Raw genomic sequence first — 72,089 nt, 5'->3', positions numbered from 1 at the left:
GAACCACACGCGTCACGTTAGACGCATCAGAGCGAACCACACGCGCGACTTTAGACGCATCAGAGCGAACTACACGCGTCACATTATACGCATCAGAGCGAACCACACGCGTCACATTATACGCATCAGAGCGAACCACACGTGTCACGTTAGACGCATCAGAGCGAACCACACGCGTCACGTTATACGCATCAGAGCAAACCACACGCGTCACGTTAGACGCGTCGGAGCGAACCACACGCGTCACTTTAGACGCATCAGAGTGAACCACACGCGCCACTTTAGACGCATCAGAGTGAACCACACGTGTCACGTTAGACGCATCAGAGCGAACCACACGCGCCACTTTAGACGCATCAGAGTGAACCACACGTGTCACGTTAGACGCATCAGAGCGAAACCACACGCGTCACATTATACGCATCAGAGCGAACCACACGTGTCACGTTAGACGCATCAGAGCGAACCACACGCGCCACTTTAGACGCATCAGAGCGAACCACACGCGCCACATTATACGCATCAGAGCGAAACCAAACGCGTCATGTTAGACGCATCGGAGCGAACCGCACACGTCACGTTATACGCATCAGAGCGAAACCACACGCGTCACCTTAGACGCGTCGGAGCGAACCGCACGCGTCACTTTAGACGCGTCAGAGCGAACCACACGCGTCACATTATACGTGTCAGAGCGAACCACACGCGTCACATTATACGTGTCAGAGCGAACCACACGCGTCACATTATACGTGTCAGAGCGAACCACACGCGTCATGTTAGACACGTCAGAGCGAACCGCACGCGCCACTTTAGACGCGTCAGAGCGAAACCACACGCGTCACATTATACGCGTCGGAGCGAAACACACGCGTCACATTATACGCATCAGAGCGAACCACACGCGTCACTTTAGACGCGTCGGAGCGAACCACACGCGTCACGTTATACTCATCAGAACGAACCACACGCGTCACATTAGACTCGTCAGAGCGAACCACACGCGTCACATTATACGCATCAGAGCGAACCACACGCGTCACGTTATACGCATCAGAGCGAACCACAGGCGTCACGTTAGACGCATCAGAGCGAACCACACGCGCCACTTTAGACGCATCAGAGCGAACTACACGCGTCACATTATACGCATCAGTGCGAACCACACGCGTCACGTTATACGTGTCAGTGCGAACCACACGCGTCACATTATACGTGTCAGTGCGAACCACACGCGTCACGTTATACGTGTCAGTGCGAACCACACGCGTCACATTATACGTGTCAGAGCGAACCACACGCGTCACATTATACGTGTCAGAGCGAACCACACGCGTCACATTATACGTGTCAGAGCGAACCACACGCGTCACATTATACGCATCAGAGCGAACCACACGCGTCACATTATACGTGTCAGAGCGAACCACACGCGTCATATTATACGCGTCGGAGCGAACCACACGCGCCACTTTGGACTCGTCAGAGCAAACCACACGCGTCACGTTATACCCGTCAGAGCGAACCAAACGCGTCACGTTAGACGCATCGGAGCGAACCGCACACGTCACGTTATACGCATCAGAGCGAAACCACACGCGTCACCTTAGACGCGTCGGAGCGAACCGCACGCGTCAATTTAGACGTGTCAGAGTGAACCACACGCGTCACGTTAGACGCATCAGAGCGAACCACAAGCGTCACATTATACGCATCAGAGCGAACCACACGTGTCACGTTAGACGCATCAGAGCGAACCACACGCGTCACGTTATACGCATCAGAGCAAACCACACGCGTCACGTTAGACGCGTCGGAGCGAACCACACGCGTCACGGTATACGCATCAGAGCGAACCACACGCGTCACGTTAGACGCGTCAGAGCGAACCACACGCGTCACGTTATACGCATCAGAGCGAACCACACGCGTCATGTTATACGCGTCAGAGCGAACCACACGCGTCACGTTATACGCATCAGAGCGAACCACACGCGCCACTTTAGACGCATCAGAGCGAACCACACGCGTCACGTTAGACGCATCAGAGCGAACCACACGCGTCACGTTATACGCATCAGAGCGAACCACACGCGTCACGTTATACGCGTCAGAGCGAACCACACGCGTCACGTTAGACGCATCAGAGCGAACCACACGCGTCATGATAGACTCGTCAGAGCGAACCACACGCGTCACTTTAGACGCGTCAGAGCGAACCACACGCGTCACATTATACGCGTCAGAGCGAACCACACGCGTCACGTTAGACGCATCAGAGCGAACCACACGCGTCATGATAGACTCGTCAGAGCGAACCACACGCGTCACTTTAGACGCGTCAGAGCGAACCACACGCGTCACATTATACGCGTCAGAGCGAACCACACGCGTCACGTTAGACGCGTCAGAGCGAACCACACGCGTCACGTTAGACGCATCAGAGCGAACCACACGCGTCATGATAGACTCGTCAGAGCGAACCACACGCGTCACTTTAGACGCGTCAGAGCGAACCACACGCGTCACATTATACGCGTCAGAGCGAACCACACGCGTCACGTTAGACGCGTCAGAGCGAACCACACGCGTCACATTATACGCGTCAGAGCGAACCACACGCGTCACTTTAGACGCGTCAGAGCGAACCACACGCGTCACGTTAGACGCATCAGAGCGAACCACACGCGCGACTTTAGACGCATCAGAGCGAACTACACGCGTCACATTATACGCATCAGAGCGAACCACACGCGTCACATTATACGCATCAGAGCGAACCACACGTGTCACGTTAGACGCATCAGAGCGAACCACACGCGTCACATTATACGCATCAGAGCGAACCACACGTGTCACGTTAGACGCATCAGAGCGAACCACACGCGTCACGTTATACGCATCAGAGCAAACCACACGCGTCACGTTAGACGCGTCGGAGCGAACCACACGCGTCACGGTATACGCATCAGAGCGAACCACACGCGTCACGTTAGACGCGTCAGAGCGAACCACACGCGTCACGTTATACGCATCAGAGCGAACCACACGCGTCATGTTATACGCGTCAGAGCGAACCACACGCGTCACGTTATACGCATCAGAGCGAACCACACGCGCCACTTTAGACGCATCAGAGCGAACCACACGCGTCACGTTAGACGCATCAGAGCGAACCACACGCGTCACGTTATACGCATCAGAGCGAACCACACGCGTCACGTTATACGCGTCAGAGCGAACCACACGCGTCACGTTAGACGCATCAGAGCGAACCACACGCGTCATGATAGACTCGTCAGAGCGAACCACACGCGTCACTTTAGACGCGTCAGAGCGAACCACACGCGTCACATTATACGCGTCAGAGCGAACCACACGCGTCACGTTAGACGCGTCAGAGCGAACCACACGCGTCACGTTATACGCGTCAAAGCGGAGCACACGCGTCACATTATACGCATCAGAGCGAACCACACGCGTCACATTATACGCATCAGAGCGAACCAAACGCGTCATGTTAGACGCATCGGAGCGAACCGCACACGTCACGTTATACGCATCAGAGTGAACCACACACATCACGTTAGACGCGTCAGAGCGAAACCATACGCGTCACATTATACGCGTCAGAGCGAACCACACGCGTCACGTTAGACGCATCGGAGCGAACCACACGCGTCACGTTAGACGCGTCGGAGCGAACCACACGCGTCACGTTAGACGCATCGGAGCGAACCACACGCGTCATGATAGACTCGTCAGAACGAACCACACGCGTCATGTTATACGCATCAGAGCGAACCACACGCATCATGATAGACTCGTCAGAACGAACCACACGCGTCATGATAGACTCGTCAGAACGAACCACACGCGTCATATTATACGCATCAGAGCGAACCACACGCATCATGATAGACTCGTCAAAGCGGAGCACACGCGTCACATTATACGCATCAGAGCGAACCACACGCGTCACATTATACGCATCAGAGCGAACCAAACGCGTCATGTTAGACGCATCGGAGCGAACCGCACACGTCACGTTATACGCATCAGAGTGAACCACACACATCACGTTAGACGCGTCAGAGCGAAACCATACGCGTCACATTATACGCGTCAGAGCGAACCACACGCGTCACGTTAGACGCATCGGAGCGAACCACACGCGTCACGTTAGACGCGTCGGAGCGAACCACACGCGTCACGTTAGACGCATCGGAGCGAACCACACGCGTCATGATAGACTCGTCAGAACGAACCACACGCGTCATGTTATACGCATCAGAGCGAACCACACGCATCATGATAGACTCGTCAGAACGAACCACACGCGCCACTTTAGACGCGTCAGAGCGAACCACACGCGTCATATTATACGCATCAGAGCGAACCACACGCGTCATGATAGACTCGTCAGAACGAACCACACGCGCCACTTTAGACGCGTCAGAGCGAACCACACGCGTCACGTTAGACGCATCGGAGCGAACCACACGCGTCACGTTAGACGCGTCAGAGCGAAACCATACGCGTCATATTATACGCGTCAGAGCGAACCACACGCGTCACGTTAGACACGTCAGAGCGAACCACACGCGTCACGTTAGACGCGTCAGAGCGAACCACACGCGTCACGTTATACGCGTCAAAGCGGAGCACACGCGTCACATTATACGCATCAGAGCGAACCACACGCGTCACATTATACGCATCAGAGCGAACCAAACGCGTCATGTTAGACGCATCGGAGCGAACCGCACACGTCACGTTATACGCATCAGAGTGAACCACACACATCACGTTAGACGCGTCAGAGCGAAACCATACGCGTCACATTATACGCGTCAGAGCGAACCACACGCGTCACGTTAGACGCATCGGAGCGAACCACACGCGTCACGTTAGACGCGTCGGAGCGAACCACACGCGTCACGTTAGACGCATCGGAGCGAACCACACGCGTCATGATAGACTCGTCAGAACGAACCACACGCGTCATGTTATACGCATCAGAGCGAACCACACGCATCATGATAGACTCGTCAGAACGAACCACACGCGTCATGATAGACTCGTCAGAACGAACCACACGCGTCATATTATACGCATCAGAGCGAACCACACGCATCATGATAGACTCGTCAGAACGAACCACACGCGCCACTTTAGACGCGTCAGAGCGAACCACACGCGTCATATTATACGCATCAGAGCGAACCACACGCGTCATGATAGACTCGTCAGAACGAACCACACGCGCCACTTTAGACGCGTCAGAGCGAACCACACGCGTCACGTTAGACGCATCGGAGCGAACCACACGCGTCACGTTAGACGCGTCAGAGCGAAACCATACGCGTCATATTATACGCGTCAGAGCGAACCACACGCGTCACGTTAGACACGTCAGAGCGAACCACACGCGTCACGATAGACGCGTCAGAACGAACCACATGCGTCACGATAGACGCATCGGAGCAAACCACACGCGTCACGTTAGACGCGTCAGAGCGGAGCACGCGCCACGTTAGACGTGTCAGAGCCAAACCACACGCGTCACGTTATACGTGTCAGAGCGAACCACACGCGTCATGTTAGACGCATCAGAGCGAAACCACACGCGTCATGTTAGACGCATCAGAGCGGACCACACGCGTCATGTTAGACGCATCAGAGCGAACTACACGCGCCACGTTAGACGTGTCAGAGCCAAACCACACGCGTCACGTTATACGTGTCAGAGCGAACCACACGCGTCATGTTAGACGCATCAGAGCGGACCACACGCGTCATGTTAGACGCATCAGAGCGAACTACACGCGCCACTTTAGACGCGTCAGAGCGAACCACACGCGTCACGTTAGACGCGTCAGAGCGAAACCATACGCGTCATATTATACGCATCAGAGCGAACCACATGCGTCACATTATACGCATCAGAGCGAACCACACGCGCGACTTTAGACGCATCAGAGCGAACTACACGCGTCACATTATACGCATCAGAGCGAACCACACGCGTCACATTATACGCATCAGAGCGAACCACACGTGTCACGTTAGACGCATCAGAGCGAACCACACGCGTCACGTTATACGCATCAGAGCAAACCACACGCGTCACGTTAGACGCGTCGGAGCGAACCACACGCGTCACGGTATACGCATCAGAGCGAACCACACGCGTCACGTTAGACGCGTCAGAGCGAACCACACGCGTCACGTTATACGCATCAGAGCGAACCACACGCGCCACTTTAGACGCATCAGAGCGAACCACACGCGTCACGTTAGACGCATCAGAGCGAACCACACGCGTCACGTTATACGCATCAGAGCGAACCACACGCGTCACGTTATACGCGTCAGAGCGAACCACACGCGTCACGTTAGACGCATCAGAGCGAACCACACGCGTCATGATAGACTCGTCAGAGCGAACCACACGCGTCACTTTAGACGCGTCAGAGCGAACCACACGCGTCACATTATACGCGTCAGAGCGAACCACACGCGTCACGTTAGACGCATCAGAGCGAACCACACGCGTCACATTATACGCGTCAGAGCGAACCACACGCGTCACGTTAGACGCGTCAGAGCGAACCACACGCGTCACGTTAGACGCATCAGAGCGAACCACACGCGTCATGATAGACTCGTCAGAGCGAACCACACGCGTCACATTATACGCGTCAGAGCGAACCACACGCGTCACATTATACGCGTCAGAGCGAACCACACGCGTCACGTTAGACGCGTCAGAGCGAACCACACGCGTCACGTTATACGCGTCAAAGCGGAGCACGCGCCACGTTAGACGTGTCAGAGCGAAACCACACGCGTCACATTATACGCGTCGGAGCGAACCACACGCGTCACATTATACGCATCAGAGCGAACCACACGCGTCACATTATACGCATCAGAGCGAACCAAACGCGTCATGTTAGACGCATCGGAGCGAACCGCACACGTCACGTTATACGCATCAGAGTGAACCACACACATCACGTTAGACGCGTCAGAGCGAAACCATACGCGTCACATTAGACGCGTCAGAGCGAACCACACGCGTCACGTTAGACGCATCGGAGCGAACCACACGCGTCACGTTAGACGCGTCGGAGCGAACCACACGCGTCACGTTAGACGCATCGGAGCGAACCACACGCGTCATGATAGACTCGTCAGAACGAACCACACGCGTCATGTTATACGCATCAGAGCGAACCACACGCATCATGATAGACTCGTCAGAACGAACCACACGCGTCATGATAGACTCGTCAGAACGAACCACACGCGTCATATTATACGCATCAGAGCGAACCACACGCATCATGATAGACTCGTCAGAACGAACCACACGCGCCACTTTAGACGCGTCAGAGCGAAACCATACGCGTCATATTATACGCGTCAGAGCGAACCACACGCGTCACGTTAGACACGTCAGAGCGAACCACACGCGTCACGATAGACGCGTCAGAACGAACCACATGCGTCACGATAGACGCATCGGAGCAAACCACACGCGTCACGTTAGACGCGTCAGAGCGGAGCACGCGCCACGTTAGACGTGTCAGAGCGAACCACACGCGTCATGTTAGACGCATCAGAGCGAAACCACACGCGTCATGTTAGACGCATCAAAGCGGACCACACGCGTCATGTTAGACGCATCAGAGCGAACTACACGCGCCACGTTAGACGTGTCAGAGCCAAACCACACGCGTCACGTTATACGTGTCAGAGCGAACCACACGCGTCATGTTAGACGCATCAGAGCGGACCACACGCGTCATGTTAGACGCATCAGAGCGAACTACACGCGCCACTTTAGACGCGTCAGAGCGAACCACACGCGTCACATTATACGCGTCGGAGCGAACCACACGCGTCACGTTAGACGCGTCAGAGCGAAACCATACGCGTCATATTATACGCATCAGAGCGAACCACATGCGTCACATTATACGCATCAGAGTGAACCACACACATCACGTTAGACGCGTCAGAGCGAAACCATACGCGTCACATTATACGCGTCAGAGCGAACCACACGCGTCACGTTAGACGCATCGGAGCGAACCACACGCGTCACGTTAGACGCGTCAGAGCGAAACCATACGCGTCATATTATACGCGTCAGAGCGAACCACACGCGCCACTTTAGACGCGTCAGAGCGAACCACACGCGTCACATTATACGCATCAGAGCAAACCACACGTGTCACATTAGACGCGTCAGAGCGAACCACACGCGTCACGTTAGACGCGTCAGAGCGAAACCATACGCGTCATATTATACGCGTCAGAGCGAACCACACGTGTCACATTAGACGCGTCAGAGCGAACCACACGCGTCACATTATACGCATCAGAGCGAACCACACGTGTCACATTAGACGCGTCAGAGCGAACCACACGCGTCATGATAGACTCGTCAGAACGAACCACACGCGCCACTTTAGACGCGTCAGAGCGAACCACACGCATCACGTTAGACGCATCGGAGCGGACCACACGCGTCACGTTAGACGCGTCAGAGCGAACCACACGCGTCACGTTAGACGCGTCGGAGCGAACCACACGCGTCACGTTAGACGCATCGGAGCGAACCACACGCGTCATGATAGACTCGTCAGAACGAACCACACGCGTCACGTTAGACGCATCGGAGCGAACCACACGCGTCACGTTAGACGCGTCAGAGCGAACCACATGCGTCACGTTAGACGCGTCAGAGCGAAACCATACGCGTCATATTATACGCGTCAGAGCGAACCACACGCGTCACGTTAGACGCATCGGAGCGAACCACACGCGTCACGTTAGACGCGTCAGAGCGAAACCATACGCGTCATATTATACGCGTCAGAGCGAACCACACGCGTCACGTTAGACACGTCAGAGTTGAACCACACGCGTCACGTTAGACGCGTCAGAGCGAACCACACGCGTCACGTTAGACGCGTCGGAGCGAACCACACGCGTCACGTTAGACGCATCGGAGCGAACCACACGCGTCATGATAGACTCGTCAGAACGAACCACACGCGTCACGTTAGACGCATCGGAGCGAACCACACGCGTCACGTTAGACGCGTCAGAGCGAACCACATGCGTCACGTTAGACGCGTCAGAGCGAAACCATACGCGTCATATTATACGCGTCAGAGCGAACCACACGCGTCACGTTAGACGCATCGGAGCGAACCACACGCGTCACGTTAGACGCGTCAGAGCGAAACCATACGCGTCACGTTAGACGCGTCAGAGCGAACCACACGCGTCACGATAGACGCGTCAGAACGAACCACATGCGTCACGATAGACTCGTCAGAGTGAACCACACGCGTCACGATAGACGCATCGGAGCAAACCACACGCGTCACGTTAGACGCGTCAGAGCGAACCACACGCGTCACGTTAGACGCATCGGAGCGAACCACACGCGTCACGTAATACGCATCAGAGCGAAACCATACGCGTCATATTATACGCGTCAGAGCGACCCACACGCGTCACGTAATACGCATCAGAGCGAACCACATGCGTCACATTATACGCATCAGAGTGAACCACACACGTCACATTAGACGTGTCAGAGCCAAACCACAAGCGTCACGTTATACGTGTCAGAGCGAACCACACGCGTCATGTTAGACGCATCAGAGCGAAACCACACGCGTCATGTTAGACGCATCAGAGCGGACCACACGCGTCATGTTAGACGCATCAGAGCGAACTACACGCGCCACTTTAGACGCGTCAGAGCGAACCACACGCGTCACATTATACGCGTCGGAGCGAACCACACGCGTCACGTTAGACGCGTCAGAGCGAACCACACGCGTCACGTTAGACGCGTCAGAGCGAAACCATACGCGTCACATTAGACGCGTCAGAGCGAACCACACGCGTCACGTAATACGCATCAGAGCGAACCAAACGCGTCACATTAGACTCGTCAGAGCGAACCACACGCGTCACATTATACGCATCAGAGCGAACCACACGTGTCAAATTAGACTCGTCAGAGCGAACCACACGCGTCACATTAGACGCGTCAGAGCGAACCATACGTGTCACATTAGACGCGTCAGAGCGAACCACACGCGTCACGTTATACGCATCAGAGCGAACCACACGCGTCACATTAGACTCGTCAGAGCGACCCACACGCGTCACGTAATACGCATCAGAGCGAACCACATGCGTCACATTATACGCATCAGAGCGAACCACACGCGTCACGATAGACGCGTCAGAACGAACCACACGCGTCACGTTAGACGCGTCGGAGCGAACCACACGCGTCACGTTAGACGCATCGGAGCGAACCACACGCGTCACGTTAGACGCGTCGGAGCGAACCACACGCGTCACGTTAGACGCATCGGAGCGAACCACACGCGTCACGTTAGACGCGTCAGAGCGAACCGCACACGTCACGTTATACGCATCAGAGCGAACCACACGCGTCACGTTAGACGCATCGGAGCGGACCACACGCGTCACGTTAGACGCGTCAGAGCGAACCACACGCGTCACGTTAGACGCGTCAGAGCGAAACCACATGCGTCACGTTAGACGCATCGGAGCGAACCACACGCATCACGTTAGACGCATCGGAGCGAACCACACGCGTCACGTTAGACGCGTCAGAGCGAAACCATACGCGTCATATTATACGCGTCAGAGCGAACCACACGCGTCACGTTAGACACGTCAGAGTTGAACCACACGCGTCACGTTAGACGCGTCAGAGCGAACCACACGCGTCACGTTAGACGCGTCGGAGCGAACCACACGCGTCACGTTAGACGCATCGGAGCGAACCACACGCGTCATGATAGACTCGTCAGAACGAACCACACGCGTCACGTTAGACGCATCGGAGCGAACCACACGCGTCACGTTAGACGCGTCAGAGCGAACCACATGCGTCACGTTAGACGCGTCAGAGCGAAACCATACGCGTCATATTATACGCGTCAGAGCGAACCACACGCGTCACGTTAGACGCATCGGAGCGAACCACACGCGTCACGTTAGACGCGTCAGAGCGAAACCATACGCGTCACGTTAGACGCGTCAGAACGAACCACATGCGTCACGATAGACTCGTCAGAGTGAACCACACGCGTCACGATAGACGCATCGGAGCAAACCACACGCGTCACGTTAGACGCGTCAGAGCGAACCACACGCGTCACGTTAGACGCATCGGAGCGAACCACACGCGTCACGTAATACGCATCAGAGCGAAACCATACGCGTCATATTATACGCGTCAGAGCGACCCACACGCGTCACGTAATACGCATCAGAGCGAACCACATGCGTCACATTATACGCATCAGAGTGAACCACACACGTCACATTAGACGTGTCAGAGCCAAACCACAAGCGTCACGTTATACGTGTCAGAGCGAACCACACGCGTCATGTTAGACGCATCAGAGCGAAACCACACGCGTCATGTTAGACGCATCAGAGCGGACCACACGCGTCATGTTAGACGCATCAGAGCGAACTACACGCGCCACTTTAGACGCGTCAGAGCGAACCACACGCGTCACATTATACGCGTCGGAGCGAACCACACGCGTCACGTTAGACGCGTCAGAGCGAACCACACGCGTCACGTTAGACGCGTCAGAGCGAAACCATACGCGTCACATTAGACGCGTCAGAGCGAACCACACGCGTCACGTAATACGCATCAGAGCGAACCAAACGCGTCACATTAGACTCGTCAGAGCGAACCACACGCGTCACATTATACGCATCAGAGCGAACCACACGTGTCAAATTAGACTCGTCAGAGCGAACCACACGCGTCACATTAGACGCGTCAGAGCGAACCATACGTGTCACATTAGACGCGTCAGAGCGAACCACACGCGTCACGTTATACGCATCAGAGCGAACCACACGCGTCACATTAGACTCGTCAGAGCGACCCACACGCGTCACGTAATACGCATCAGAGCGAACCACATGCGTCACATTATACGCATCAGAGCGAACCACACGCGTCACGATAGACGCGTCAGAACGAACCACACGCGTCACGTTAGACGCGTCGGAGCGAACCACACGCGTCACGTTAGACGCATCGGAGCGAACCACACGCGTCACGTTAGACGCGTCGGAGCGAACCACACGCGTCACGTTAGACGCATCGGAGCGAACCACACGCGTCACGTTAGACGCGTCAGAGCGAAACCACATGCGTCACGTTAGACGCATCGGAGCGAACCACACGCATCACGTTAGACGCGTCAGAGCGAAACCATACGCGTCATATTATACGCGTCAGAGCGAACCACACGCATCACGTTAGACGCGTCAGAGCGAAACCATACGCGTCATATTATACGCGTCAGAGCGAACCACACGCGTCACGATAGACGCGTCAGAGTTGAACCACACGCGTCACGATAGACGCATCAGAACGAACCACACGCGTCACGTTAGACGCGTCAGAACGAACCACACGCGTCACGATAGACGCATCAGAACGAACCACACGCGTCACGTTAGACGCGTCAGAGCGAACCACACGCGTCACGATAGACGCATCAGAACGAACCACACGCGTCACGATAGACGCATCAGAACGAACCACATGCGTCACGATAGACGCGTCAGAGCGAACCACACGCGTCACGTTAGACGCGTCAGAGCGAAACCATACGCGTCATATTATACGCGTCAGAGCGAACCACACGCGTCACGTTAGACTCGTCAGAGCGTATTTGGGCGATCTAAGAGATTTAACCCTTTTGAAAGCAGACTCATATTTGATGAGAATTTTGTTGGTAGCTGCAAGGAAAAGTGTAACTCGTAAATGGCTAATGACAGAAACTACCACTATTAATGAATGGATTGACCTTATTTACAAGATTTTTACAATGGAAAGAATAACTTTTAAATTGAAGCTACAAATGGATATTTTTGATGACTATTGGTCAAAATGGTTAATTATTCCTGCTATAAGACCAGACTTTGTATGACTACGCCCTTCTACCTACGCTATGGTTGTTATCCACTGTTTTTCGGTGGATTTTTTTATTGTTCATAAAAACATTTTAAAAATCAATAAAATGTGAATGGCAAAAAAAAAGAAAGTTCAAACTTTATTTAAACCCCAGGTGTGTTGCAGAAACAACAAAAAACAAGAAAAATTAAATATTGTTTGTCCTTGTTGTTTTCTCTTGCCGCTCCTGCTCAGTACACCTGTACAAGCTCCGCCCACTCTCCCAGAGGCCACGCCCCGTTTTCCTGCACGTTGCTAGGAGATGATTTCCAGTCCCATGTCTTGATGGGGATGCTCCAGGTGGCGCCGTAATTCGCCATGACATAATCCAGTGTCTGACATGGAACGCGAACTTTCAGCTCCAGAAGCTCCGCCCAGCAGAGCGAGAAGTGAGGGAAGATATACCTGGACACAGAAAGAATTTTATTTTCAACATGCACTGGGCAGGTGCCTCAACGACGGCGTAGGACAAGGACGTGGGATGGACACCTGTATCACATGGCAGAGCAGCAGCCGGAGTCCAATCAGATGAGCTCAAGTTTCCGGAATCGGAAAGAAGTCGGACATTAACGTGGAAGAAACAGCATCATTGTAGAGATGGTGGGGTCGGGTGGAGTATATATCTGGTAGGGTGGAGTATACAGATAGAAGGGTGGAGTATATAGCTAGACAGATGGAGTATACTGCTGTACAGGTGGCGTATACTGCTGTACGGGTGGAGTATACAGATAGAAGGGTGGAGTATATAGCTATAAGGATGGAGGAAGCAGCTGTACGGGTGGAGTATACAGATAGAAGGGTGGAGGATACTGCTGTACAGGTGGAGTATACAGATAGAAGGGTGGAGTATACTGCTGTACAGGTGGCGTATACTGCTGTACGGGTGGAGTATACAGATAGAAGGGTGGAGTATATAGCTATAAGGATGGAGGAAGCAGCTGTACGGGTGGAGTATACAGATAGAAGGGTGGAGGATACTGCTGTACAGGTGGAGTATACAGATAGAAGGGTGGAGGATACTGCTGTACAGGTGGAGTATACAGATAGAAGGGTGGAGTATACTGCTGTACAGGTGGAGTATACTGCTGTACGGGTGGAGTTTACAGCTGGACAGGTGGAGTAAAGTGCTAGAGCGGTGGAGTATACAGCTAGAAGGGTGGAGGAAGCAGCTGTACGGGTGGAGGAAGCAGCTGTACGGGTGGAGGAAGCAGCTGTATAGGTGGAGGAAGCAGCTGTATAGGTGGAGGAAGCAGCTGTACGGATGAAGGAAGCAGCTGTACGGATGGAGGAAGCAGCTGTACGGGTAGAGGAAGCAGCTGTATAGGTGGAGGAAGCAGCTGTACGGGTAGAGGAAGCAGCTGTATAGGTGGAGGAAGCAGCTGTATAGGTGGAGGAAGCAGCTGTACGGATGGAGGAAGCAGCTGTACGGGTAGAGGAAGCAGCTGTATAGGTGGAGGAAGCAGCTGTATAGGTGGAGGAAGCAGCTGTACGGGTGGAGGAAGCAGCTGTACGGGTAGAGGAAGCAGCTGTATAGGTGGAGGAAGCAGCTGTACGGGTGGAGGAAGCAGCTGTACGGGTGGAGGAAGCAGCTGTATAGGTGGAGGAAGCAGCTGTACGGATGGAGGAAGCAGCTGTATAGGTGGAGGAAGCAGCTGTATAGGTGGAGGAAGCAGCTGTATAGGTGGAGGAAGCAGCTGTATAGGTGGAGGAAGCAGCTGTACGGGTGGAGGAAGCAGCTGTATAGGTGGAGGAAGCAGCTGTATAGGTGGAGGAAGCAGCTGTACGGGTGGAGGAAGCAGCTGTACGGGTGGAGGAAGCAGCTGTACGGGTGGAGGAAGTAGCTGTACGGATGGAGGAAGCAGCTGTATAGGTGGAGGAAGCAGCTGTATAGGTGGAGGAAGCAGCTGTACGGATGGAGGAAGCAGCTGTATAGGTGGAGGAAGCAGCTGTATAGGTGGAGGAAGCAGCTGTACGGATGGAGGAAGCAGCTGTACGGATGGAGGAAGCAGCTGTACGGGTGGAGGAAGCAGCTGTACGGGTGGAGGAAGCAGCTGTATAGGTGGAGGAAGCAGCTGTATAGGTGGAGGAAGCAGCTGTACGGATGGAGGAAGCAGCTGTATAGGTGGAGGAAGCAGCTGTATAGGTGGAGGAAGCAGCTGTACGGGTGGAGGAAGCAGCTGTATAGGTGGAGGAAGCAGCTGTACGGGTGGAGGAAGCAGCTGTATAGGTGGAGGAAGCAGCTGTATAGGTGGAGGAAGCAGCTGTACGGGTGGAGGAAGCAGCTGTACGGGTGGAGGAAGCAGCTGTACGGGTGGAGGAAGCAGCTGTATAGGTGAAGGAAGCAGCTGTATAGGTGAAGGAAGCAGCTGTATAGGTGGAGGAAGCAGCTGTATAGGTGGAGGAAGCAGCTGTATAGGTGGAGGAAGCAGCTGTACGGGTGGAGGAAGCAGCTGTATAGGTGGAGGAAGCAGCTGTACGGGTGGAGGAAGCAGCTGTACGGGTGGAGGAAGCAGCTGTACGGGTGGAGGAAGCAGCTGTATAGGTGGAGGAAGCAGCTGTACGGGTGGAGGAAGCAGCTGTATAGGTGGAGGAAGCAGCTGTACAGGTGGAGGAAGCAGCTGTACGGGTGGAGGAAGCAGCTGTATAGGTGGAGGAAGCAGCTGTACGGGTGGAGGAAGCAGCTGTACAGGTGGAGGAAGCAGCTGTACGGGTGGAGGAAGCAGCTGTATAGGTGGAGGAAGCAGCTGTATAGGTGGAGGAAGCAGCTGTACGGGTGGAGGAAGCAGCTGTATAGGTGGAGGAAGCAGCTGTACGGGTGGAGGAAGCAGCTGTATAGGTGGAGGAAGCAGCTGTACGGGTGGAGGAAGCAGCTGTACGGGTGGAGGAAGCAGCTGTACAGGTGGAGGAAGCAGCTGTATAGGTGGAGGAAGCAGCTGTACGGGTGGAGGAAGCAGCTGTATAGGTGGAGGAAGCAGCTGTACGGGTGGAGGAAGCAGCTGTATAGGTGGAGGAAGCAGCTGTACGGGTGGAGGAAGCAGCTGTATAGGTGGAGGAAGCAGCTGTATAGGTGGAGGAAGCAGCTGTACGGGTGGAGGAAGCAGCTGTATAGGTGGAGGAAGCAGCTGTATAGGTGGAGGAAGCAGCTGTACGGGTGGAGGAAGCAGCTGTATAGGTGGAGGAAGCAGCTGTACAGGTGGAGGAAGCAGCTGTACGGGTGGAGGAAGCAGCTGTATAGGTGGAGGAAGCAGCTGTACGGGTGGAGGAAGCAGCTGTATAGGTGGAGGAAGCAGCTGTACGGGTGGAGGAAGCAGCTGTACGGGTGGAGGAAGCAGCTGTATAGGTGGAGGAAGCAGCTGTACGGGTGGAGGAAGCAGCTGTACGGGTGGAGGAAGCAGCTGTATAGGTGGAGGAAGCAGCTGTACGGGTGGAGGAAGCAGCTGTACGGGTGGAGGAAGCAGCTGTATAGGTGGAGGAAGCAGCTGTACGGGTGGAGGAAGCAGCTGTATGGGTGGAGGAAGCAGCTGTATAGGTGGAGGAAGCAGCTGTACGGGTGGAGGAAGCAGCTGTATGGGTGGAGGAAGCAGCTGTATAGGTGGAGGAAGCAGCTGTACGGGTGGAGGAAGCAGCTGTACGGGTGGAGGAAGCAGCTGTATAGGTGGAGGAAGCAGCTGTACGGGTGGAGGAAGCAGCTGTACGGGTGGAGGAAGCAGCTGTACGGGTGGAGGAAGCAGCTGTATAGGTGGAGGAAGCAGCTGTACGGGTGGAGGAAGCAGCTGTATGGGTGGAGGAAGCAGCTGTATAGGTGGAGGAAGCAGCTGTACGGGTGGAGGAAGCAGCTGTACGGGTGGAGGAAGCAGCTGTACGGGTGGAGGAAGCAGCTGTATAGGTGGAGGAAGCAGCTGTATGGGTGGAGGAAGCAGCTGTACGGGTGGAGGAAGCAGCTGTATGGGTGGAGGAAGCAGCTGTACAGGTGGAGGAAGCAGCTGTACGGGTGGAGGAAGCAGCTGTACGGGTGGAGGAAGCAGCTGTATAGGTGGAGGAAGCAGCTGTACGGGTGGAGGAAGCAGCTGTATAGGTGGAGGAAGCAGCTGTACGGGTGGAGGAAGCAGCTGTATAGGTGGAGGAAGCAGCTGTACGGGTGGAGGAAGCAGCTGTATAGGTGGAGGAAGCAGCTGTACGGGTGGAGGAAGCAGCTGTACAGGTGGAGGAAGCAGCTGTATAGGTGGAGGAAGCAGCTGTACGGGTGGAGGACATCAGGACGATGCTTACTTGAACTTCCTGCCGCTCTTCGCCTGCGTGCCGCCGTTCCACACCACGTCTCCATCGTTGTAGAAGAAGAAGATGTCCAGTTTGACGCCATCCCTCAGAAAAGACATCTCCAGACTGTCCTCCACCTTCAACATTGAACAGGAGTGTGAAGCAGGGCAGTTCAAAACAAAATGAAAACAAACATGTAAATAAATTTAAAGATGTAAATAAAGTCGGACCTTTCCAAACTTGTGTTTGAGGGACAGGCCGGCGTGTCGGAACGCTGAAATGATGTCAGACCGGAAGTCCGTGATGAAGATGCCGATGTCGACGTCTCGACTGTACGAGATGACGCTGCACTGCCGAAACCATCCTGCAGGGGGTGAGAGACACGCAGAAACATGTACACGGCGTGAAAGGACGAAGTGCACCTGCTGTTACCATGGCAACCAGTAGGAAGGCAGCAGGTAGAGCGTGTGCTTAAGGCTTCACGTTCTCCAGGTGTTGCCCTGTTAGCAAGCAGCAGAGAAAATATTCTCCAGCCTGACAGACACACGCTCTCTGGAAGGCGTCCCGCTACATCTGGTGTAAACATAAAACTGTCATGGCAACAGCCAGACATGGTGGTGGTAGCGTGATGGTCTGGGCTGCTTCAGCACCTGGACTTGCTGGGATGGATGGAACCATTAATCTGCTACAACCAGAACATCCTGAAGGACAACGTTTGTCAACTCCAGCTCAAGCGGTTCTGCTACAGGACAACAACACGAAACACCGCAGCAAGTCCACCTAAAAGCATCTAATCTGGCTGAGATACAACGTCCTGTGGAGAAGAGACCGAAACTCCTCCACAGCCGCGTGAAACACTCATTTCCACCGATCATTCAGGTGGAGCAGCCAGGTGGAGCAGCCAGGTGGAGCAGCCAGGTAAAGGCAGGTGTGGTTGCAGGTGTTTACTCAGCAACAAATCAGGCAAATACTTTTCACTGCTCTGCATATGGACGGTTTCTACGTTGATCAGCTGTAGGTAGACATGTTCTAGGTGGACATGTTCTACCTAGACATGTTCTAGGTGGACATGTTCTACCTAGACATGTTCTACCTAGACATGTTCTAGGTGGACATGTTCTACCTAGACATGTTCTAGGTGGACATGTTCTACCTAGATATGTTCTAGGTGGACATGTTCTACCTAGACATGTTCTAAGTGGACATGTTCTACCTAGACATGTTCTAGGTGGACATGTTCTACCTAGACATGTTCTAGGTGGACATGTTCTACCTAGACATGTTCTAGGTGGACATGTTCTATCTAGACATGTTCTAGGTGGACATGTTCTACCTAGACATGTTCTAGCTGGATATGTTCTACCTAGACATGTTCTAGGTGGACATGTTCTAAGTGGACATGTTCTACCTAGACATGTTCTAGGTGGACATGTTCTATCTAGACATGTTCTAGGTGGACATGTTCTACCTAGACATGTTCTACCGAGACATGTTCTAGCTGGATATGTTCTACCTAGACATGTTCTACCGAGACATGTTCTACCTAGACATGTTCTACCGAGACATGTTCTAGGTGGACATGTTCTACCTAGACATGTTCTACCGAGACATGTTCTAGCTGGATATGTTCTACCTAGACATGTTCTACCGAGACATGTTCTAGCTGGATATGTTCTACCCAGACATGTTCTAGGTGGACATGTTTTACCTAGACATGTTCTAGGTGGACATGTTTTACCTAGACATGTTCTAGGTGGACATTGTGGTGGAAAATACTCTGGTCTTGAGAAGTTGTAATACATCTAAGAGTCAACTGTCTTCTTACAATGAACATTTTATTATAAACTAATACAAGCACACGCTGGAGCTTGGAGAGAGAACTCTCTCTGCAGATGCTGAAGTAACACCCGATTATAAACCATGCTTAACTCCTCCTAGTTGCTGGGCACACCATATGAAACAATCATTATCTCTTATTTAAGACTAAACTGAACTCACTAAGCATCAATCACTTACTATATTACTTTATTACCTTTAACCTCTAACCTTTAGACAACTGGTCAACCAAGCAGTTGACAAAAACCGATGCCCTGCAGGAAACTCTTCCTGTCTCAGACTTTGTCTGCACATTCCAGACAAGGATCATATAACTTAAAGAAAGCTTTGTGCATAGACACAAAACACAGCAGGATCACAGCAAATCAATGCATATATGTCTAATACTTAATACAAACCAAACTCATAACAATTTTCCCCAACACTCTCCCTCCTCTTGGTCCTACAGGACCAACAATAAGAAGAGAAATTGTTATCAGAATGCAAAAATACATACAGAAGACAACATTCTCAAAACATCAGGAGCCTCATGCCTATAAGGTTTTAAAAGAATCTTTCAGAAATTACAATAGTGAGGAGCCATTCACTTCAGCTTCAAAATCTCAGTCTAAGGATAAATGTAAGAAAAGTGGAAACAAATCATTCCTCTTTTAGGGGGTGACAGAGGTGTAGTGAAGACACTGTCGGCGTTCTGGTGGGACTTGGCATGTCACAGTCACAGTGGAGCGCTTTTTTGTCTTCACCTCACACTGATCTTGCTTGAGAGCGAAGGCTGGTCTTCAGGCGTGAGAGTAGACTATCTCACTTACCCACGCAACCACAGGGATTATTCTGCCCTTTGTTGGGTGGTGCGTTATTCTTCTGTAATTTCAGACTGAAGAGCTTCAGGAGGTTCAAGCAATCTGTAGTGCCATGCAGCTCACTCTGCGACCTTTACCACTGTCTGGGTCGTCAGGAAAACCTGAAATGGCCTAAACCATCGATGTTGGTTCCAGCGCTGATGTTTAAAGCTTCTCATCAGGACAAAATCTCCAGGCTGAAGTGAATAGAGCTGCATAGATGCTGATCCATGAAGGGCAGCTTTCACCTGTGTGCAAATGCCTGAAAAGGGTTCTTATGAGGTTAGGACAATATGTTAAAACATTACTTTCACACAGAGCTGTGTCTGAACAGGCAGTCTTGGAAGGAACCATGCCCACTTGGGTGAGGGTCCTGCAAAAAGAATCACAAAAAAGCCCATGTTTCCATGTTACGCATGCGCATGTACATCAGAACCAGAGAAAGTACTTTTGGTCCAAGGAAGACCTGAAAAGAGAGCCAGAAGGAAATTTCCCCGTCTGCAACCTGTGGGAGGAAAACATTCAGGAAAATGGCATCCAGAAAGTCATTCATAAGAGAGCGCCAAAACATGGACTTGTTTTCAGCTAAAGAGTAAGCTCAAGTAATGAGAACTGAGACGGGAGAGCTGCAGCCTCCACCGTGTCACAGTCAGAGCAAACAGCATCAAAAGGAAAATCAAGTCAGGGTCAACTAGAGGTCGGTCAGGGGCCAGGCCTGGGGGGTGCAGAGGATAGTCAGTTTCAGCTAAACAGTCATGGAGTAAAACATGAACAATACAAAGCAACAGTTAGGGCCACTCAGTTATCTGGTAGGTAAGCATTCAAAGTAACCAAATTCATTTAATTACTTATTGCAAAGTTCCTATCAGGTAGTCTCATCTTAACCAACAACCAGAAAAAATCCTCTAGTACTGCATAGCAGGACATGTGTCAAACTGGACTCCCAGCAGTCTGACCAACACTTATCCATGCTGGAATCTCCTTTCTGATTTACTGCTCGTGTTGTTTATGTCATGTCTGCTAAATGACAGAAGCAGAACCACACTGAAGAATCTCTGCATATATTAAATAAAGCTCATTCAGAACTGTTGATTTAATCAGTAATGTAGTCTAGTTTAGTCTCATGGTTTACTCTGGTTTGTCTCTCCCAGACTCCAACAGACCCATTCAGGAGCAACACACACAAAACTGAGATCATGATAAGACTGGCTTTCTATTCCAAATATATTGTAAACATAAGCATAAGCATAAAGCAACAAGATGTAAACCCATCTTTAACAGCTGGACTTCAGGTACTGAACAGCCAGAGACCTTCAGGTCATAATAAAGCTGTTTGTTTTCTATGTACATTTGAACTAAAGCAGCATTTAGAAACAAACTTCTAATACTGATGGTAAAGCTGTTTTCATCTACAACAACACGACGCACACATGTACGTGCACACACTCACAGCAGCACGTCTTCCTTTATGATTTTAATGCAAACGTGTGTAACAGAAAAGGCCAAGGCTAACTGTTTAGCATAGTTAGCTTAACTTTGGAAGTATCAATACTGTTACAAATAATCTGCCTCATATTCATGTTATTTTGAGGACATACAGGGCTTAAATGACTTGTTTGTTTACCTATTAAGCGTGTTAACTAAGAGACTGGTCTGTTTACTGGCAGCCATCGCAAGAGTTGGTTCTACTCTTTAAACAAAAATCATCTGATGTGTATTTTAACCACTGAGCATGTCTGCTTTAATTCAAAATAATGAATTCTGATTAGGGATAAAACACCAGCTGTCAGCAAATAAAACACGGAGATTGTTGTACTTGTGTTGCATTCGCTGAAGTCGGGAAATTACAAAGCTACCTTCTTATTTAATGTCATATAGCGGCTTATTTTTTCTCTTTTTTTTGTTTTCTCTTGACATCTATTCTGTCTCAAACATTAAAAACTTAGTATTCATCACTTCTTTTTTTTTTTTTTTTTTTTATAAGGCACAGCGTGCCAGAAGTTGACTAGTCTGTATGAACAGCTTCCCTGCAGCAGAGCAGAGATGTCTGTGTCATTGTTCACTTGCAGAAGTCTGCAGGAGTGCAAAATTTTATACATGCTCATAAATGTGGTATAAAGCTAAGCAGAAACAGTGAGTAAATGTTTGGTTGTAGGGCCTCATTCCTTGGCCTGGTCTTGTGGATAATCATTCAGCTCGTATCACTCGATCTGCTCAGGAGTCAGACGCGCCACAGCCACCATGCTCTCCTCCAATCAGCATACAATCAGAAATTCATGCCAGGAAGTGCCCGACACATGTTCATCAAAGCTTCCTGGTAGATAAATCAGGTTCATATGTGTAATTAATTAAGAGTAACATGTAAAGGATCAGAGAGTGGGCAAAAGTTCCAGGAAGCAGATCCAGGTTTTCCACAGAGAACTGAGTGAACCCAACAGTCTTTCTGACAGAATCAGGGTGCAGCTTATTCCAGAAAACATCATCTGATTCTGTAGTCGGGGTGGGACTTGTGCTGCCTGCCGGCCACATCCGTTAGTCTTTTACTTCCAGAAAATCCCACAACTGAAACACAGTCTGAGGACAAGGAGGATCCATCACCTCCAGAGGTCAAAGGTGAAAATCCAGCTCACATGTCCACCATAGGAGCCATATCCACACTGTTCACAGTCACAACCAACAGGGCTCTGCCAGACCCTCTGGTTCTGGGATCTCCAGGCCATCAGCAGCGGCCGGGTCCATGCAGCCACATCTGCATATCAGGTTCTGCTCCAGGACTCAGAGCTGACACAGAAGGGAGGTGGAATGATGCTTTAGGTTGTAGGGACCGTTTCTGCTCCAGTCTCCTGACTGACCACATGTGTGACACCCAGAACTCTGCGGTGACCCGGATCAAGAACTCACTCTCCCCCAGCCCCTCCTCTGAATCCCCTTCAGGCAGGATAGACAATTTTAGGACCCTGTGGACCAAGCTGCATGCTGACAAGGGTTTAGAAGGGAACGCTGCAATGTGTCCAACACCATACAGCAGACGAGCTTTTGAGACTGAACCATTTGGTCATGTGGTGTATTTTCTTCTCCAGTAAGGGGAAAATAAAGATCATAGCTTCATAATTATAATAGTTTTCTTCTGAATCCTGTGGCAAACATATTATGTGGACCATGTTCTGTGCTGTGAACATCATGTAACTTGAATATTACATTGTAATTGTGTGTGTGTGAGACTATATTATCAGTGGATTCATAACTCAGTTCTCTCCTGGGAAAGCTGAACATGATCTTGCTAAGAAGATACACTTGTTCTGAGAACTTCTCTTCTCGCCGTTAGCTCACATTTAGCTAAAGTGAACTTATTGCAAGGGAAATTTACTCTAGCAAAGTTACGTTGGTTCACCATTCCTATTTTAAGGTCAAGAATTTTCTTTTTTTCCTAACATTATGCTTATTTTCAGCATCCTTCAGCTGCATTATTTATTTCCAGTTTATCTAAATTTATTTAGACATGCTAGGTGTAAATTTATAATAGCAGTAGTAAAGGAATAAAAATCACCTTATGAATGTCTGAAAGGGAAAAGACAGAAACCCAAGCTTATTGCCTACACAATGTACAGTAATTTAACATAATAAGTTCCTAATACTATAAATCACATCTCTCACATTTCAGATGTTTTCTTTCTCATTATGTTGTTGCTCTTTAAAATGTTCTCAGGTGATAATAAAGAACTGCTTTTCCTTAGGAAAAGGTTCCACATTCATACAGGGAGTGGCTTTTATGCTCTTATAAAAGCTTTAGGAAGAAAAGCACAAGCAGCTATTTTACACAGGATTTATATGTTTGTTTCTGCCTAACATGCTATGACATCATCTCCTTCAGTGAGCAGAAGGCCTTTAATGAACACACTCTTTTCCTCACTTCCTTCTCTCATACATTTTTTGTTGTTTGTTTTTTTTTTTTTGTTTGTTTTTTTTTTCTTACTGCAGTAAATTAGATTTTACACAAACAATTCACTTCAACAGTTGGATGAATGCATGTGAATGGGTCGTGCCCCCACGTTTGTCTACCCCCACACAAGCTTCTAGGCTCTCCTGCGAGAGTCCGGTGTGGCTTCACAAGACGTGGTTTTAATTCTCCACGCAATCAGTCCAATCAAGTTTAACACAGGAAATTTTACACAACCACCCCAGTTTCCCCTCACATGAAGACAGAGATTTCAACTTCTTAATGGTGCTGTACATCAACCTCCTACTGCAAAGGAACTAGTTCTGTTTGCAGCGGATGTACACAGAGGGTCAATCCCACACCTTTGTAGAATTATCAGGCAAAATTCTCAATGTCTCCAGAAACCAGCCCACACAGTTTCTTCTCTGTTCCTCCTCACTCAAGATGGCTTTCCTCTCCGTCTTCTAACTCAAGGTTGGCCTGGTCTTGCTTCTCAAGCTCACAGGACTTACTGACTAATTTACTGGTCTCGGTCTTGTAACTCACAAGATTTACTGGTCTGGTCTTGCTACGTCTAGCTCACAGCACTTACGACTTGGTCTTGTTACTCACGATTTTTAACTTAAACTTTAACCTAAACTTGACTTAAACTCACAGGATTTTATTTATGACGTCAACCTGATCTCGTCTTAAGTTATTCTCTTATCCCTTGAGTTATTCTTTCGATGAGGAGGTGAGGAGGAGAATCCCTGTCACAATGAGAATAATGAAGACAATTGACCACAAAACAGAAAAATATTGTGATTATTAATTAAGATATTGATTATTAATTTGTGATAAATTTCTAGTAATGTTTGACTCCAGTTTGAGTCTGAAAATTAATGTAAATTTAGAATAACACTTCTCACCATTGTCTTTTCACACTGGTTCAGAAGGAGTCCTGGCGTAGTCGACCACGGGTGGGAGAAAGACGTCCTGTCCTCTGAAATTCTCTAATTGAGGTTCTTAGGATGAATCTGTGGATTCAGGTGGCCAACCCGTCTATCCCCAACCTGGGCGGACTGACGCAGGATCCCGAGACGAGCCCCCAAAAACTGTGGTGGAAAATACTCTGGTCTTGAGAAGTTGTAATACATCTAAGAGTCAACTGTCTTCTTACAATGAACATTTTATTATAAACTAATACAAGCACACGCTGGAGCTTGGAGAGAGAACTCTCTCTGCAGATGCTGAAGTAACACCCGATTATAAACCATGCTTAACTCCTCCTAGTTGCTGGGCACACCATATGAAACAATCATTATCTCTTATTTAAGACTAAACTGAACTCACTAAGCATCAATCACTTACTATATTACTTTATTACCTTTAACCTTTAGACAACTGGTCAACCAAGCAGCTGACAAAAACCGATGCCCTGCAGGAAACTCTTCCTGTCTCAGACTTTGTCTGCACATTCCAGACAAGGATCATATAACTTAAAGAAAGCTTTGTGCATTGACACAAAACACAGCAGGATCACAGCAAATCCATGCATATATGTCTAATACTTAATACAAACCAAACTCATAACAATTTTCCCCAACACAACATGTTTTACCTAGACATGTTCTAGGTGGACATGTTTTACCTAGACATGTTCTAGGTGGACATGTTATACCTAGACATGTTCTAGGTGGACATGTTCTACCTAGACATGTTCTAGGTGGACATGTTATACCTAGACATGTTCTAGGTGGACATGTTTTACCTAGACATGTTCTAGGTGGACATGTTATACCTAGACATGTTCTAGGTGGACATGTTCTACCTAGACATGTTCTAGGTGGACATGTTCTACCTAGACATGTTCTAGGTGGACATGTTCTACCTAGACATGCTCTTCCTAGACATGTTCTAGGTGGACATGTTTTACCTAGACATGTTCTAGGTGGACATGTTTTACCTAGACATGTTCTAGGTGGACATGTTATACCTAGACATGTTCTAGGTGGACATGTTCTACCTAGACATGTTCTAGGTGGACATGTTCTACCTAGACATGTTCTAGGTGGACATGTTCTACCTAGACATGCTCTTCCTAGACATGTTCTAGGTGGACATGTTCTACCTAGACATGTTCTAGGTGGACATGTTCTACCTAGACATGTTCTACCTAGACATGTTCTAGCTGGATATGTCCTACCTAGACATGTTCTACATAGACATGTTCTAGCTGGATATGTTCTACCTAGACATGTTCTAGGTGGACATGTTCTAGGTGGACATGTTCTACCTAGACATGTTCTAGGTGGACATGTTCTACCTAGACATGTTCTAGGTGGACATGTTCTACCTAGACATGTTCTAGCTGGACATGTTCTACCTAGACATGTTCTAGCTGGACATGTTCTACCTAGACATGTTCTAGGTGGACATGTTCTACCTAGACATGTTCTAGGTGGACATGTTCTACCTAAACATGTTCTAAGTGGACATGTTCTACCTAGACATGTTCTAGGTGGACATGTTCTATCTAGACATGTTCTAGCTGGATATGTTCTACCTAGACATGTTCTAGGTGGACATGTTCTACCTAGACATGTTCTAAGTGGACATGTTCTACCTAGACATGTTCTAGGTGGACATGTTCTACCTAGACATGTTCTAGGTGGACATGTTCTACCTAGACATGTTCTAGGTGAACATGTTCTACCTAGACATGTTCTAGGTGGATATGTTCTACCTAGACATGTTCTAGGTGGACATGTTCTACCTAGACATGTTCTACCGAGACATGTTCTAGGTGGACATGTTCTACCTAGACATGTTCTACCGAGACATGTTCTAGCTGGATATGTTCTACCCAGACATGTTCTAGCTGGATATGTTCTACCCAGACATGTTCTAGGTGGACATGTTCTACCTAGACATGTTCTAGGTGGACATGTTTTACCTAGACATGTTCTAGGTGGACATGTTTTACCTAGACATGTTCTAGGTGGACATGTTTTACCTAGACATGTTCTAGGTGGACATGTTTTACCTAGACATGTTCTAGGTGGACATGTTTTACCTAGACATGTTCTAGGTGGACATGTTTTACCTAGACATGTTCTAGGTGGACATGTTTTACCTAGACATGTTCTAGGTGGACATGTTTTACCTAGACATGTTCTAGGTGGACATGTTTTACCTAGACATGTTCTAGGTGGACATGTTTTACCTAGACATGTTCTAGGTGGACATGTTTTACCTAGACATGTTCTAGGTGGACATGTTTTACCTAGACATGTTCTAGGTGGACATGTTCTACCTAGACATGTTCTAGGTGGACATGTTCTACCTAGACATGTTCTAGCTGGACATGTTCTACCTAGACATGTTCTAGGTGGACATGTTCTACCTAGACATGCTCTTCCTAGACATGTTCTAGGTGGACATGTTTTACCTAGACATGTTCTAGGTGGACATGTTTTACCTAGACATGTTCTAGGTGGACATGTTCTACCTAGACATGCTCTTCCTAGACATGTTCTAGGTGGACATGTTCTACCTAGACATGTTCTAGGTGGACATGTTCTACCTAGACATGTTCTACCTAGACATGTTCTAGCTGGATATGTCCTACCTAGACATGTTCTACATAGACATGTTCTAGCTGGATATGTTCTACCTAGACATGTTCTAGGTGGACATGTTCTACCTAGACATGTTCTAGGTGGACATGTTCTACCTAGACATGTTCTAGGTGGACATGTTCTACCTAGACATGTTCTAGGTGGACATGTTCTACCTAGACATGTTCTACCTAGACATGTTCTAGGTGGACATGTTCTACCTAGACATGTTCTAGGTGGACATGTTCTACCTAGATATGTTCTAGGTGGACATGTTCTACCTAGACATGTTCTAGCTGGACATGTTCTACCTAGACATGTTCTAGGTGGACATGTTCTACCTAGACATGTTCTAAGTGGACATGTTCTACCTAAACATGTTCTAAGTGGACATGTTCTACCTAGACATGTTCTAGGTGGACATGTTCTACCTAGACATGTTCTAGGTGGACAAGTTCTATCTAGACATGTGCTAGGTGGACATGTTCTACCTAGACATGTTCTAGCTGGATATGTTCTACCTAGACATGTTCTAGCTGGACATGTTCTACCTAGACATGTTCTAAGTGGACATGTTCTACCTAGACATGTTCTAAGTGGACATGTTCTACCTAGACATGTTCTAGGTGGACATGTTCTACCTAGACATGTTCTAGGTGGACATGTTCTACCTAGACATGTTCTAGGTGGACATGTTCTATCTAGACATGTTCTAGGTGGACATGTTCTACCTAGACATGTTCTAGCTGGATATGTTCTACCTAGACATGTTCTAGGTGGACATGTTCTACCTAGACATGTTCTAAGTGGACATGTTCTACCTAGACATGTTCTAAGTGGACATGTTCTACCTAGACATGTTCTAGGTGGACATGTTCTACCTAGACATGTTCTAGGTGGACATGTTCTACCTAGACATGTTCTAGGTGGACATGTTCTACCTAGACATGTTCTACCGAGACATGTTCTAGGTGGACATGTTCTACCTAGACATGTTCTACCGAGACATGTTCTAGCTGGATATGTTCTACCCAGACATGTTCTAGGTGGATATGTTCTACCCAGACATGTTCTAGGTGGACATGTTCTACCCAGAAATGTTCTAGGTGGACATGTTTTACCTAGACAAGTTCTAGGTGGACATGTTTTACCTAGACAAGTTCTAGGTGGACATGTTTTACCTAGACAAGTTCTAGGTGGACATGTTTTACCTAGACAAGTTCTAGGTGGACATGTTTTACCTAGACAAGTTCTAGGTGGACATGTTTTACCTAGACAAGTTCTAGGTGGACATGTTTTACCTAGACATGTTCTACCTTGACATGTTCTAGGTGGACATGTTCTACCTACACATGTTCTAGGTGGACATGTTCTACCTAGACATGTTCTAGGTGGACATGTTCTACCTAGACATGTTCTAGGTGGATATTTTCTACCTAGACATGTTCTAGGTGGAGATGTTCTACCTGGACGTGTTCTACCTAGACATGTTCTAGGTGGACATGTTCTACCTAGACATGTTCTAGGTGGACATGTTCTACGTAGACATGTTCTATGTGGATATTTTCTACCTAGACATGTTCTAGGTGGACATGTTCTACGTAGACATGGTCTATGTGGATATTTTCTACCTAGACATGTTCTAGGTGGATATTTTCTACCTAGACATGTTCTAGGTGGATATGTTCTACCTAGACATGTTCTAGGTGGGCATGTTCTACCTAGACATGTTCTAGCTGGATATGTTCTACCTAGACATGTTCTAGGTGGACATGTTCTACCTAGACATGTTCTAAGTGGACATGTTCTACCTAGACATGTTCTAAGTGGACATGTTCTACCTAGACATGTTCTAGGTGGACATGTTCTACCTAGACATGTTCTAGGTGGACATGTTCTACCTAGACATGTTCTAGGTGGACATGTTCTACCTAGACATGTTCTAGGTGGACATGTTCTACCTAGACATGTTCTACCGAGACATGTTCTAGGTGGACATGTTCTACCTAGACATGTTCTACCGAGACATGTTCTAGCTGGATATGTTCTACCCAGACATGTTCTAGGTGGATATGTTCTACCCAGACATGTTCTAGGTGGACATGTTCTACCCAGAAATGTTCTAGGTGGACATGTTTTACCTAGACAAGTTCTAGGTGGACATGTTTTACCTAGACAAGTTCTAGGTGGACATGTTTTACCTAGACATGTTCTACCGAGACATGTTCTAGCTGGATATGTTCTACCCAGACATGTTCTAGGTGGATATGTTCTACCTAGACATGTTCTAGGTGGACATGTTCTACCTAGACATGCTCTTCCTAGACATGTTTTAGGTGGACATGTTCTACCTAGACATGTTCTAGGTGGACATGTTCTACCTAGACATGTTCTACCTAGACATGTTCTAGCTGGATATGTCCTACCTAGACATGTTCTACCTGGACATGTTCTAGCTGGATATGTTCTACCTAGACATGTTCTAGGTGGACATGTTCTACCTAAACATGTTCTAGCTGGACATGTTCTACCTAGACATGTTCTAGCTGGACATGTTCTACCTAGACATGTTCTAGGTGGACATGTTCTACCTAGACATGTTCTAGGTGGACATGTTCTACCTAGACATGTTATAGCTGGATATGTTCTACCTAGACATGTTCTAGGTGGACATGTTCTACCTAGACATGTTCTAGGTGGACATGTTCTACCTAGACATGTTCTAAGTGGACATGTTCTACCTAGACATGTTCTAGGTGGACATGTTCTACCTAGACATGTTCTAAGTGGACATGTTCTACCTAGGTGGACATGTTCTACCTAGACATGTTCTAGGTGGACATGTTCTACCTAGACATGTTCTAGGTGGATATGTTCTACCTAGACATGTTCTAGGTGGACATGTTCTATCTAGACATGTTCTAGGTGGACATGTTCTACCTAGACATGTTCTAGGTGGACATGTTCTATCTGGACATGTTCTACCTAGACATTTTCTAGGTGGACATGTTCTAGGTGGACATGTTCTACCTAGACGACATGTTCTAGGTGGACATGTTCTACCTAGACGACATGTTCTAGGTGGACATGTTCTACCTAGACATGTTCTAGGTGGACATGTTCTATCTAGACATGTTCTAGGTGGACATGTTCTATCTAGACATATTCTAGGTGGACATTTTCTACCTAGACATGTTCTTCCTAGACATGTTCTAGGTGGACATGTTCTTCCTAGACATGTTCTACCTTGACATGTTCTAGGTGGACATGTTCTACCTACACATGTTCTAGGTGGACATGTTCTACCTAGACATGTTCTAGGTGGACATGTTCTACCTAGACATGTTCTAGGTGGACATGTTCTACCTGGACGTGTTCTACCTAGACATGTTCTAGGTGGACATGTTCTACCTAGACATGTTCTAGGTGGACATGTTCTAGGTGGACATGTTCTACCTAGACATGTTCTAGGTGGACATGTTCTACCTAGACATGTTCTAGGTGGACATGTTCTACCTAGACATGTTCTAGGTGGACATGTTCTATCTAGACATGTTCTAGGTGGACATGTTCTACCTAGACATGTTCTAGCTGGATATGTTCTACCTAGACATGTTCTAGGTGGACATGTTCTACCTAGACATGTTCTAAGTGGACATGTTCTACCTAGACATGTTCTAGGTGGACATGTTCTACCTAGACATGTTCTAAGTGGACATGTTCTACCTAGGTGGACATGTTCTACCTAGACATGTTCTAGGTGGACATGTTCTACCTAGACATGTTCTAGGTGGATATGTTCTATCTAGACATGTTCTAGGTGGACATGTTCTATCTAGACATGTTCTAGGTGGACATGTTCTACCTAGACATGTTCTATCTGGACATGTTCTACCTAGACATTTTCTAGGTGGACATGTTCTAGGTGGACATGTTCTACCTAGACGACATGTTCTAGGTGGACATGTTCTACCTAGACATGTTCTAGGTGGACATGTTCTATCTAGACATGTTCTAGGTGGACATGTTCTATCTAGACATATTCTAGGTGGACATTTTCTACCTAGACATGTTCTTCCTAGACATGTTCTAGGTGGACATGTTCTTCCTAGACATGTTCTACCTTGACATGTTCTAGGTGGACATGTTCTACCTACACATGTTCTAGGTGGACATGTTCTACCTAGACATGTTCTAGGTGGACATGTTCTACCTAGACATGTTCTAGGTGGATATTTTCTACCTAGACATGTTCTAGGTGGACATGTTCTACCTGGACGTGTTCTACCTAGACATGTTCTAGGTGGACATGTTCTACCTAGACATGTTCTAGGTGGACATGTTCTACGTAGACATGTTCTATGTGGATATTTTCTACCTAGACATGTTCTAGGTGGACATGTTCTACGTAGACATGTTCTATGTGGATATTTTCTACCTAGACATGTTCTAGGTGGATATTTTCTACCTAGACATGTTCTAGGTGGATATGTTCTACCTAGACATGTTCTAGGTGGACATGTTCTACCTAGACATGTTCTAGGTGGACATGTTCTACCTAGACATGTTCTAGCTGGATATGTCCTACCTAGACATGTTCTACATAGACATGTTCTAGCTGGATATGTTCTACCTAGACATGTTCTAGGTGGACATGTTCTACCTAGACATGTTCTAGGTGGACATGTTCTAGGTGGACATGTTCTACCTAGACATGTTCTAGGTGGACATGTTCTACCTAGACATGTTCTAGGTGGACATGTTCTACCTAGACATGTTCTAGGTGGACATGTTCTACCTAGACATGTTCTAGGTGGACATGTTCTACCTAGACATGTTCTAGGTGGACATGTTCTACCTAGACATGTTCTAGGTGGACATGTTCTACCTAGACATGTTGTAGGTGGATATGTTCTACCTTGACATGTTCTAGGTGGACATGTTCTACCTAGACATGTTCTAGGTGGACATGTTCTACCTAGACATGTTCTAGGTGGATATTTTCTACGTAGACATGTTCTAGGTGGACATGTTCTACCTAGACATGTTCTAGCTGGATATGTTCTACCTAGACATGTTTTAGGTGGACATGTTCTACCTAGACATGTTCTAGGTGGACATGTTCTACCTAAACATGTTCTAAGTGGACATGTTCTACCTAGACATGTTCTAAGTGGACATGTTCTACCTAGACATGTTCTAGGTGGACATGTTCTACCTAGACATGTTCTAGGTGGACATGTTCTATCTAGACATGTTCTAGGTGGACATGTTCTATCTAGACATGTTCTAGGTGGACATGTTCTATCTAGACATGTTCTAGGTGGACATGTTCTACCTAGACATGTTCTAGCTGGATATGTTCTACCTAGACATGTTCTAGGTGGACATGTTCTACCTAGACATGTTCTAGGTGGACATGTTCTTCCTAGACATGTTCTAGGTGAATATGTTCTACCTGGACGTGTTCTACCTAGACATGTTCTAGGTGGACATGTTCTACCTAGACATGTTCTAGGTGGACATGTTCTATCTAGACATGTTCTAGGTGGACATGTTCTACCTAGACATGTTCTTCCTAGACATGTTCTAGGTGGACATGTTCTTCCTAGACATGTTCTACCTAGACATGTTCTAGGTGGACATGTTCTACCTAGACATGTTCTAGGTGGACATGTTCTTCCTAGACATGTTCTAGGTGAATATGTTCTACCTGGACGTGTTCTACCTAGACATGTTCTAGGTGGACATGTTCTACCTAGACATGTTCTAGGTGGACATGTTCTATCTAGACATGTTCTAGGTGGACATGTTCTACCTAGACATGTTCTTCCTAGACATGTTCTTCCTAGACATGTTCTAGGTGGACATGTTCTTCCTAGACATGTTCTACCTAGACATGTTCTAGGTGGACATGTTCTACCTAGACATGTTCTAGGTGGACATGTTCTACCTAGACATGGTCTAGGTGGACATGTTCTACCTAGACATGTTCTAGGTGGACATGTTCTCTCTAGACATGTTCTAGGTGGACATGTTCTCCCTAGACATGTTCTAGGTGGATATGTTCTACCTAGACATGTTCTAGGTGGATATGTTCTACCTAGACATGTTCTAGGTGGACATGTTCTCCCTAGACATGTTCTAGATGGACATGTTCTCCCTAGACATGTTCTAGGTGGACCTGTTCTCCCTAGACTAGGTACCCAGTTTACATACTGGTCGTTGTTGCTACCCAGTTGATACCCAGTTAAGATGTTGCTCGGACAATGGAACATTGGTTGACTGACCTAGATCCCCAGGACCTGGACCATGGAGGATCAGACCAACTTAAACGCATCATCCAGACCAGAAGAAACACTGTTACCATAGCAACAGGTAGGAAGTGATGCTGGCAGATTTTATCATATTAATTTATGGGACAATATAAATAGACAGTAATCTGATTACTCTGTTCCAGCTCAGACGTTTCAGGCAGAACTTCCTGTTTCTTCTTTATATCAGATTTAAGACCCCCCCCACTGGCGAGTACACTGTGTGTTGGAAAAAAATGACTTGTAACCATGACGACACAAGTAGCTGGTTGTTCCGTCACTTCGTGGTCGTGCAGTTCTGCATGTGTGACATCATCATTCCAGCCTTGTGGAACTGAACACGTCCAGAAGAAGAAGAAAAACGTTTCTTCATCAACAAGATGTGTTGGTCCCTGATAACTTTCTCTCCTCAGCCTCTCAACATCGGCACGCCAACGTCGTCAGAATGGGCGGGGCATTTTCCAGGCAATCTGATTGGTCAGAAGGTGGAGCTTTTATTCTCATTGATCTCTAATCCAGACGGGGTTAGCCGTTCAGCGTACGTCACCATGGTGATTTACCTGTTAGGAAGTGAACCAGCGTCGTAGTATGGAAACCTGAAGTTCCCTCCATAAGAGGAAGTCCCGCTTTGTAGGACAGACCTAAGGTGTGGGTATGTTGTTAGTATGTTGTTAGCATGGTGTAGATATGTTACCCAAGCAGGTCCCGCTGCTGAGCCAGAACGGGACCTGGAGCTCAGCGAGGGTTCGAGCAGCCAAATGCAGCAACGTTTTCACTTTTCTTCTGAAATCCACAGCAGCTGCAGATGAATCGTCGGGGTAGAGCTGCATTAACACACAATGGAGAGAGAGAGTGAGAGGTCTCATTCTATGGATTTCTTTCTACTTTGAACTTTACTGGTTCTACGGCGATGGGAGCACCTGCAGGAAGTTGCGGGCGTCACGGTAACGGCATTCTAGGAAACGGGCGTTCCGTTGTTGAATGAGGAAACGAGAAATGTTGCGGGGGACTTTGACATTGAGACCGTCCAGGACAGTAAGAATCAGTTCCTGCCTGTGGACATGGAGGACAAAAACCGGATGTTCAGGTCATAGGTCACATCAAACCCACGTAGACCCTGTCCAACGCTGTCAGTACTCGTGTCCTGACCATCAGGACCAGTATCGGGACTAGGATCGGGACCAGTATCAGGACTAAGAACAGGACTTGGAAAAGACCAGTATTAGGACTAGAAACGGGACCAGTATCAAGACTAGTATCAGGACTAGGAATACGACCAGTATCAGGACAAGGAACGGGACCAGTATCAAGACTAGTATCAGGACTAGGAATACGACCAGTATCAGGACAAGGAACGGGACCAGTATCAGGACTAGGAACGGGACCAGTATCAGGACTAGGAACATGACTTGGAACAAGACCAGTATCAGGACTAGGAACGGAACCAGTATCAGGACTAGGAACGGGACCAGTATCAGGACTAGGAACATGACTTGGAACGGGATCAGTATCAGGACTAGGAAGGGGACCAGTATCAGGACGGGGAACGCGACCAGTATCAGGACTAGGAACGGGACTTGGAACAAGACCAGTATCAGGACTTGGAACGTGACCAGTATCAAGACTAGTATCAGGACTAGGAATGCGACCAGTATCAGGACGAGGAACGGGACTTGGAACAAGACCAGTATCAGGACTAGGAACGGGACCAGTATCAGGACTAGGAATGCGACCAGTATCAGGACTGGGAACGGGACCAGTATCAGGACTGGGAACGGGACCAGTATCAGGACTGGGAACGGGACCAGTATCAGGACTGGGAACGGGACCAGTATCAGGACTAGGAACGGGACCAGTATCAGGACTGGGAACGGGACCAGTATTAGGACTAGGAACGGGACCAGTATCAGGACTAGGAACGGGACCAGTATCAGGACTAGTAACCGGACCAGTATCAGGACTAGGAACGGGAATTGGAACAAGACCAGTATCAGGACTAAGAACGGGACTTGGAACAAGACCAGTATCAAGACTAGGAACGGGACAAGTATCAGGACTAGGAACGGGACAAGTATCAGGACCAGGAACGCGACCAGTATCAGGACTAGGAACGTGACCAGTATCAGGACTAGGAACAGGAACAGTATCAGGACTAGGAACAGGACTTGGAACAAGACCAGTATCAGGACTTGGAACGGGACCAGTATCAAGACTAGTATCAGGACTAGGAATGCGACCAGCATCAGGACTAGGAACGGGACTTGGAACAACACCAGTATCAGGACTAGGAATGTGATCAGTATCAGGACTAGGAACGGGACCAGTATCAGGACTGGGAACGGGACCAGTATCAGGACTGGGAACGGGACCAGTATCAGGACTGGGAACGGGACCAGTATTAGGACTAGGAACGGGACCAGTATCAGGACTAGGAACGGGACCAGTATCAGGACTAGGAACATGACTTGGAACAAGACCAGTATCAGGACTAGGAACGGAACCAGTATCAGGACTAGGAACGGGACCAGTATCAGGACTAGGAACATGACTTGGAACGGGATCAGTATCAGGACTAGGAAGGGGACCAGTATCAGGACGGGGAACGCGACCAGTATCAGGACTAGGAACGGGACTTGGAACAAGACCAGTATCAGGACTTGGAACGTGACCAGTATCAAGACTAGTATCAGGACTAGGAATGCGACCAGTATCAGGACGAGGAACGGGACTTGGAACAAGACCAGTATCAGGACTAGGAACGGGACCAGTATCAGGACTAGGAATGCGACCAGTATCAGGACTGGGAACGGGACCAGTATCAGGACTGGGAACGGGACCAGTATCAGGACTGGGAACGGGACCAGTATCAGGACTAGGAACGGGACCAGTATCAGGACTGGGAACGGGACCAGTATTAGGACTAGGAACGGGACCAGTATCAGGACTAGGAACGGGACCAGTATCAGGACTAGTAACCGGACCAGTATCAGGACTAGGAACGGGAATTGGAACAAGACCAGTATCAGGACTAAGAACGGGACTTGGAACAAGACCAGTATCAAGACTAGGAACGGGACAAGTATCAGGACTAGGAACGGGACAAGTATCAGGACCAGGAACGCGACCAGTATCAGGACTAGGAACGTGACCAGTATCAGGACTAGGAACAGGAACAGTATCAGGACTAGGAACAGGACTTGGAACAAGACCAGTATCAGGACTTGGAACGGGACCAGTATCAAGACTAGTATCAGGACTAGGAATGCGACCAGCATCAGGACTAGGAACGGGACTTGGAACAACACCAGTATCAGGACTAGGAATGTGATCAGTATCAGGACTAGGAACGGGACCAGTATCAGGACTGGGAACGCGACCAGTATCATGACTAGGAATGGGACCAGTATCAGGACTAGGAACCAGACCAGTATCAGGACTAGGAACGGGACCAGTATCAGGACTAGGAAACGGGACAAGGAACGGGACAAGTATCAGGACCAGGAACGGGACCAGTATCAGGACAAGTATCAGGACCAGGAACGGGACCAGTTCCAGGACTAGGAACAGGACTTGGAACGGGACCAGTATAAGGACTAGGAAGGGGACCAGTATCAGGACGGGGAACGCGACCAGTATCAGGACTAGGAAAGGGACCAGTATCAGGACTAGGAACGGGACCAGTATCAGGACTAGGAACAAGACCAGTATCAGGACTAGGAACGGGACCAGTATCAGGACGGGAAGTTCTAGGAAGTTCTAGGAAGTGTCTAGTGGTCTTGACGTGCTCCAGTACGTTATAAAGCACTACACATTGCCAGACTGACCTATCATACGCTCCAGCGTGACGTCCGTAGTCCAGCAGCCTGAAGGGGGCGAAGCTGTGGTCCATGTGGGCTTTGAGTCGCAGCGCTCCATGCCACAGGTAGTTCCCGCTTCGCTCGTACAGGAACACCACCTGGACACAGTTCAGGTAGCTGAGTGTTACCACCATGCCACTACAACTCCTTCCAACTCACAGGAACAAGTCACATAATGTCAGTCAGTCATCAAAACTCACCAACCAGGCATAAGCAAATATCCTTCAACCTGGGTATCACCAAAGGGTTACTCAGGAGGACTAAATGGTTTATTCAACTTTATTTATTTATATAGCGTCAAATCACGGCAATGCCATCTCAAGACGCTTTACAGACAGAGGGGAAAACATAATGAAAGCCAATTCATAACAGCCTATATAAGGAAACCAACAGATTGAGTTGAGTCCAACTCAATCTCCCATCCTGAGCAAGCACACTGGCGACAGTGGGAAGGAAAAAACTCCCTTTTAACAGGAAGGAAACCTCCGGCAGAACCCGGCTCAGGACAGACAGCCATCTGCCTCTGCTGTGTGGGGGGAAGAGGACAGAAAGACAACAGACAACAGGAACTGCTACTCCCGGCCAGGGAGACCTGCTGAGACAGGAGACATACATGTTAATGATGCAGCACTGTTATGGGGGGGTAAAGCTAGATGGTTGCTAGGCAAAGCTAAATGGTTGCTAGGCAAAGCTAGATGGTTGCTAGGCAAAGCTAGATGGTTGCTAGGCAAAGCTAGATGGTTGCTAGGCAAAGCTAAATGGTTGCAAGGCAAAGCTAGATGGTTGCTAGGCAAAGCTAAATGGTTGCTAGGCAAAGCTAGATGGTTGCTAGGCAAAGCTAGATGGTTGCTAGGCAAAGCTAGATGGTTGCTAGGAAAGGCTAAATGCTGGCCAAGAGAACGTAAGTGGTGACTAGGCATTGCTGTTTGGTTACTAAGTGCTGCGCTTTGGTTGGTAAGTATGTTCAAAAGATGATCAGGTGTCACTTTGTGTTTGTGGCTCCACCCACATGGATGATGTAACTGTGGAGACGAAAAAGAAAGTGCAGAGGGATCTCCTGCCCTGATAGGGTGTCCAGGCTGGCCAATCGTGGGTCTTCTCCTCGCAGGTCCAGCAGCTCAAAGCCTTTCTGCTGAGCAGCCAATAGGAAAGCAGGCTGCCAGAGAAAAAAAAAGAAACATCATTTAGAAGAATTGATCATTTCTCCTCTTGTATCTTTACACTTCATACTCACATCATACTTCCACAGGTTGGCATGGAGAGCAAATGATGTGATTGGCCGGCCAGTACAGAGGAAGCTGCAGTGCGGCTCAAGCACCAAGTGGTCATGCTTCCTCAAAGAATCCTGGGACAGCAGAGCAAGCGCAGCTGTGTCCGCCAGAAACAACGGCAGCTGGAAATGCCGTGCCAACGCCAGAAACTTCTTCACTGTCTGCTGCAGAGACACCATACAGGACAATTACCATAGCAACAAGAGGACAGACATGAAGAGGGGACTTTCATGGAGGAATGTCAAACTCTACAAGTGGGGTACCTAGAGGCAGGATCCCAGATCTACCATACCAGGCAGGATCCCAGATCTACCATACCAGGCAGGATCCCAGATCTACCATACCAGGCAGGATCCCAGGTCTACCAGACCAGGCAGGATCCCAGATCCACCAGACCAGGCAGGATCCCAGATCTACCAGACCAGGCAGGATCCCAGATCTACCATACCAGGCAGGATCCCAGATCTACCATACCAGGCAGGATCCCAGATCTACCATACCAGGCAGGATCCCAGATCCACCATACCAGGCAGGATCCCAGATCTACCAGACCAGGCAGGATCCCAGATCTACCATACCAGGCAGGATCCCAGATCTACCATACCAGGCAGGATCCCAGATCTACCATACCAGGCAGGATCCCAGATCCACCATACTAGGCAGGATCCCAGATCTACCAGACCAGGCAGGATCCCAGATCTACCATACCAGGCAGGATCCCAGATCCACCATACCAGGCAGGATCCCAGATCTACCAGACCAGGCAGGATCCCAGATCTACCATACCAGGCAGGATCCCAGATCCACCATACCAGGCAGGATCCCAGATCTACCAGACCAGGCAGGATCCCAGATCTACCAGACCAGGCAGGATCCCAGATCTACCAGACCAGGCAGGATCCCAGATCTACCATACCAGGCAGGATCCCAGATCCACCATACCAGGCAGGATCCCAGATCTACCAGACCAGGCAGGATCCCAGATCTACCAGACCAGGCAGGATCCCAGATCTACCATACCAGGCAGGATCCCAGATCTACCATACCAGGCAGGATCCCAGATCCACCATACCAGGCAGGATCCCAGATCTACCAGACCAGGCAGGATCCCAGATCTACCAGACCAGGCAGGATCCCAGATCTACCAGACCAGGCAGGATCCCAGATCTACCATACCAGGCAGGATCCCAGATCCACCATACCAGGCAGGATCCCAGATCCACCATACCAGGCAGGATCCCAGATCTACCATACCAGGCAGGATCCCAGATCTACCATACCAGGCAGGATCCCAGATCTACCAGACCAGGCAGGATCCCAGATCTACCATACCAGGCAGGATCCCAGATCTACCATACCAGGCAGGATCCCAGATCTACCAGACCAGGCAGGATCCCAGATCTACCAGACCAGGCAGGATCCCAGATCCACCAGACCAGGCAGGATCCCAGATCCACCAGACCAGGCAGGATCCCAGATCTACCAGACCAGGCAGGATCCCAGATCCACCAGACCAGGCAGGATCCCAGATCTACCATACCAGGCAGGATCCCAGATCCACCAGACCAGGCAGGATCCCAGATCTACCAGACCAGGCAGGATCCCAGATCCACCAGACCAGGCAGGATCCCAGATCCACCATACCAGGCAGGATCCCAGATCTACCATACCAGGCAGGATCCCAGATCCACCAGACCAAGCAGGATCCCAGATCCACCAGACCAGGCAGGATCCCAGATCTACCACACCAGGCAGGATCCCAGATCTACCAGACCAGGCAGGATCCCAGATCTACCAGACCAGGCAGGATCCCAGATCCACCAGACCAGGCAGGATCCCAGATCCACCAGACCAGGCAGGATCCCAGATCTACCAGACCAGGCAGGATCCCAGATCTACCAGACCAGGCAGGATCCCAGATCCACCAGACCAGGCAGGATCCCAGATCTACCAGACCAGGCAGGATCCCAGATCTACCAGACCAGGCAGGATCCAGATCCAGACAGATAAAATGGTGGTGGCCAACCAAGCGGACATAGTGATCATGGAGAAGCAGCAGAGGAAAGCCGTAGTGATCGATGGATCCATCCCCAATGATGGAAATATCAGGAAAAAGGAGAAACTGGAGAAGTACCAAGGCCTCAAGGAAGACCTGGAGAAGGCCTGGAGGGTGAAAGTAACAGTGGTACCCATAGTGATGGGAGCACTGGGGGCCGTGTCCCCCACACTGGAGAAGTGGCTCCAACAGATACCTGGTGGAACATCAGACATCTCCGTCCAGAAGAGATCAGTCCTCGGAACAGCTGAGATACTGAAGAGGAGCCTCCCAGGACTCTGGTGGAGAACCTGAGCTGGACAGATGAACAGCCACCCGCCCTACCCTGGGGAGATGGGAGGGGGTTTTTTTTATAGAGAGAGGGAGAGAGAGTTTCTGTTGTCTGTTCTGTTTCTTGTTGTCCATCCATCATCTCCTGCTTATCCGGGGTCGGGTCGCGGGGGCAGCAGCCTAAGCAGGGAAGCCCAGACTTCCCTCTCCCCAGCCACATTTGCCAACTCTGCGGGGGGGATCCCGAGGCGTTCCCAGGCCAGCCGAGAGATATAATCCCTCCAGCGTGTCCTGGGTCTTCCCCGGGGTCTCCTCCCAGAGGGACGTGCCTGGAACACCTCACCAGGGAGGTCCAGGAGGCATCCTGACCAGATGCCCGAGCCACCTCAACTGGTTCCTCTCCATGCGGAGGAGCAGCGGCTCTACTCTGATCTCCTCCCGGATGACCGAGCTCCTCACCCTATCTCTAAGGGAGAGCCCGGCCACCCTGCAGAGGAAACCCATTTCAGCCGCCTGTATACGAGATCTCGTTCTTTTGGTCATGACCCACAGCTCATGGGTCACCACAGGTCCGACGATACGACTACAAAATCGATCATGGAACTGCGGCCCAGGGAATCCTGATGCCAGGTGTACATATGGACACTCTTATGTTGGAACATGGTGTTCATTATGGACAATCCATGACGAGCACAGAAGTCCAATAACAAAACACCATTTGGGTTCAGAGGGGGGGTTGGGGTGGACCATGCCTCCCAATCACTCCCCTCCAGGTCTCACTGTCATTGCCCACGTGAGCATTGAAGTCCCCCAGCAGAACAATGGAGTCCCCAGAAGGAGCACCCTCCAGCACTCCCTCCAAGGACTCCAGAAAGGGTGGGTACTCTGAACTGCTGTTCGGTGCATAAGCACAGACAACAGTCAGGACCCGTCCCCCCACCCGGAGGCGGAGGGAAACTACCCTTTCATCCACCGGGGTAAACCCCAACGTGCAGGCACCAAGCTGGGGGCTGATGAGAATGCCCACACCTGCTCGGCGCCTCCCACCATGAGCAACTCCAGAGTGGAAGAAGGTCCAGCCCCTCTAGAGGGTTCTGGTTCCAGAGTCCAAGCCATGCGTCAAGGTGAGTCCAACTATATCTAATCGGAACCGCTCAACCTTGCGCACAAGCTCAGGCTCCTTCCCCACCAGAGAGGTGACGTTCCACGTCCCTAGAGCCAGCTTCTGTAGCCGGGGATCGGACCGCCAGGGTCCCCGCCCCTTGCTGCCGCCCAGCTCACATTGCACCCGACCCCTACGGCTCCTCCCGCAGATGGTGAGCCCACGGGAGGTGGGGCCCATGTAACCCTTTCGGGCTGAGCCCGACCGGGCCCCATGGGCGAAGGCCCAGCCACCAGACACTCGCTCTCGTACCCCACCTCCAGGCCTGGCTCCAGAGGGGGGTCCCAGTAACCCGCGTCCGGGCAAGGGAACATTCCTGCCAATGTTTGTAGTCATCATAGGGGTCAATGAGCCGCGCTTAGTCTGGTCCCTCCCCTAGACACCTGTTTGCCATGGAGACCCTACCAGGGGCATAAAGCCCCAGACAACATGGCTGCGAGGATCTTCGGGACACACAAACCCCTCCACCACGATAAGGTGAGGGGCTCTGTCTCAGGTGTAAATAATGTTTAAAAGTGACTCACCCATTGGACCTGGCTGGTGGTCAGGTGACCTGCTGGGTTCAGGAAGTGAACACCTGGCTGCTGTAGAGGAAACAAATAACATCAGTTAACTGACGGAAAATATAACATTGTGATCCACCGGGTCTCTGGAAGATCCTGGAAACTGGGACCAGGCCTGTATGCTTACTGGTTTGACAGGGAACAAGTCCCGGTCTACATTTCTGTACTAGACCACCAGGTGTAAGGCTGAACAGAAACTTGCTGGTTAGAGTCGGTGGAAAGATGGATCAAAGGACTTGGAGCAGACCCGGATCCCGGAGCAGACCTAAAGCCTGAACAGACCTGGACCCCGGAGCAGACCTGGACCCAGAGCAGACCGGGAGCAGACCTAAAGCCTGAACAGACCTGGACCCCGGAGCAGATCTGGTTCTTCACTCATCAGTCATCCTGACACTGGTGAGTAAATCCATCCAGCATGTTAAGTCCAGTCCAGTCGGTCAGAGATCAGCTGATGTTTTACATCACCTCCTTATCCATATATGGCAAAAACAGCAAATATGGTAAAAACAAATTCAACATTCATCCGCTTGTCCTAAGACATGTGAGGTTAACTGGTTACAATTAATTGTTTGTACGAGTGAGAGCGTGTGTGAATGGTTGTCTGTCCCTCTGTGTGGTCCTGTTATAAACCGAAGACCTGTCCAGGTGTACCTGCCTCTCACCCAGTGATTACTGGGATGGACTCCAGCTTCCCTGCGACCCTGAAAAGAACTAAGCGGTTCAGAAAAATGACTGGTCGAGGCTGTCTTGTTGGAGCCCCAGGATGGAGGGTCTTTGGTTGGAGGCCTGACAACGTGTTGGAGCCCCAGGATGGAGGGTCTTTGGTTGGAGGCCTGACAACGTGTTGGAGCCCCAGGATGGAAGGTCTTTGGTTGGAGGCCTGACAACGTGTTGGAGCCCCAGGATGGAGGGTCTTTGGTTGGAGGCCTGACAACGTGTTGGAGCCCCAGGATGGAAGGTCTTTGGTTGGAGGCCTGACAACGTGTTGGAGCCCCAGGATGGAAGGTCTTTGGTTGGAGGCCTGACAACGTGTTGGAGCCCCAGGATGGAGGGTCTTTGGTTGGAGGCCTGACAACGTGTTGGAACCCCAGGATAGAAGGTCTTTGGTTGGAGGCCTGACAACGTGTTGGAGACCCAGGATGGAAGGTCTTTGGTTGGAGGCCTGACAACGTGTTGGAGCCCCAGGATAGAAGGTCTTTGGTTGGAGGCCTGACAACGTGTTGGAGCCCCAGGATGGAAGGTCTTTGGTTGGAGGCCTGACAACGTGTTGGAGCCCCAGGATGGAGGGTCTTTGGTTGGAGGCCTGACAACGTGTTGGAGCCCCAGGATGGAGGGTCTTTGGTTGGAGGCCTGACAACGTGTTGGAGCCCCAGAATGGAGGGTCTTTGGTTGGAGGCCTGACAACGTGTTGGAGCCCCAGGATGGAGGGTCTTTGGTTGGAGGCCTGACAACGTGTTGGAGCCCCAGGATAGAAGGTCTTTGGTTGGAGGGCTGACAACGTGTTGGAGACCCAGGATGGAAGGTCTTTGGTTGGAGGCCTGACAACGTGTTGGAGCCCCAGGATGGAAGGTCTTTGGTTGGAGGCCTGACAACGTGTTGGAGCCCCAGGATGGAAGGTCTTTGGTTGGAGGCCTGACAACGTGTTGGAGCCCCAGGATGGAGGGTCTTTGGTTGGAGGCCTGACAACGTGTTGCAGCCCCAGGATGGAGGGTCTTTGGTTGGAGGCCTGACAACGTGTTGCAGCCCCAGGATGGAGGGTCTTTGGTTGGAGGCCTGACAACGTGTTGGAGCCCCAGGATGGAGGGTCTTTGGTTGGTGGCCTGACAACGTGTTGGAGCCCCAGGATGGAGGGTCTTTGGTTGGAGGCCTGACAACGTGTTGGAGCCCCAGGATGGAAGGTCTTTGGTTGGAGGCCTGACAACGTGTTGGAGCCCCAGGATGGAGGGTCTTTGGTTGGAGGCCTGACAACGTGTTGGAGCCCCAGGATGGAAGGTCTTTGGTTGGAGGCCTGACAACGTGTTGGAGCCCCAGGATGGAGGGTCTTTGGTTGGAGGCCTGACAACGTGTTGCAGCCCCAGGATGGAGGGTCTTTGGTTGGAGGCCTGACAACGTGTTGGAGCCCCAGGATGGAGGGTCTTTGGTTGGTGGCCTGACAACGTGTTGGAGCCCCAGGATGGAGGGTCTTTGGTTGGAGGCCTGACAACGTGTTGGAGCCCCAGGATGGAAGGTCTTTGGTTGGAGGCCTGACAACGTGTTGGAGCCCCAGGATGGAGGGTCTTTGGTTGGAGGCCTGACAACGTGTTGGAGCCCCAGGATGGAAGGTCTTTGGTTGGAGGCCTGACAACGTGTTGGAGCCCCAGGATGGAGGGTCTTTGGTTGGAGGCCTGACAACGTGTTGCAGCCCCAGGATGGAGGGTCTTTGGTTGGAGGCCTGACAACGTGTTGGAGCCCCAGGATGGAGGGTCTTTGGTTGGTGGCCTGACAACGTGTTGGAGCCCCAGGATGGAGGGTCTTTGGTTGGAGGCCTGACAACGTGTTGGAGCCCCAGGATGGAAGGTCTTTGGTTGGAGGCCTGACAACGTGTTGGAGCCCCAGGATGGAGGGTCTTTGGTTGGAGGCCTGACAACGTGTTGGAGCCCCAGGATGGAGGGTCTTTGGTTGGAGGCCTGACAACGTGTTGGACTCTACTAACAGTCCTGTTAGGAAACACTTATAAACAATAATAACAACAACAAGAGCTGAAGCATGAGGTCCACGCCCCGTTCTTATATCCGCTCCCCATGCAGGCAAACCTACAGCCGGCCTTGTGACCCAGCATCCCAACATACCAAGGTGGACCGGAGTCTGGACCCGGATCGACCCAGTGGGCCGACGGAGCAGAACCCGAGCTGAAGCTCCACTTGAGCCAGATCTGGATCACATGTGGGCCTGATCTGGACCAAGTCTGCTGTTTGGTATCCGAACCCTGCCTGTTCTGTCGTCATGGGAACCTGATGTCTTGAACCTGTCTGTCAGCGATCATGTGATGAGTGACATCATCACTGCCATCAGCTCATCAGTTATTGATCACCTGAACTTCAGAACAGGCATTATCAACGCCATGCTGACGTCATCTGGTTTCACCTGCTCTGCATAAAGTCCTCTCTCTTGAAACAACTGATTGGTGATCAATCAGCATATGATCGATCCAAATCCGCGTCTCACCTTGCTGACGTACTTGCGGTAGTAGTGGAGCTGGAACAGGAGGAAGGCGCAGCTGCTGACGATCAGCAGCGATAAAACGAAAGTCCGATTCACGCGCAGCATCCGGTAACGCGCAGCTCATGACGTCAGAACCGAGCTAAGTGGACCAGGACGGACCGGCGCGAGGCACACCGACCTCCTCCATCTTTAAAGTCCTCCTGTTTTCCGGCTCTTCACAATAAAGGTTTCCATTTCCTGTTCAAATTAAAACTCAAAACAGCCAGCGGACCTGATTCTGGGTCGGTTCTGGACCAGTTCTAGACCCAAACTTGGCCAGGTCTGGACAAACGTTAGCCAGTTCTGGACCCATCCTGATCCAGTTCTGGACCCAACCATAGCCAGGTCTGGACCCAACCTAAGCCAGTTCTGGACCCACCCTTATCCAGTTCTGGACCAGATTTTAGCCAGTTCTGGACCCAATCTTAGCCAGGTTTGGAGAAACCTTAGCCAGTTCTGGACAAATCCTAGGCCAGTTCTGGAACCACCCTTAGCCAGTTCTGGACCCGACTTTAGCCAGGTCTGGAGAAACCTTAGCCAGTTCTGGACCTATCCTAGGCCAGTTCTGGACCCAACCTAAGCCAGTTCTGGACAAACCTTAGCCAGTTCTAGAACCAACATGATCTGGTTCAGGATCCAACTATAGCCAGTTCCAGGCCAGTTCTGGACCCAACCTAAGCCAGTTCTGGACCAAACCTAGGCCAGTTCTGGACACAACCTTAGCCAGTTCGGGACCAAACCTAGGCCAGTTCTGGACCAAACCTAGACCAGTTCTGGACCCAACCTTAGCCAGGTCTGGACCCAACCGAGGCCGGTTCTAAACCCAACCTAAGCCAGTTCAAGGCCGGTTCTGGACCCAACCTGGGCCGGTTCTTGACCCAACCTAGGCCAGTTCTGGACCCAACCTTAGCCAGTTCTGGACAAACCGTAGCCAGTTCTGGACCCAACATGGTCTGGTTCCTGGCCCAACCATAGCCAGGTCTGGACAAACGTTAGCTAGTTCTGGACCCATCCTGATCCAGTTCTGGACCCAACCATAGCCAGTTCTGGGCCCAACCATAGCCAGTTCTGGGCCCAACCATAGCCAGTTCTGGATCCAACCTAAGCCAGTTCTGGACCCACCCTTATCCAGTTCTGGACCAGATTTTAGCCAGTTCTGGACCCAATCTTAGCCAGGTTTGGAGAAACCTTAGCCAGTTCTGGACAAATCCTAGGCCAGTTCTGGACCCACCCTTAGCCAGTTCTGGACCCAACTTTAGCCAGGTCTGGAGAAACCTTAGCCAGTTCTGGACCTATCCTAGGCCAGTTCTGGACCCAACCTAAGCCAGTTCTGGACAAACCTTAGCCAGTTCTAGACCCAACATGATCTGGTTCAGGATCCAACTATAGCCAGTTCCAGGCCAGTTCTGGACCCAACCTAAGCCAGTGCTGGACCAAACCTAGGCCAGTTCTGGACACAACCTTAGCCAGTTCGGGACCAAACCTAGGCCAGTTCTGGACCAAACCTAGGCCAGTTCTGGACTCAACCTTAGCCAGTTCGGGACGAAACCTAGGCCAGTTCTGGACCAAACCTAGACCAGTTCTGGACCCACCCTTATCCAGTTCTGGACCAGACTTTAGCCAGTTCTGGACCCAATCTTAGCCAGGTTTGGAGAAACCTTAGCCAGTTCTGGCCCTATCCTAGGCCAGTTCTGGACCCAACCTAAGCCAGTTCTGGACAAACCTTAGCCAGTTCTGGACCCAACATGGTCTGGCTCAGGATCCAACTATAGCCAGTTCCAGGCCAGTTCTGGACCCAACCTAAGCCAGTTCTGGACCAAACCTAGGCCAGTTCTGGACCCAACCTTAGCCAGTTCTGGACCCGACTTTAGCCAGGTCTGGAGAAACCTTAGCCAGTTCTGGCCCTAACCTAGGCCAGTTCTGGACCAAACCTAAGCCAGTTCTGGACCCAATATGGTCTGGTTCAGGATCCAACTATAGCCAGTTCCAGGCCAGTTCTAGACCAAATCTAGGCCAGTTCTGGACCCAACGTAAGCCAGTTCTGGACCAAACCTAGACCAGTTCTGGACCCAACCTAAGCCAGGTCTGGACCCAACCGAAGCCAGTTCTAAACCCAACCTAAGACAGTCCAAGGCCGGTTCTGGACCCAACCTGGGCCGGTTCTTGACCCAACCTAGGCCAGTTCTGGACCCAACCTTAGCCAGTTCTGGACAAACCTTAGCCAGTTCTGGACCCAACATGGTCTGGTTCCTGACCCAACCATAGCCAGGCCTGGACAAACGTTAGCTAGTTCTGGACCCATCCTGATCCAGTTCTGGACCCAACCATAGCCAGTTCTGGACCCAACCTTAGCCAGTTCTGGACCAAACCTAGGCCAGTTCTGGACCAAACCTAGACCAGTTCTGGACCAGACTTTAGCCAGGTCTGGACCCAACCGAAGCCCGTTCTAAACCCAACCTAAGCCAGTTCAAGGCCGGTTCTGGACCCAACCTGGGCCGGTTCTTGACCCAACCTAGGCCAGTTCTGGACCCAACCTTAGCCAGTTCTGGACAAACCTAAGCCAGTTCTGGACCCAACATGGTCAGGTTCCTGACCCAACCATAGCCAGGTCTGGACAAACGTTAGCTAGTTCTGGACCCATCCTGATCCAGTTCTGGACCCAACCATAGCCAGTTCTGGGCCCAACCATAGCCAGTTCTGGACCAGATTTTAGCCAGTTCTGGACCCAATCTTAGCCAGGATTGGAGAAACCTTAGCCAGTTCTGGACAAATCCTTGGCCAGTTCTGGACCCACCCTTAGCCAGTTCTGGACCCGACTTTAGCCAGGTCTGGAGAAACCTTAGCCAGTTCTGGACCCAACATGGTCTGGTTCTGGATCCAACTATAGCCAGTTCCAGGCCAGTTCTGGACCCAACCTAAGCCAGTTCTGGACCAAACCTAGGCCAGTTCTGGACCCAACCTTAGCCAGTTCGGGACCAAACCTAGGCCAGTTCTGGACCCAACCTTAGCCAGTTCGGCACCAAACCTAGGCCAGTTCTGGACCAAACCTGATCCAGTTCTGGACCCAACCATAGCCAGTTCTGGGCCCAACCATAGCCAGTTCTGGATCCAACCTAAGCCAGTTCTGGACCCACCCTTATCCAGTTCTGGACCAGATTTTAGCCAGTTCTGGACCCAATCCTAGCCAGGTTTGGAGAAACCTTAGCCAGTTCTGGACAAATCCTAGGCCAGTTCTGGACCCAACCTAAGCCAGTTCTGGACCCAACCTTAGCCAGTTTTGGACAAACCTTAGCCAGTTCTGGGCCCAACCATAGCCAGTTCTGGATCCAACCTAAGTCAGTTCTGGACCCCCCCTTATCCAGTTCTGGACCAGACTTTAGCCAGTTCTGGACCCGATCTTAGCCAGGTTTGGAGAAACCTTAGCCAGTTCTGGACAAATCCTTGGCCAGTTCTGGACCCACCCTTAGCCAGTTCTGGACCCGACTTTAGCCAGGTCTGGAGAAACCTTAGCCAGTTCTGGACCTATCCTAGGCCAGTTCTGCACCCAACCATAGCCAGTTCTGGACAAACCTAAGCCAGTTCTGGACCCAACCTAAGCCAGTTCTGGACCCAACCTTAGCCAGTTCTGGACAAACCTTAGCCAGTTCTGGGCCCAACCACAGCCAGTTCTGGATCCAACCTAAGTCAGTTCTGGACCCCCCCTTATCCAGTTCTGGACCAGACTTTAGCCAGTTCTGGACCCGATCTTAGCCAGGTTTGGAGAAACCTTAGCCGGTTCTGGACAAATCCTTGGCCAGTTCTGGACCCACCCTTAGCCAGTTCTGGACCCGACTTTAGCCAGGTCTGGAGAAACCTTAGCCAGTTCTGGACCTATCCTAGGCCAGTTCTGCACCCAACCATAGCCAGTTCTGGACAAACCTAAGCCAGTTCTGGACCCAACCTAAGCCAGTTCGGGACCCAACCTAAGCCAGTTCTGGACAAACCTAGGCTAGTTCTGGACCCATCCATAGCCAGTTCTGGACAAACCTAAGCTAGTTCTGGACCCAAACTAAGCCAGTTCGGGACCCAAACTAAGCCAGGTCTGGACCAAACCTGGGCCAGTTCTGGATCCAACATGGTCTGGTTCCTGACCCAACCATAGCCAGGTCTGGACAAACGTTAGCTAGTTCTAGACCCATCCTGATCCAGTTCTGGACCCAACCATAGCCAGTTCTGGAAAAACCTTAGCCAGTTCTGGATCCAACCCTAAGCCAGTTCTGGACCCAAACCAAGCCAGTTCTGGACTCAACCTAAGCCAGGTCTGGACCAAACCTAGGCCAGGTCTGGACGCAACTTTAGCCAGTTCTGGACCAAACCTAGGCCAGTTCTGGACCCAACGTAAGCCAGTTCTGGACCAAACCTAGGCCAGTTCTGGACCCAACCTAAGCCAGTTCTGGACCCAACCTAAGCCAGGTCTGGACCCAACCGAGGCCGGTTCTGAACCCAACCTAAGCCAGTTGTGGACCCAACATGGTTCGGTTTTTGATCAAACCTAAGCCAGTTCCAGGCCGGTTCTGAACCCAACCTGGGCCGGCTCTTGACCCAACCTAGGCCAGTTCTGGACAAACCTAGGCCAGTTCTGAACCCACCCGTAGCCAGTTCTGGAGAAACCTTAGCCAGTTCTGGACCCAACCTAAGCCAGTTCTGGACCCAACCGAGGCCGGGTCTGAACCCAACCTAAGCCAGTTTTGGACCCAACATGGTTCGGTTCTTGATCAAACCTAAGCCAGTTTCAGGCCGGTTCTGGACCCAATCCGGGCCGGTTCTTGACCCAACCTTAGCCAGTTCTGGACCCAACCTAAGCCAGTTCTGGACCCAACCGAGGCCGGGTCTGAACCCAACCTAAGCCAGTTTTGGACCCAACATGGTTCGGTTCTTGATCAAACCTAAGCAAGTTCCAGGCCGGTTCTGGACCCAACCTGGGCGGCTCTTGACCAAACCTAGGCCAGTTCTGGACAAACCTAGGCCAGGTCTGGACCAAACCTGGGCCAGTTCTGGACCCAACATGGTCTGGTTCCTGACCCAACCATAGCCAGGTCTGGACAAACGTTAGCCAGTTCTAGACCCATCCTGATCCAGTTCTGGACCCAATCCGGGCCGGTTCTTGACCCAACCTTAGCCAGTTCTGGACCCAACCTAAGCCAGTTCTGGACCCAACCGAGGCCGGGTCTGAACCCAACCTAAGCCAGTTTTGGACCCAACATGGTTCGGTTCTTGATCAAACCTAAGCAAGTTCCAGGCCGGTTCTGGACCCAACCTGGGCGGCTCTTGACCAAACCTAGGCCAGTTCTGGACAAACCTAGGCCAGTTCTGGACCCAACCTTAGCCAGTTCTGGACCCAACTTTAGCCAGTTCTGGACCCAACCTACGCCAGGTCTGGACAAACCTTAGCCAGTTCTGGATCCAACCTAAGCCAGTTCTGGACCCAACCATAGCCAGTTCTGGACCCAACCTAAGCCAGGTCTGGACCAAACCTGGGCCAGTTCTGGACCCAACATGGTCTGGTTCCTGACCCAACCATAGCCAGGTCTGGACAAACGTTAGCCAGTTCTAGACCCATCCTGATCCAGTTCTGGACCCAACCATAGCCAGTTCTGGACCCAACCTTAGCCAGTTCTGGACCAAACCTAGGCCAGTTCTGGACCAAACCTAGACCAGTTCTGGACCCAACCTTAGCCAGGTCTGGACCCAACCGAGGCCGGTTCTAAACCCAACCTAAGCCAGTTCAAGGCCGGTTCTTGACCCAACCTAGGCCAGTTTTGGACCCAACATGGTTCGGTTCTTGATCAAACCTAAGCCAGTTCCAGGCCGGTTCTGGACCCAATCCGGGCCGGTTCTTGACCAAACCTAGGCCAGTTCTGGACCCAACCTTAGCCAGTTCTGGACCCAACCTTAGCCAGTTCTGGACAAACCTTAGCCAGTTCTGGACCCAACCTTAGCCAGTTCTGGACCCAACATGGTCTGGTTCCTGACCCAACCATAGCCAGGCCTGGACAAACGTTAGCTAGTTCTGGACCCATCCTGATCCAGTTCTGGACCCAACCATAGCCAGTTCTGGGCCCAACCATAGCCAGTTCTGGATCCAACCTAAGTCAGTTCTGGACCCCCCCTTATCCAGTTCTGGACCAGACTTTAGCCAGTTCTGGACCCGATCTTAGCCAGGTTTGGAGAAACCTTAGCCAGTTCTGGACAAATCCTTGGCCAGTTCTGGACCCACCCTTAGCCAGTTCTGGACCCGACTTTAGCCAGGTCTGGAGAAACCTTAGCCAGTTCTGGACCTATCCTAGGCCAGTTCTGCACCCAACCTAAGCCAGTTCTGGACAAACCTAAGCCAGTTCTAGACCCAACATGGTCTGGTTCAGGATCCAACTATAGCCAGTTCCAGGCCAGTTCTGGACCCAACCTAAGCCAGTTCTGGACCAAACCTAGGCCAGTTCTGGACCCAACCTTTGCCAGTTCGGGACCAAACCTTAGCCAGTTCTGGACCCAACCTTAGCCAGTTCTGGACCCAACATGGTCTGGTTCCTGACCCAACCATAGCCAGGCCTGGACAAACGTTAGCTAGTTCTGGACCCATCCTGATCCAGTTCTGGACCCAACCATAGCCAGTTCTGGGCCCAACCATAGCCAGTTCTGGATCCAACCTAAGTCATTTCTGGACCCCCCCTTATCCAGTTCTGGACCAGACTTTAGCCAGTTCTGGACCCGATCTTAGCCAGGTCTGGAGAAACCTTAGCCAGTTCTAGACCCAACATGGTCTGGTTCAGGATCCAACTATAGCCAGTTCCAGGCCAGTTCTGGACCCAACCTAAGCCAGTTCTGGACCAAACCTAGGCCAGTTCTGGACCCAACCTTTGCCAGTTCTGGACCAAACCTTAGCCAGTTATGGACCAAACATGGTTCGGTTCTTGATCAAACCTAAGCAAGTTCCAGGCCGGTTCTGGACCCAACCTGGGCGGCTCTTGACCAAACCTAGGCCAGTTCTGGACAACCCCAGGCCAGTTCTGGACCCAACCTTAGCCAGTTCTGGACCCAACTTTAGCCAGTTCTGGACCCAACCTAAGCCAGTTCTGGACAAACCTTAGCTAGTTGTGGACCCATCCTGATCCAGTTCTGGACCCAACCATAGCCAGTTCTGGACAAACCTTAGCCAGTTCTGGATCCAACCTGATCCAGTTCTGGACCCAACCATAGCCAGTTCTGGGCCCAACCATAGCCAGTTCTGGATCCAACCTAAGCCAGTTCTGGACCCACCCTTATCCAGTTCTGGACCAGATTTTAGCCAGTTCTGGACCCAATCCTAGCCAGGTTTGGAGAAACCTTAGCCAGTTCTGGACAAATCCTAGGCCAGTTCTGGACCCAACCTAAGCCAGTTCTGGACCCAACCTTAGCCAGTTTTGGACAAACCTTAGCCAGTTCTGGGCCCAACCATAGCCAGTTCTGGATCCAACCTAAGTCAGTTCTGGACCCCCCCTTATCCAGTTCTGGACCAGACTTTAGCCAGTTCTGGACCCGATCTTAGCCAGGTTTGGAGAAACCTTAGCCAGTTCTGGACAAATCCTTGGCCAGTTCTGGACCCAACCTTAGCCAGTTCTGGACCCAACTTTAGCCAGTTCTGGACCCAACCTACGCCAGGTCTGGACAAACCTTAGCCAGTTCTGGATCCAACCTAAGCCAGTTCTGGACCCAACCATAGCTAGTTCTGGACCCAACCTAAGCCAGGTCTGGACCAAACCTGGGCCAGTTCTGGACCCAACATGGTCTGGTTCCTGACCCAACCATAGCCAGGTCTGGACAAACGTTAGCCAGTTCTAGACCCATCCTGATCCAGTTCTGGACCCAACCATAGCCAGTTCTGGACCCAACCTAAGCCAGTTCTGGACCAAACCTAGGCCAGTTCTGGACCAAACCTAGACCAGTTCTGGACCCAACCTTAGCCAGGTCTGGACCCAACCGAGGCCGGTTCTAAACCCAACCTAAGCCAGTTCAAGGCCGGTTCTTGACCCAACCTAGGCCAGTTTTGGACCCAACATGGTTCGGTTCTTGATCAAACCTAAGCCAGTTCCAGGCCGGTTCTGGACTCAATCCGGGCCGGTTCTTGACCAAACCTAGGCCAGTTCTGGACCCAACCTTAGCCAGTTCTGGACCCAACCTTAGCCAGTTCTGGACAAACCTTAGCCAGTTCTGGACCCAACCTTAGCCAGTTCTGGACCCAACATGGTCTGGTTCCTGACCCAACCATAGCCAGGCCTGGACAAACGTTAGCTAGTTCTGGACCCATCCTGATCCAGTTCTGGACCCAACCATAGCCAGTTCTGGGCCCAACCATAGCCAGTTCTGGATCCAACCTAAGTCAGTTCTGGACCCCCCCTTATCCAGTTCTGGACCAGACTTTAGCCAGTTCTGGACCCGATCTTAGCCAGGTTTGGAGAAACCTTAGCCAGTTCTGGACAAATCCTTGGCCAGTTCTGGACCCACCCTTAGCCAGTTCTGGACCCGACTTTAGCCAGGTCTGGAGAAACCTTAGCCAGTTCTGGACCTATCCTAGGCCAGTTCTGCACCCAACCTAAGCCAGTTCTGGACAAACCTTAGCCAGTTCTAGACCCAACATGGTCTGGTTCAGGATCCAACTATAGCCAGTTCCAGGCCAGTTCTGGACCCAACCTAAGCCAGTTCTGGACCAAACCTAGGCCAGTTCTGGACCCAACCTTTGCCAGTTCGGGACCAAACCTAAGCCAGTTCTGGACCCAAACTAAGCCAGTTCGGGACCCAACCTAAGCCAGTTCTGGACAAACCTAGGCTAGTTCTGGACCCATCCATAGCCAGTTCTGGACAAACCTAAGCTAGTTCTGGACCCAAACTAAGCCAGTTCGGGACCCAAACTAAGCCAGTTCGGGACCCAACCTAAGCCAGGTCTGGACCAAACCTGGGCCAGTTCTGGATCCAACATGGTCTGGTTCCTGACCCAACCATAGCCAGGTCTGGACAAACGTTAGCTAGTTCTAGACCCATCCTGATCCAGTTCTGGACCCAACCATAGCCAGTTCTGGAAAAACCTTAGCCAGTTCTGGATCCAACCTAAGCCAGTTCTGGACCCAAACCAAGCCAGTTCTGGACTCAACCTAAGCCAGGTCTGGACCAAACCTAGGCCAGGTCTGGACGCAACTTTAGCCAGTTCTGGACCAAACCTAGGCCAGTTCTGGACCCAACGTAAGCCAGTTCTGGACCAAACCTAGGCCAGTTCTGGACCCAACCTAAGCCAGTTCTGGACCCAACCTAAGCCAGGTCTGGACCCAACCGAGGCCGGTTCTGAACCCAACCTAAGCCAGTTGTGGACCCAACATGGTTCGGTTTTTGATCAAACCTAAGCCAGTTCCAGGCCGGTTCTGAACCCAACCTGGGCCGGCTCTTGACCCAACCTAGGCCAGTTCTGGACAAACCTAGGCCAGTTCTGAACCCACCCTTAGCCAGTTCTGGAGAAACCTTAGCCAGTTCTGGACCCAACCTAAGCCAGTTCTGGACCCAACCGAGGCCGGGTCTGAACCCAACCTAAGCCAGTTTTGGACCCAACATGGTTCGGTTCTTGATCAAACCTAAGCCAGTTCCAGGCCGGTTCTGGACCCAATCCGGGCCGGTTCTTGACCCAACCTTAGCCAGTTCTGGACCCAACCTAAGCCAGTTCTGGACCCAACCGAGGCCGGGTCTGAACCCAACCTAAGCCAGTTTTGGACCCAACATGGTTCGGTTCTAGATCAAACCTAAGCAAGTTCCAGGCCGGTTCTGGACCCAACCTGGGCGGCTCTTGACCAAACCTAGGCCAGTTCTGGACAAACCTAGGCCAGGTCTGGACCAAACCTGGGCCAGTTCTGGACCCAACATGGTCTGGTTCCTGACCCAACCATAGCCAGGTCTGGACAAACGTTAGCCAGTTCTAGACCCATCCTGATCCAGTTCTGGACCCAATCCGGGCCGGTTCTTGACCCAACCTTAGCCAGTTCTGGACCCAACCTAAGCCAGTTCTGGACCCAACCGAGGCCGGGTCTGAACCCAACCTAAGCCAGTTTTGGACCCAACATGGTTCGGTTCTTGATCAAACCTAAGCAAGTTCCAGGCCGGTTCTGGACCCAACCTGGGCGGCTCTTGACCAAACCTAGGCCAGTTCTGGACAAACCTAGGCCAGTTCTGGACCCACCCTTAGCCAGTTCTGGACCCAACTTTAGCCAGTTCTGGACCCAACCTACGCCAGGTCTGGACAAACCTTAGCCAGTTCTGGATCCAACCTAAGCCAGTTCTGGACCCAACCATAGCCAGTTCTGGACCCAACCTAAGCCAGGTCTGGACCAAACCTGGGCCAGTTCTGGACCCAACATGGTCTGGTTCCTGACCCAACCATAGCCAGGTCTGGACAAACGTTAGCCAGTTCTAGACCCATCCTGATCCAGTTCTGGACCCAACCATAGCCAGTTCTGGACCCAACCTAAGCCAGTTCTGGACCAAACCTAGGCCAGTTCTGGACCAAACCTAGACCAGTTCTGGACCCAACCTTAGCCAGGTCTGGACCCAACCGAGGCCGGTTCTAAACCCAACCTAAGCCAGTTCAAGGCCGGTTCTTGACCCAACCTAGGCCAGTTTTGGACCCAACATGGTTCGGTTCTTGATCAAACCTAAGCCAGTTCCAGGCCGGTTCTGGACCCAATCCGGGCCGGTTCTTGACCAAACCTAGGCCAGTTCTGGACCCAACCTTAGCCAGTTCTGGACCCAACCTTAGCCAGTTCTGGACAAACCTTAGCCAGTTCTGGACCCAACCTTAGCCAGTTCTGGACCCAACATGGTCTGGTTCCTGACCCAACCATAGCCAGGCCTGGACAAACGTTAGCTAGTTCTGGACCCATCCTGATCCAGTTCTGGACCCAACCATAGCCAGTTCTGGGCCCAACCATAGCCAGTTCTGGATCCAACCTAAGTCAGTTCTGGACCCCCCCTTATCCAGTTCTGGACCAGACTTTAGCCAGTTCTGGACCCGATCTTAGCCAGGTTTGGAGAAACCTTAGCCAGTTCTGGACAAATCCTTGGCCAGTTCTGGACCCACCCTTAGCCAGTTCTGGACCCGACTTTAGCCAGGTCTGGAGAAACCTTAGCCAGTTCTGGACCTATCCTAGGCCAGTTCTGCACCCAACCTAAGCCAGTTCTGGACAAACCTTAGCCAGTTCTAGACCCAACATGGTCTGGTTCAGGATCCAACTATAGCCAGTTCCAGGCCAGTTCTGGACCCAACCTAAGCCAGTTCTGGACCAAACCTAGGCCAGTTCTGGACCCAACCTTTGCCAGTTCGGGACCAAACCTTAGCCAGTTCTGGACCCAACCTTAGCCAGTTCTGGACCCAACATGGTCTGGTTCCTGACCCAACCATAGCCAGGCCTGGACAAACGTTAGCTAGTTCTGGACCCATCCTGATCCAGTTCTGGACCCAACCATAGCCAGTTCTGGGCCCAACCATAGCCAGTTCTGGATCCAACCTAAGTCATTTCTGGACCCCCCCTTATCCAGTTCTGGACCAGACTTTAGCCAGTTCTGGACCCGATCTTAGCCAGGTCTGGAGAAACCTTAGCCAGTTCTAGACCCAACATGGTCTGGTTCAGGATCCAACTATAGCCAGTTCCAGGCCAGTTCTGGACCCAACCTAAGCCAGTTCTGGACCAAACCTAGGCCAGTTCTGGACCCAACCTTTGCCAGTTCGGGACCAAACCTTAGCCAGTTATGGACCAAACATGGTTCGGTTCTTGACCAAACCTAGGCCAGTTCTGGACAACCCCAGGCCAGTTCTGGACCCAACCTTAGCCAGTTCTGGACCCAACTTTAGCCAGTTCTGGACCCAACCTAAGCCAGTTCTGGACAAACCTTAGCTAGTTGTGGACCCATCCTGATCCAGTTCTGGACCCAACCATAGCCAGTTCTGGACAAACCTTAGCCAGTTCTGGATCCAACCTGATCCAGTTCTGGACCCAACCATAGCCAGTTCTGGGCCCAACCATAGCCAGTTCTGGATCCAACCTAAGCCAGTTCTGGACCCACCCTTATCCAGTTCTGGACCAGATTTTAGCCAGTTCTGGACCCAATCCTAGCCAGGTTTGGAGAAACCTTAGCCAGTTCTGGACAAATCCTAGGCCAGTTCTGGACCCAACCTAAGCCAGTTCTGGACCCAACCTTAGCCAGTTTTGGACAAACCTTAGCCAGTTCTGGGCCCAACCATAGCCAGTTCTGGATCCAACCTAAGTCAGTTCTGGACCCCCCCTTATCCAGTTCTGGACCAGACTTTAGCCAGTTCTGGACCCGATCTTAGCCAGGTTTGGAGAAACCTTAGCCAGTTCTGGACAAATCCTTGGCCAGTTCTGGACCCACCCTTAGCCAGTTCTGGACCCGACTTTAGCCAGGTCTGGAGAAACCTTAGCCAGTTCTGGACCTATCCTAGGCCAGTTCTGCACCCAACCATAGCCAGTTCTGGACAAACCTAAGCCAGTTCTGGACCCAACCTAAGCCAGTTCTGGACCCAACCTTAGCCAGTTCTGGACCCAACCTTAGCCAGTTCTGGACAAACCTTAGCCAGTTCTGGGCCCAACCATAGCCAGTTCTGGATCCAACCTAAGTCAGTTCTGGACCCCCCCTTATCCAGTTCTGGACCAGACTTTAGCCAGTTCTGGACCCGATCTTAGCCAGGTTTGGAGAAACCTTAGCCAGTTCTGGACAAATCCTTGGCCAGTTCTGGACCCACCCTTAGCCAGTTCTGGACCCGACTTTAGCCAGGTCTGGAGAAACCTTAGCCAGTTCTGGACCTATCCTAGGCCAGTTCTGCACCCAACCATAGCCAGTTCTGGACAAACCTAAGCCAGTTCTGGACCCAAACTAAGCCAGTTCGGGACCCAACCTAAGCCAGTTCTGGACAAACCTAGGCTAGTTCTGGACCCATCCATAGCCAGTTCTGGACAAACCTAAGCCAGTTCTGGACCCAACCTAAGCCAGTTCTGGACCCAACCTTAGCCAGTTCTGGACCCAACCTTAGCCAGTTCTGGACAAACCTTAGCCAGTTCTGGGCCCAACCATAGCCAGTTCTGGATCCAACCTAAGTCAGTTCTGGACCCCCCCTTATCCAGTTCTGGACCAGACTTTAGCCAGTTCTGGACCCGATCTTAGCCAGGTTTGGAGAAACCTTAGCCAGTTCTGGACAAATCCTTGGCCAGTTCTGGACCCACCCTTAGCCAGTTCTGGACCCAACCTAAGCCAGTTCTGGACAAACCTAGGCTAGTTCTGGACCCATCCATAGCCAGTTCTGGACAAACCTAAGCCAGTTCTGGACCCAAACTAAGCCAGTTCGGGACCCAAACTAAGCCAGTTCGGGACCCAACCTAAGCCAGGTCTGGACCAAACCTGGGCCAGTTCTGGATCCAACATGGTCTGGTTCCTGACCCAACCATAGCCAGGTCTGGACAAACGTTAGCTAGTTCTAGACCCATCCTGATCCAGTTCTGGACCCAACCATAGCCAGTTCTGGAAAAACCTTAGCCAGTTCTGGATCCAACCTAAGCCAGTTCTGGACCCAAACCAAGCCAGTTCTGGACTCAACCTAAGCCAGGTCTGGACCAAACCTAGGCCAGGTCTGGACGCAACTTTAGCCAGTTCTGGACCAAACCTAGGCCAGTTCTGGACCCAACGTAAGCCAGTTCTGGACCAAACCTAGGCCAGTTCTGGACCCAACCTAAGCCAGTTCTGGACCCAACCTAAGCCAGGTCTGGACCCAACCGAGGCCGGTTCTGAACCCAACCTAAGCCAGTTGTGGACCCAACATGGTTCGGTTTTTGATCAAACCTAAGCCAGTTCCAGGCCGGTTCTGAACCCAACCTGGGCCGGCTCTTGACCCAACCTAGGCCAGTTCTGGACAAACCTAGGCCAGTTCTGAACCCACCCTTAGCCAGTTCTGGAGAAACCTTAGCCAGTTCTGGACCCAACCTAAGCCAGTTCTGGACCCAACCGAGGCCGGGTCTGAACCCAACCTAAGCCAGTTTTGGACCCAACATGGTTCGGTTCTTGATCAAACCTAATCCAGTTCCAGGCCGGTTCTGGACCCAATCCGGGCCGGTTCTTGACCCAACCTTAGCCAGTTCTGGACCCAACCTAAGCCAGGTCTGGACCCAACCGAGGCCGGTTCTGAACCCAACCTAAGCCAGTTGTGGACCCAACATGGTTCGGTTTTTGATCAAACCTAAGCCAGTTCCAGGCCGGTTCTGAACCCAACCTGGGCCGGCTCTTGACCCAACCTAGGCCAGTTCTGGACAAACCTAGGCCAGTTCTGAACCCACCCTTAGCCAGTTCTGGAGAAACCTTAGCCAGTTCTGGACCCAACCTAAGCCAGTTCTGGACCCAACCGAGGCCGGGTCTGAACCCAACCTAAGCCAGTTTTGGACCCAACATGGTTCGGTTCTTGATCAAACCTAAGCCAGTTCCAGGCCGGTTCTGGACCCAATCCGGGCCGGTTCTTGACCCAACCTTAGCCAGTTCTGGACCCAACCTAAGCCAGTTCTGGACCCAACCGAGGCCGGGTCTGAACCCAACCTAAGCCAGTTTTGGACCCAACATGGTTCGGTTCTTGATCAAACCTAAGCAAGTTCCAGGCCGGTTCTGGACCCAACCTGGGCGGCTCTTGACCAAACCTAGGCCAGTTCTGGACAAACCTAGGCCAGGTCTGGACCAAACCTGGGCCAGTTCTGGACCCAACATGGTCTGGTTCCTGACCCAACCATAGCCAGGTCTGAACAAACGTTAGCCAGTTCTAGACCCATCCTGATCCAGTTCTGGACCCAATCCGGGCCGGTTCTTGACCCAACCTTAGCCAGTTCTGGACCCAACCTAAGCCAGTTCTGGACCCAACCGAGGCCGGGTCTGAACCCAACCTAAGCCAGTTTTGGACCCAACATGGTTCGGTTCTTGATCAAACCTAAGCAAGTTCCAGGCCGGTTCTGGACCCAACCTGGGCGGCTCTTGACCAAACCTAGGCCAGTTCTGGACAAACCTAGGCCAGTTCTGGACCCAACCGTAGCCAGTTCTGGACCCAACTTTAGCCAGTTCTGGACCCAACCTACGCCAGGTCTGGACAAACCTTAGCCAGTTCTGGATCCAACCTAAGCCAGTTCTGGACCCAACCATAGCCAGTTCTGGACCCAACCTAAGCCAGGTCTGGACCAAACCTGGGCCAGTTCTGGACCCAACATGGTCTGGTTCCTGACCCAACCATAGCCAGGTCTGGACAAACGTTAGCCAGTTCTAGACCCATCCTGATCCAGTTCTGGACCCAACCATAGCCAGTTCTGGACCCAACCTAAGCCAGTTCTGGACCAAACCTAGGCCAGTTCTGGACCAAACCTAGACCAGTTCTGGACCCAACCTTAGCCAGGTCTGGACCCAACCGAGGCCGGTTCTAAACCCAACCTAAGCCAGTTCAAGGCCGGTTCTTGACCCAACCTAGGCCAGTTTTGGACCCAACATGGTTCGGTTCTTGATCAAACCTAAGCCAGTTCCAGGCCGGTTCTGGACCCAATCCGGGCCGGTTCTTGACCAAACCTAGGCCAGTTCTGGACCCAACCTTAGCCAGTTCTGGACCCAACCTTAGCCAGTTCTGGACAAACCTTAGCCAGTTCTGGACCCAACCTTAGCCAGTTCTGGACCCAACATGGTCTGGTTCCTGACCCAACCATAGCCAGGCCTGGACAAACGTTAGCTAGTTCTGGACCCATCCTGATCCAGTTCTGGACCCAACCATAGCCAGTTCTGGGCCCAACCATAGCCAGTTCTGGATCCAACCTAAGTCAGTTCTGGACCCCCCCTTATCCAGTTCTGGACCAGACTTTAGCCAGTTCTGGACCCGATCTTAGCCAGGTTTGGAGAAACCTTAGCCAGTTCTGGACAAATCCTTGGCCAGTTCTGGACCCACCCTTAGCCAGTTCTGGACCCGACTTTAGCCAGGTCTGGAGAAACCTTAGCCAGTTCTGGACCTATCCTAGGCCAGTTCTGCACCCAACCATAGCCAGTTCTGGACAAACCTAAGCCAGTTCTGGACCCAACCTAAGCCAGTTCTAGACCCATCCTGATCCAGTTCTGGACCCAACCATAGCCAGTTCTGGAGAAACCTTAGCCAGTTCTGGACCCAACCTAAGCCAGTTCTGGACCCAACCGAGGCCGGGTCTGAACCCAACCTAAGCCAGTTTTGGACCCAACATGGTTCGGTTCTTGATCAAACCTAAGCCAGTTCCAGGCCGGTTCTGGACCCAATCCGGGCCGGTTCTTGACCCAACCTTAGCCAGTTCTGGACCCAACCTAAGCCAGTTCTGGACCCAACCGAGGCCGGGTCAGAACCCAACCTAAGCCAGTTTTGGACCCAACATGGTTCGGTTCTTGATCAAACCTAAGCAAGTTCCAGGCCGGTTCTGGACCCAACCTGGGCGGCTCTTGACCAAACCTAGGCCAGTTCTGGACAAACCTAGGCCAGGTCTGGACCAAACCTGGGCCAGTTCTGGACCCAACATGGTCCTGTTCCTGACCCAACCATAGCCAGGTCTGGACAAACGTTAGCCAGTTCTAGACCCATCCTGATCCAGTTCTGGACCCAATCCGGGCCGGTTCTTGACCCAACCTTAGCCAGTTCTGGACCCAACCTAAGCCAGTTCTGGACCCAACCGAGGCCGGGTCTGAACCCAACCTAAGCCAGTTTTGGACCCAACATGGTTCGGTTCTTGATCAAACCTAAGCAAGTTCCAGGCCGGTTCTGGACCCAACCTGGGCGGCTCTTGACCAAACCTAGGCCAGTTCTGGACAAACCTAGGCCAGTTCTGGACCCAACCGTAGCCAGTTCTGGACCCAACTTTAGCCAGTTCTGGACCCAACCTACGCCAGGTCTGGACAAACCTTAGCCAGTTCTGGATCCAACCTAAGCCAGTTCTGGACCCAACCATAGCCAGTTCTGGACCCAACCTAAGCCAGGTCTGGACCAAACCTGGGCCAGTTCTGGACCCAACATGGTCTGGTTCCTGACCCAACCATAGCCAGGTCTGGACAAACGTTAGCCAGTTCTAGACCCATCCTGATCCAGTTCTGGACCCAACCATAGCCAGTTCTGGACCCAACCTAAGCCAGTTCTGGACCAAACCTAGGCCAGTTCTGGACCAAACCTAGACCAGTTCTGGACCCAACCTTAGCCAGGTCTGGACCCAACCGAGGCCGGTTCTAAACCCAACCTAAGCCAGTTCAAGGCCGGTTCTTGACCCAACCTAGGCCAGTTTTGGACCCAACATGGTTCGGTTCTTGATCAAACCTAAGCCAGTTCCAGGCCGGTTCTGGACCCAATCCGGGCCGGTTCTTGACCAAACCTAGGCCAGTTCTGGACCCAACCTTAGCCAGTTCTGGACCCAACCTTAGCCAGTTCTGGACAAACCTTAGCCAGTTCTGGACCCAACCTTAGCCAGTTCTGGACCCAACATGGTCTGGTTCCTGACCCAACCATAGCCAGGCCTGGACAAACGTTAGCTAGTTCTGGACCCATCCTGATCCAGTTCTGGACCCAACCATAGCCAGTTCTGGGCCCAACCATAGCCAGTTCTGGATCCAACCTAAGTCAGTTCTGGACCCCCCCTTATCCAGTTCTGGACCAGACTTTAGCCAGTTCTGGACCCGATCTTAGCCAGGTTTGGAGAAACCTTAGCCAGTTCTGGACAAATCCTTGGCCAGTTCTGGACCCACCCTTAGCCAGTTCTGGACCCGACTTTAGCCAGGTCTGGAGAAACCTTAGCCAGTTCTGGACCTATCCTAGGCCAGTTCTGCACCCAACCATAGCCAGTTCTGGACAAACCTAAGCCAGTTCTGGACCCAACCTAAGCCAGTTCTGGACCCAACCTTAGCCAGTTCTGGACCCAACCTTAGCCAGTTCTGGACAAACCTTAGCCAGTTCTGGGCCCAACCATAGCCAGTTCTGGATCCAACCTAAGTCAGTTCTGGACCCCCCCTTATCCAGTTCTGGACCAGACTTTAGCCAGTTCTGGACCCGATCTTAGCCAGGTTTGGAGAAACCTTAGCCAGTTCTGGACAAATCCTTGGCCAGTTCTGGACCCACCCTTAGCCAGTTCTGGACCCGACTTTAGCCAGGTCTGGAGAAACCTTAGCCAGTTCTGGACCTATCCTAGGCCAGTTCTGCACCCAACCATAGCCAGTTCTGGACAAACCTAAGCCAGTTCTGGACCCAAACTAAGCCAGTTCGGGACCCAACCTAAGCCAGTTCTGGACAAACCTAGGCTAGTTCTGGACCCATCCATAGCCAGTTCTGGACAAACCTAAGCCAGTTCTGGACCCAAACTAAGCCAGTTCGGGACCCAAACTAAGCCAGTTCGGGACCCAACCTAAGCCAGGTCTGGACCAAACCTGGGCCAGTTCTGGATCCAACATGGTCTGGTTCCTGACCCAACCATAGCCAGGTCTGGACAAACGTTAGCTAGTTCTAGACCCATCCTGATCCAGTTCTGGACCCAACCATAGCCAGTTCTGGAAAAACCTTAGCCAGTTCTGGATCCAACCTAAGCCAGTTCTGGACCCAAACCAAGCCAGTTCTGGACCCAACCATAGCCAGTTCTGGACAAACCTTAGCCAGTTCTGGATCCAACCTGATCCAGTTCTGGACCCAACCATAACCAGTACTGGGCCCAACCATAGCCAGTTCTGGATCCAACCTAAGCCAGTTCTGGACCCACCCTTATCCAGTTCTGGACCAGATTTTAGCCAGTTCTGGACCCAATCCTAGCCAGGTTTGGAGAAACCTTAGCCAGTTCTGGACAAATCCTAGGCCAGTTCTGGACCCAACCTAAGCCAGTTCTGGACCCAACCTTAGCCAGTTTTGGACAAACCTTAGCCAGTTCTGGGCCCAACCATAGCCAGTTCTGGATCCAACCTAAGTCAGTTCTGGACCCCCCCTTATCCAGTTCTGGACCAGACTTTAGCCAGTTCTGGACCCGATCTTAGCCAGGTTTGGAGAAACCTTAGCCAGTTCTGGACAAATCCTTGGCCAGTTCTGGACCCACCCTTAGCCAGTTCTGGACCCGACTTTAGCCAGGTCTGGAGAAACCTTAGCCAGTTCTGGACCTATCCTAGGCCAGTTCTGCACCCAACCATAGCCAGTTCTGGACAAACCTAAGCCAGTTCTGGACCCAACCTAAGCCAGTTCTGGACCCAACCTTAGCCAGTTCTGGACCCAACCTTAGCCAGTTCTGGACAAACCTTAGCCAGTTCTGGGCCCAACCATAGCCAGTTCTGGATCCAACCTAAGTCAGTTCTGGACCCCCCCTTATCCAGTTCTGGACCAGACTTTAGCCAGTTCTGGACCCGATCTTAGCCAGGTTTGGAGAAACCTTAGCCAGTTCTGGACAAATCCTTGGCCAGTTCTGGACCCACCCTTAGCCAGTTCTGGACCCGACTTTAGCCAGGTCTGGAGAAACCTTAGCCAGTTCTGGACCTATCCTAGGCCAGTTCTGCACCCAACCATAGCCAGTTCTGGACAAACCTAAGCCAGTTCTGGACCCAAACTAAGCCAGTTCGGGACCCAACCTAAGCCAGTTCTGGACAAACCTAGGCTAGTTCTGGACCCATCCATAGCCAGTTCTGGACAAACCTAAGCCAGTTCTGGACCCAAACTAAGCCAGTTCGGGACCCAAACTAAGCCAGTTCGGGACCCAACCTAAGCCAGGTCTGGACCAAACCTGGGCCAGTTCTGGATCCAACATGGTCTGGTTCCTGACCCAACCATAGCCAGGTCTGGACAAACGTTAGCTAGTTCTAGACCCATCCTGATCCAGTTCTGGACCCAACCATAGCCAGTTCTGGAAAAACCTTAGCCAGTTCTGGATCCAACCTAAGCCAGTTCTGGACCCAAACCAAGCCAGTTCTGGACTCAACCTAAGCCAGGTCTGGACCAAACCTAGGCCAGGTCTGGACGCAACTTTAGCCAGTTCTGGACCAAACCTAGGCCAGTTCTGGACCCAACGTAAGCCAGTTCTGGACCAAACCTAGGCCAGTTCTGGACCCAACCTAAGCCAGTTCTGGACCCAACCTAAGCCAGTTCTGGACCCAACCTAAGCCAGGTCTGGACCCAACCGAGGCCGGTTCTGAACCCAACCTAAGCCAGTTGTGGACCCAACATGGTTCGGTTTTTGATCAAACCTAAGCCAGTTCCAGGCCGGTTCTGAACCCAACCTGGGCCGGCTCTTGACCCAACCTAGGCCAGTTCTGGACAAACCTAGGCCAGTTCTGAACCCACCCTTAGCCAGTTCTGGAGAAACCTTAGCCAGTTCTGGACCCAACCTAAGCCAGTTCTGGACCCAACCGAGGCCGGGTCTGAACCCAACCTAAGCCAGTTTTGGACCCAACATGGTTCGGTTCTTGATCAAACCTAATCCAGTTCCAGGCCGGTTCTGGACCCAATCCGGGCCGGTTCTTGACCCAACCTTAGCCAGTTCTGGACCCAACCTAAGCCAGGTCTGGACCCAACCGAGGCCGGTTCTGAACCCAACCTAAGCCAGTTGTGGACCCAACATGGTTCGGTTTTTGATCAAACCTAAGCCAGTTCCAGGCCGGTTCTGAACCCAACCTGGGCCGGCTCTTGACCCAACCTAGGCCAGTTCTGGACAAACCTAGGCCAGTTCTGAACCCACCCTTAGCCAGTTCTGGAGAAACCTTAGCCAGTTCTGGACCCAACCTAAGCCAGTTCTGGACCCAACCGAGGCCGGGTCTGAACCCAACCTAAGCCAGTTTTGGACCCAACATGGTTCGGTTCTTGATCAAACCTAAGCCAGTTCCAGGCCGGTTCTGGACCCAATCCGGGCCGGTTCTTGACCCAACCTTAGCCAGTTCTGGACCCAACCTAAGCCAGTTCTGGACCCAACCGAGGCCGGGTCTGAACCCAACCTAAGCCAGTTTTGGACCCAACATGGTTCGGTTCTTGATCAAACCTAAGCCAGTTCCAGGCCGGTTCTGGACCCAATCCGGGCCGGTTCTTGACCCAACCTTAGCCAGTTCTGGACCCAACCTAAGCCAGTTCTGGACCCAACCGAGGCCGGGTCTGAACCCAACCTAAGCCAGTTTTGGACCCAACATGGTTCGGTTCTTGATCAAACCTAAGCAAGTTCCAGGCCGGTTCTGGACCCAACCTGGGCGGCTCTTGACCAAACCTAGGCCAGTTCTGGACAAACCTAGGCCAGGTCTGGACCAAACCTGGGCCAGTTCTGGACCCAACATGGTCTGGTTCCTGACCCAACCATAGCCAGGTCTGGACAAACGTTAGCCAGTTCTAGACCCATCCTGATCCAGTTCTGGACCCAATCCGGGCCGGTTCTTGACCCAACCTTAGCCAGTTCTGGACCCAACCTAAGCCAGTTCTGGACCCAACCGAGGCCGGGTCTGAACCCAACCTAAGCCAGTTTTGGACCCAACATGGTTCGGTTCTTGATCAAACCTAAGCAAGTTCCAGGCCGGTTCTGGACCCAACCTGGGCGGCTCTTGACCAAACCTAGGCCAGTTCTGGACAAACCTAGGCCAGTTCTGGACCCAACCTTAGCCAGTTCTGGACCCAACTTTAGCCAGTTCTGGACCCAACCTACGCCAGGTCTGGACAAACCTTAGCCAGTTCTGGATCCAACCTAAGCCAGTTCTGGACCCAACCATAGCCAGTTCTGGACCCAACCTAAGCCAGGTCTGGACCAAACCTGGGCCAGTTCTGGACCCAACATGGTCTGGTTCCTGACCCAACCATAGCCAGGTCTGGACAAACGTTAGCCAGTTCTAGACCCATCCTGATCCAGTTCTGGACCCAACCATAGCCAGTTCTGGACCCAACCTAAGCCAGTTCTGGACCAAACCTAGGCCAGTTCTGGACCAAACCTAGACCAGTTCTGGACCCAACCTTAGCCAGGTCTGGACCCAACCGAGGCCGGTTCTAAACCCAACCTAAGCCAGTTCAAGGCCGGTTCTTGACCCAACCTAGGCCAGTTTTGGACCCAACATGGTTCGGTTCTTGATCAAACCTAAGCCAGTTCCAGGCCGGTTCTGGACCCAATCCGGGCCGGTTCTTGACCAAACCTAGGCCAGTTCTGGACCCAACCTAAGCCAGTTCTGGACCCAACCGAGGCCGGGTCTGAACCCAACCTAAGCCAGTTTTGGACCCAACATGGTTCGGTTCTTGATCAAACCTAAGCAAGTTCCAGGCCGGTTCTGGACCCAACCTGGGCGGCTCTTGACCAAACCTAGGCCAGTTCTGGACAAACCTAGGCCAGGTCTGGACCAAACCTGGGCCAGTTCTGGACCCAACATGGTCTGGTTCCTGACCCAACCATAGCCAGGTCTGGACAAACGTTAGCCAGTTCTAGACCCATCCTGATCCAGTTCTGGACCCAATCCGGGCCGGTTCTTGACCCAACCTTAGCCAGTTCTGGACCCAACCTAAGCCAGTTCTGGACCCAACCGAGGCCGGGTCTGAACCCAACCTAAGCCAGTTTTGGACCCAACATGGTTCGGTTCTTGATCAAACCTAAGCAAGTTCCAGGCCGGTTCTGGACCCAACCTGGGCGGCTCTTGACCAAACCTAGGCCAGTTCTGGACAAACCTAGGCCAGTTCTGGACCCAACCGTAGCCAGTTCTGGACCCAACTTTAGCCAGTTCTGGACCCAACCTACGCCAGGTCTGGACAAACCTTAGCCAGTTCTGGATCCAACCTAAGCCAGTTCTGGACCCAACCATAGCCAGTTCTGGACCCAACCTAAGCCAGGTCTGGACCAAACCTGGGCCAGTTCTGGACCCAACATGGTCTGGTTCCTGACCCAACCATAGCCAGGTCTGGACAAACGTTAGCCAGTTCTAGACCCATCCTGATCCAGTTCTGGACCCAACCATAGCCAGTTCTGGACCCAACCTAAGCCAGTTCTGGACCAAACCTAGGCCAGTTCTGGACCAAACCTAGACCAGTTCTGGACCCAACCTTAGCCAGGTCTGGACCCAACCGAGGCCGGTTCTAAACCCAACCTAAGCCAGTTCAAGGCCGGTTCTTGACCCAACCTAGGCCAGTTTTGGACCCAACATGGTTCGGTTCTTGATCAAACCTAAGCCAGTTCCAGGCCGGTTCTGGACCCAATCCGGGCCGGTTCTTGACCAAACCTAGGCCAGTTCTGGACCCAACCTTAGCCAGTTCTGGACCCAACCTTAGCCAGTTCTGGACAAACCTTAGCCAGTTTTGGACCCAACCTTAGCCAGTTCTGGACCCAACATGGTCTGGTTCCTGACCCAACCATAGCCAGGCCTGGACAAACGTTAGCTAGTTCTGGACCCATCCTGATCCAGTTCTGGACCCAACCATAGCCAGTTCTGGGCCCAACCATAGCCAGTTCTGGATCCAACCTAAGTCAGTTCTGGACCCCCCCTTATCCAGTTCTGGACCAGACTTTAGCCAGTTCTGGACCCGATCTTAGCCAGGTTTGGAGAAACCTTAGCCAGTTCTGGACAAATCCTTGGCCAGTTCTGGACCCACCCTTAGCCAGTTCTGGACCCGACTTTAGCCAGGTCGGGAGAAACCTTAGCCAGTTCTGGACCTATCCTAGGCCAGTTCTGCACCCAACCTAAGCCAGTTCTGGACAAACCTTAGCCAGTTCTAGACCCAACATGGTCTGGTTCAGGATCCAACTATAGCCAGTTCCAGGCCAGTTCTGGACCCAACCTAAGCCAGTTCTGGACCAAACCTAGGCCAGTTCTGGACCCAACCTTTGCCAGTTCGGGACCAAACCTTAGCCAGTTCTGGACCCAACCTTAGCCAGTTCTGGACCCAACATGGTCTGGTTCCTGACCCAACCATAGCCAGGCCTGGACAAACGTTAGCTAGTTCTGGACCCATCCTGATCCAGTTCTGGACCCAACCATAGCCAGTTCTGGGCCCAACCATAGCCAGTTCTGGATCCAACCTAAGTCATTTCTGGACCCCCCCTTATCCAGTTCTGGACCAGACTTTAGCCAGTTCTGGACCCGATCTTAGCCAGGTCTGGAGAAACCTTAGCCAGTTCTAGACCCAACATGGTCTGGTTCAGGATCCAACTATAGCCAGTTCCAGGCCAGTTCTGGACCCAACCTAAGCCAGTTCTGGACCAAACCTAGGCCAGTTCTGGACCCAACCTTTGCCAGTTCGGGACCAAACCTTAGCCAGTTATGGACCAAACATGGTTCGGTTCTTGACCAAACCTAGGCCAGTTCTGGACAACCCCAGGCCAGTTCTGGACCCAACCTTAGCCAGTTCTGGACCCAACTTTAGCCAGTTCTGGACCCAACCTAAGCCAGTTCTGGACAAACCTTAGCTAGTTGTGGACCCATCCTGATCCAGTTCTGGACCCAACCATAGCCAGTTCTGGACAAACCTTAGCCAGTTCTGGATCCAACCTGATCCAGTTCTGGACCCAACCATAGCCAGTTCTGGGCCCAACCATAGCCAGTTCTGGATCCAACCTAAGCCAGTTCTGGACCCACCCTTATCCAGTTCTGGACCAGATTTTAGCCAGTTCTGGACCCAATCCTAGCCAGGTTTGGAGAAACCTTAGCCAGTTCTGGACAAATCCTAGGCCAGTTCTGGACCCAACCTAAGCCAGTTCTGGACCCAACCTTAGCCAGTTTTGGACAAACCTTAGCCAGTTCTGGGCCCAACCATAGCCAGTTCTGGATCCAACCTAAGTCAGTTCTGGACCCCCCCTTATCCAGTTCTGGACCAGACTTTAGCCAGTTCTGGACCCGATCTTAGCCAGGTTTGGAGAAACCTTAGCCAGTTCTGGACAAATCCTTGGCCAGTTCTGGACCCACCCTTAGCCAGTTCTGGACCCGACTTTAGCCAGGTCTGGAGAAACCTTAGCCAGTTCTGGACCTATCCTAGGCCAGTTCTGCACCCAACCATAGCCAGTTCTGGACAAACCTAAGCCAGTTCTGGACCCAACCTAAGCCAGTTCTGGACCCAACCTTAGCCAGTTCTGGACCCAACCTTAGCCAGTTCTGGACAAACCTTAGCCAGTTCTGGGCCCAACCATAGCCAGTTCTGGATCCAACCTAAGTCAGTTCTGGACCCCCCCTTATCCAGTTCTGGACCAGACTTTAGCCAGTTCTGGACCCGATCTTAGCCAGGTTTGGAGAAACCTTAGCCAGTTCTGGACAAATCCTTGGCCAGTTCTGGACCCACCCTTAGCCAGTTCTGGACCCGACTTTAGCCAGGTCTGGAGAAACCTTAGCCAGTTCTGGACCTATCCTAGGCCAGTTCTGCACCCAACCATAGCCAGTTCTGGACAAACCTAAGCCAGTTCTGGACCCAAACTAAGCCAGTTCGGGACCCAACCTAAGCCAGTTCTGGACAAACCTAGGCTAGTTCTGGACCCATCCATAGCCAGTTCTGGACAAACCTAAGCCAGTTCTGGACCCAAACTAAGCCAGTTCGGGACCCAAACTAAGCCAGTTCGGGACCCAACCTAAGCCAGGTCTGGACCAAACCTGGGCCAGTTCTGGATCCAACATGGTCTGGTTCCTGACCCAACCATAGCCAGGTCTGGACAAACGTTAGCTAGTTCTAGACCCATCCTGATCCAGTTCTGGACCCAACCATAGCCAGTTCTGGAAAAACCTTAGCCAGTTCTGGATCCAACCTAAGCCAGTTCTGGACCCAAACCAAGCCAGTTCTGGACTCAACCTAAGC

At 51.3% G+C, this 72,089-nt stretch overlaps 1 protein-coding gene across 2 annotated transcripts; it reads right to left on the bottom strand.

The window, feature by feature from the left end:
• Window positions 1–13,229: 13,229 nt before the first annotated feature.
• Window positions 13,230–46,417, bottom strand: fktn (fukutin). 2 transcript variants are annotated; one of them, XM_079257216.1, is made up of 10 exons: window positions 46,229–46,417; window positions 42,986–43,045; window positions 38,937–39,137; window positions 38,712–38,858; window positions 37,670–37,800; window positions 34,766–34,898; window positions 34,540–34,669; window positions 17,551–17,684; window positions 17,333–17,457; window positions 13,230–13,468 (listed from the first exon to the last, which is right to left on the bottom strand). In XM_079257216.1, the coding sequence occupies exons 1-10, from the start codon at window positions 46,328–46,330 to the stop codon at window positions 13,255–13,257; spliced, it is 1,377 nt and encodes a 458-aa protein (XP_079113342.1). In that variant the 5' UTR covers window positions 46,331–46,417; the 3' UTR covers window positions 13,230–13,254. The 2 variants fall into 2 exon arrangements, with proteins under 2 accessions (XP_079113342.1, XP_079113341.1); XM_079257215.1 differs by having other exon boundaries at window positions 46,242–46,417.
• Between the last annotated feature and the right edge of the window lie 25,672 nt (window positions 46,418–72,089).

This window comes from Telmatherina bonti, assembly GCF_933228915.1.
Source record: "Telmatherina bonti genome assembly, chromosome: 17".
In the NCBI taxonomy this organism is placed as follows: domain Eukaryota; kingdom Metazoa; phylum Chordata; class Actinopteri; order Atheriniformes; family Telmatherinidae; genus Telmatherina; species Telmatherina bonti.
Note: the sequence above shows the minus strand (reverse complement) of the source record. Positions and strands in the feature narration are given on the sequence as shown.

Coding starts and splice junctions, on each gene's coding strand:
- fktn (XM_079257215.1), bottom strand. CDS start 46,349: ATGAGCTGCGCGTTACCGGATGCTGCGCGTGAATCGGACTTTCGTTTT. Junction 43,046..46,241: donor CAGCTCCACTACTACCGCAA/GTACGTCAGCAA, acceptor TTTCCTCTACAG/CAGCCAGGTGTTCACTTCCT. Junction 37,801..38,711: donor TCCACAGTTACATCATCCAT/GTGGGTGGAGCC, acceptor AACTGTGTCCAG/GTGGTGTTCCTGTACGAGCG.